At 37.2% G+C, this 60948-nt stretch overlaps 11 protein-coding genes across 11 annotated transcripts in view; 7 read left to right on the top strand and 4 right to left on the bottom strand.

Moving 5' to 3' along the window:
* Positions 1-866: 866 nt before the first annotated feature.
* Positions 867-2032, bottom strand: LOC117622110 (transcription factor MYB114-like). The gene is made up of 3 exons (XM_034352659.1): positions 1783-2032; positions 1538-1667; positions 867-1450 (listed from the first exon to the last, which is right to left on the bottom strand). Exons 1-3 carry the CDS (start codon positions 1955-1957, stop codon positions 1087-1089), a joined length of 669 nt encoding a protein of 222 aa, XP_034208550.1. The 5' UTR covers positions 1958-2032; the 3' UTR covers positions 867-1086.
* Positions 2033-6829: 4797 nt separating this feature from the next.
* LOC117622070 (AP2-like ethylene-responsive transcription factor AIL1) lies at positions 6830-10090 on the top strand. Its single transcript, XM_034352594.1, has 9 exons — positions 6830-7028; positions 7150-7750; positions 7866-7948; positions 8135-8143; positions 8358-8446; positions 8642-8715; positions 8858-8908; positions 9134-9210; positions 9339-10090. The coding sequence occupies exons 1-9, from the start codon at positions 6830-6832 to the stop codon at positions 9908-9910; spliced, it is 1755 nt and encodes a 584-aa protein (XP_034208485.1). The 3' UTR covers positions 9911-10090.
* Positions 10091-17185: 7095 nt separating this feature from the next.
* On the top strand, positions 17186-19153 carry LOC117623367 (leucine-rich repeat extensin-like protein 3). Its single transcript, XM_034354317.1, has one exon. The coding sequence runs from the start codon at positions 18093-18095 to the stop codon at positions 18681-18683; it is 591 nt and encodes a 196-aa protein (XP_034210208.1). The 5' UTR covers positions 17186-18092; the 3' UTR covers positions 18684-19153.
* A 2554-nt stretch (positions 19154-21707) lies between these two features.
* LOC117622511 (growth-regulating factor 5-like) lies at positions 21708-23879 on the bottom strand. Its single transcript, XM_034353203.1, has 4 exons — positions 23382-23879; positions 22708-23227; positions 22243-22613; positions 21708-22144 (listed from the first exon to the last, which is right to left on the bottom strand). The coding sequence occupies exons 1-4, from the start codon at positions 23569-23571 to the stop codon at positions 22137-22139; spliced, it is 1089 nt and encodes a 362-aa protein (XP_034209094.1). The 5' UTR covers positions 23572-23879; the 3' UTR covers positions 21708-22136.
* Positions 23880-28359: 4480 nt separating this feature from the next.
* LOC117622685 (auxin-binding protein ABP19a) lies at positions 28360-29332 on the top strand. The gene has a single exon (XM_034353444.1). The coding sequence runs from the start codon at positions 28458-28460 to the stop codon at positions 29094-29096; it is 639 nt and encodes a 212-aa protein (XP_034209335.1). The 5' UTR covers positions 28360-28457; the 3' UTR covers positions 29097-29332.
* A 1111-nt stretch (positions 29333-30443) lies between these two features.
* Positions 30444-32912, top strand: LOC117622660. The gene is made up of 2 exons (XM_034353414.1): positions 30444-30531; positions 30624-32912. Exons 1-2 carry the CDS (start codon positions 30519-30521, stop codon positions 32726-32728), a joined length of 2118 nt encoding a protein of 705 aa, XP_034209305.1. The 5' UTR covers positions 30444-30518; the 3' UTR covers positions 32729-32912.
* Positions 32913-33906: 994 nt separating this feature from the next.
* Positions 33907-38466, top strand: LOC117620948 (probable disease resistance RPP8-like protein 2). The gene is made up of 2 exons (XM_034351210.1): positions 33907-38022; positions 38212-38466. The coding sequence occupies exon 1, from the start codon at positions 33907-33909 to the stop codon at positions 37975-37977; it is 4071 nt and encodes a 1356-aa protein (XP_034207101.1). The 3' UTR covers positions 37978-38022; positions 38212-38466.
* Positions 38467-40403: 1937 nt separating this feature from the next.
* On the top strand, positions 40404-41777 carry LOC117620947 (protein QUIRKY-like). The gene is made up of 2 exons (XM_034351209.1): positions 40404-41263; positions 41774-41777. The coding sequence occupies exons 1-2, from the start codon at positions 40404-40406 to the stop codon at positions 41775-41777; spliced, it is 864 nt and encodes a 287-aa protein (XP_034207100.1).
* Positions 41778-45805: 4028 nt separating this feature from the next.
* Positions 45806-49327, bottom strand: LOC117620946 (disease resistance protein RPP13-like). The gene has a single exon (XM_034351208.1). The coding sequence runs from the start codon at positions 49325-49327 to the stop codon at positions 45806-45808; it is 3522 nt and encodes a 1173-aa protein (XP_034207099.1).
* Positions 49328-50922: 1595 nt separating this feature from the next.
* Positions 50923-53729, bottom strand: LOC117622579. Its single transcript, XM_034353313.1, has 2 exons — positions 53543-53729; positions 50923-53218 (listed from the first exon to the last, which is right to left on the bottom strand). The coding sequence occupies exon 2, from the start codon at positions 53182-53184 to the stop codon at positions 51127-51129; it is 2058 nt and encodes a 685-aa protein (XP_034209204.1). The 5' UTR covers positions 53185-53218; positions 53543-53729; the 3' UTR covers positions 50923-51126.
* Positions 53730-59263: 5534 nt separating this feature from the next.
* Positions 59264-60948, top strand: part of LOC117620945 (putative inactive disease susceptibility protein LOV1) — a 3588-nt gene continuing 1903 nt past the window's right edge. The window contains exon 1 of the mRNA XM_034351207.1: positions 59264-60948. This exon is cut by the window's right edge and continues 1903 nt beyond it. Within this exon, the coding sequence (XP_034207098.1) occupies positions 59264-60948 (1685 nt within the window).

Raw genomic sequence — 60948 nt, 5'->3', positions numbered from 1 at the left:
TTCTTTCTCTTTTATTATTACTCTTCACTATCTTTACTTTCAAATCCTCCACTATAAAAGAATCTCTATAACCAACTGGGAACTAAATGACAAATATTCCTGCAGTGTTAAATGCTTCTGTTCATCATCTTTCAAAGATCTTAAAAGTTGCTATCCATGAGCATTATTAGTATTATTATTATTTTTTGTTCTTATTATATGTAGCCTGCATGTTCATTGTTTTTAACCAGTTGATATGTAGTGGTGGTGCTAGTTTAGATGAAGATGAATATTATAAGTTTGATATACATCGTTGTCGACTCTCTGACAATTTAATCTTTTGGGGTTAGTGGTTATTTAATATGGTATCATAGTTTTTTTTTATAAGTGGTGGTCCCTAATGGCATGTACGTGAGGCAAGATTGATATACACTGTAACAGCTTAAACTATTAGGACTAGTGATTAGTCATTTTCTAACAGCTTAAACTATTAGGACTAGTGATTGTCTAACAAATATGTTGGCCAAAAGATGGTAATCGGGTCCACGCTCGATCAAATATATATTGCAATTTCTCTAGAATTCCTTTTATACTGGAGCATTTTCTAAATGTGATTTATCATAATTCAAACAAATTAACTTTTGAGGTGGCTCTTTAAGATTTGAATTACAATGTGATTATTATAATTCGAATCGGTCTATTTTTTGAGGTACTCTCTCGAAGATCCTCTTTCTAAAAAATCAACAAATTGGAAAATTATTTGCATGTCAACATCACAATCATTCTAATATTTTATTGAAAATATTGTGTTCGTCTATATATATATATATATATATATGTATATATACGTGTAGGTATGTATGCATAGAAGAGAAGGCAGAACTCGATTCACAAATATGATTAGGAGCATCGAAAAGCCTCAGTGATTTACAGTTTCAGAGCACCGACATAAACTCCACCAGATTCCTCGAATAGTATTTTAAACCAGTAAGAAAGAAAAGAAAAAAAGCTGTCCAGATGGTGAAATTTAACATACAACTCTCTGATGATCATGAACTGCACCAAATCCACGAAGAGTAACCAAACGAAGCAGACAACAAAGTGGCATCAGTTAATAAGCCATCTGTCATCATCGAAGTCCAGGAATTTACTCACCCACTCCAAATTCAAAGGTCCCTCGTTGGAGAAATCAAAGAAGTCATCAACATCAATATTGTTCATGTTCTTGCTCGAGTCTTTGGATGCAAAGCTAGCACCTTCTTCTGATAACGAGTCTTCTTTCATTTCTATGTGGACCTTCTGGTGATGTTCTGCTAGGCTTAGTTTCTGGTCTGTGGAGACCATTTGTCTTGTTGGGTTGGCTCCACTTTGCTTCTCCTTCTGGATTATTCTCTTGCTCAAATGAGAGTTCCAGTAGTTTTTTATTTCATTATCTGTTCGACCAGGCAATCTTCCAGCAATCAAAGACCACCTAAGAAGTTAAAACACACAGAGAAAAGGGATCAGTTTTTTATAAATAATCATGCAAACCAACTTGATCCTAATTTGATTTTTGTACCTGTTTCCGAGAAGTTTGTGTAGCCTAAGAATCAAGTCCTCTTCTTGGTCAGATATATTTCCTCTCTTGATGTTGGGTCTTAGATAGTTCAACCATCTTAGCCTGCAACTCTTGCCGCACCGATTGAGGCCTGCATCAATCGAATCAAGACACTTTCAGCTCTTTGATCATGCTTAGATGTAATGTGATGAATGAATTTTGTTTCATCTTATTAATTTGTAGTCTGTAAAGATTATGATACATACCTGCTTTGGAGGCAATTGTCTTCCATCTTTTTGCACCATGTACTTCAATAACCTCTGCTAGTTTGTGATCTTCCTCTGCTGTCCATGCTCCCTTGTTGACTTCCCTTTTTGAGCCCTTCATGGCTTCCCCTGCCCTCACTTTTCTTTTAATGGACTCTTCTGTCATAGGAGCCATTGGGTCGCTTTGTGTAAGTGTGTCTGAGAGTGAGAGTGAGAGAGAGAGAGAGATGTTGTGAGGCTTTTTGGGAAAACTAAGTTATGCAGAGAGGCAGCTCTGTCATCTAACCTTCTTGATGGGAGAGAAGAAACAAAACCCCAACTACCACATAAATATACAAGGGCTCTGGCGCAGGTGCAAGAAAAGAGACTTGAATTTTGATCATAGCGTTGATGATTGAACATAGAGAGTGCTGTAAAGGTTGTCAATGCTTACGTTTTACTACAAAGGGGCTGCTAAAGAAAAAAGTGTCGGATATTAGAATTTAATTTACTTAGTGCGCAAAAAGGTGGCAAAAGCATTGTGGTGAAAAGGGTAACATAAATGATGCATATCAGATCAGACGGCTGTGGTAAAGTTGATCAGATCCCCATATTGGGAGAGATTGTCATGTAGTGGATATATGTGATTATTTTGTTAAGCTGCACAGTTTCTTTTTGCATGTGCAAAGATATAGTAAATAAAAAGGCATGCAGTCTTTTTAGTAAAAATAGTCTCTGGCAAAAGGGAAGAAAGAATAGTAGGGTTTAGATAGACAAGGAGAGATCAATACAATATTAAGGTTAATAAGTAGCAGTTTTGTCTTGAAAAGAATATGCTATGCTCCTCAGTAAATTCAGAGCCTTAGAATAAAATAAAAACAGAAAAAATCTTATAGAATTTGAGGTTGTTATCTTCTTCTTTTTTTAGTACAAACGAAACGATAGTTTAAATTAGAGAGGAGGGGGAATTTTCTCACACACACAACTAAAATATCATGGAGGTTCAAACCTGAGACCCTTAATTTGCAAATCAAGACTTTTTTTTTACTCTACTAGACCCCGTTAGCAAGCTTGTTATCTTTTATTATCTCTAAAGTATAGTGAGTGCATGTAGTTCTAATATGATTGGTTGAAGTGCTTATATTTTCTGAGTGAGGCCTCGAGCACTGGTCTGGTTTGTCACTGCACGTGACCCTCACGTGATTCATAGTAATTTATATGCTTAATTATAATTAGTAGTTAATACCTTTCTGTAATAGTTTGCATCCAATGCAAAAGTGAACCGCTTTGACCACAATAATGATGAATTTTTGGGATTGACCAATTGTCTAAATGTTGGTCTTTTGGCATAATAGAACTTGCTTTTAGGTGTGTAAAAGCCAATATATTTGCATTATAATAACTTTGTTTTGCTCAAATATAAACATGTGTTTGTTTCCTGATGAAATCAGTGAAACAGGAAGAAATATTAACAAAAGGGGAATTAGGTTTGGGGGATTTCTTAATTTAAGGATTAGGTGGTGCATACAGCAGCAGCTGTGGACCAAAGACAATCAATATGCTGACAGACAGACAGATATTTGTTGAGATTCATCTATATGATACCTTGATTTGCATCTGATCTCTTGGGTTATGTTCTTGCAGTTTGGAATTTCATGGCATGCTGCAATCTTCTGAGTCTTAGACAATTAAATTCCACACATCTCTATGCATCTACTATAAAAAAATGTGCATCTCCCGTGTTGTGCCAGATATTGAACCAAAGAGAGGTCAAGTGAATTACTGAGCAATGGAAAAAAAGGAAATCGTTTTCTAATTGAATTGGATTAGTTCAATGTGACAACATTTTTAGCCTAATAAGGCCAAACAAATAAAGCCCTTAATTAAATATATTATAGGCCTTATGATGAAGCAGCAAAACAAGAATTTTTCCAAGATTTTTGTGCGGAAACAGTTGAGCTCTCAATTCATTGCATTAGCATTCCAATGAAACCTTTTGGTTCATTGCATTACCATCCTCAAACTAAAATGATTGTGTTCATCAAGATGGATTTTTGGTTCTTGGTTTTTTATATTATTATTTTCAAATAATAATATTTTTTGTAAGTTAACAGTGTTACATTGAAGTTAAATGAATGGACGTATGTGAGTCAAATAGAGAAGGGACATGGAGGGACACTAAATTTGAGAACCACATATCCCCTTCCATCTTAGTCACCTTATTTAAGTATTGAAATTAGCAACTAAATACACAACCTCTAACTAATTAAGATGATTAATTAATGAAGCATTTACTAGTTGGATGATAATCATTTCACTTAAATGGAACTTGTCAAATTTGAAAACGAGGTATTTGGTACATGGTGCTCTGAATAATAAGAAAGTCAATGTCAGCAGAGAAAATGGAAAATTGAAAACAAAAAAGGATCCAATTTTTCTAGTGATTTGAAACAAAGGGTGGATGACCTAGAAGGTGGTTGATGGCTTTGAAATGTATTTGAATTTCAATAATACATAGATTTGTAGGATTATCATGCTAGAAGAGTAGGAAGCGAACTCTGCCCATTATCATTTGCACTGTACCCATTTGTAGAAAAAGCTGTAGCCACTTAGATTACAAATGGCCTACCTACAAGTGGAGAATCTGAAAACTAGGGTTCTTATAATATGTGAATCTCATTATTATACCAAATCTAAATAATCAAGTGTAGGAATATTTATTTTGGGAAATTTATATAAACAAACTTTAGGGTGACAGGGTGGGGGGGGCATGTGGGCTTGTGTGAAGCCAGGTGCTGCCAAACACAACAACTTGGGATGAAAAAATTGTAAAGAAAAAAATGGCGTGCATCAGAGAAGAAGGTAGAGTCACATTGTCAGTACCAGAAGTTTTATGTAAGACTGAGAGATTAGGAGTTAATTAATTCATTAAACTAATATATTTGGATGTCCTATAATTATGGAGTGTGTGGTACGTCCAAATTTGACCACAACAATGAGGTAGGTATCATATAAGATATACAACAGATCATAGAGATACATATTATTTCGGTTTGCTAGAAAAATATCGAAAGATGTATCGATACCAGTAGCGTGATTAGGATGTGATTAGTGGGACAAGTTAACTAACCAATTAGTGTTAACTATGTGTAGGACAACATGTTCAACTTAATTGACGAGGATTTGATTTCTGTAATCTACAAAAGGTTGCAAAGAGAAATAAAACTCTTTACACTTATGTTTTGGTACTTGAAAATTACACAACTTTCTCTTCTACTTAGAGCTGGGAAAGATTCACCATGCAGACAGTGGTGAGGTTGAATTGAACCCATATGACAAAACAACAAAGAAGTGTATGGCCTTGGCTTGTAGGGCCCTTTGGACATGCTAACTAAATCAAACCCACACTAGGGACTAAACCCAGGGAGATAGGAGGACCAAGCCCAAATCAATCCTTTGTTCAGGGTCTTGGCAGGCCTTTATCTGCTGTTTCTGCAACTAGAGCTCTGCACTGCTGCATTAACAACAAAAGTTGGAAAACACAATGACTTCTAAAACAGTTGCCCAAACCCAAAGGCTTGAGTTAAAGAAGTAAATTGTTACAATGATAATAATAGAAGTTATAATAAGTTCAAAACCCAATCTAATTCCCATATCTAACGTGCATTCATGTTGATCTCTGCTATGAGTACTCTTGTTTTTTGGGGTCCAAAGAGGAAGATGGGTAAAACTCACATACACGGGTAAAATTGAATTCCTCACATTCAATGGGCTAAAATTGCCCCCCAAAAAAAATCCAAACTATTTGTACATAACATTAGCCCTAAAAGACAAACCACTAAAAAATATGTCTCATGAGGAACCCAATAAACAAGTTTAGGCCCAAAAGGCCCAGTTAGGAGGCCAATAAAAGTGGGTAGGTACTAGGTAGCCGAAGGAGCAAATTTCTGAGTCAACTAGCAAAATCTTTTGAGACAATTTTACCCCTCTGAAAACAACTCAAATCCAGCATCATTCGTGCACACATTTAATTGCTCTTAATTAACAAAGTTTAATCAATTGAAGCCTCATTAATTACTACATGGAGTGCATGAATACTGATCCATTTGGTACATTATACATTACATGAATGGGAAGCAAAAGGTTGCAAGCCATGCGGCAATCAATTTCCATATGCCAAACTTGTTCATTCACTATAACTAGGTAGAAATTCATGAATGAAGAAACGAAAAGCCTAGGAAAGTTAAGAGCTATGTAAAATCATCACATCTCTCTATTTCTCCCATAGAGCAAATAGATCCACAAGGACAGAGATTAATTAACAAAGATGAAGATCTAAGTGTGTGCTGACTTTGATTTGATGTTCAATCATTGAAAGTATTTTCATACTTCCCTTGTTACTAGTTAAGTAGAAACTCATATATTCTTGTCAATAATAATGTGATATATGTGCAGAAGTCTTTTTTTATTTTTTTTTTATGAATTATTTTTGTATATGTATCAAAGTGTGAGTCGCAAAAAAGAAGAGTATCTTTTTAGTAGTATCATTTCTTAATTCATTTTGAATTCATGTACCAAATAATAATAATAATAATAAATAATAAATTTGAATTTTATGTTTTTCTACAACATTATGTCCATGTGTCATGGCCACCACTGCAGGAATATGACAGAGAAATGAAAGAAGGGAGGGAGGTGGGGCACAGAGCCCAATAATTTCAATACAAAACAGAAGCAGAGGTAAGGCGAGAATATAAAGAGGAGGGGTGAGTTTTTGTAGTTTTTCACAATTCTGGTTTTTAGGTTTGCATGTCCATAGAGCAAAGCAAAAAGACCCACAAGGACAAGTGAGCCCCTCCTTTCCTTCCATCATCATATGACTCACAAGTAAATCTATGAATCAAAAGACATTTATGCATATATGCAATCAACTCCCTTCCCCTGTTCCCCAAAACCACACAACCATTACCACCTTTGAAAACTTCCCAAAAACCCAAAGGTTTGAACTCTAGACAGTGAAATTAAAACACCAAATTCTTAGATTTGTGGGTTGTTTTCTATTCTCAATATGAGTAACTGGTTGGGGTTTTCTCTCACTCCACACTTGAGGATCCATGAAGGCTATGGTGGGGGAGAAGATCAACAAGACCATGGAGGAGGAGGAGGAGAAGTTTTCACTTCTCAAATGACCATCATGCCCTTGCGCTCTGATGGGTCTCTTTGTGTTCCTCCTGCTGATCCTTTCAGGCGACCCAATGGTTCTGAAGGTATTGCATGTCACTGTTAGGACATGGTTTCTTTGATCTCTTGGTGGGTTTTTTTTTATGTGCAGGTTTTGACTTTTGATAATCACTTTGAGTGTTTTACTTGGCATGGTGATTTTGGAAGATTGGAGATATGAAAACCACATGGGTGCAACAAGTGTCACAGACCCAAATGATGAAGGGGGTCCAAAGCTTGAAGATTTCTTGGGCAGCTGCTACTCAAGCTCTACCCCTCCAAGTGAAACCAAAGTCTACAATTGCCAAAGTACCCAACAAGACCAAAACCCAGAAACCATCTCTCAGATCAATGTTAATGAGGCCCCAAACTTCAACCCCACCACCAACAATGGAGAAGACAACAACAACAACCACCACCTAATTCAACCATACAGCCATTATTGTACTCTAAACTCACCAAGCCTCATCCAAAGTAATGGCATGTACAAATCTTGGTTGGGCCAAACGGTACCGTTTTCTGATGAAAAATCAACACCATGTGGTGATCACCACCAGGCAAATGGCAACAGCTTTCATCAGTCATCTCTCTCTCTCACTATGAGCCCAAGCTTACAACAAAATGGTAATAATATGGGCGCAATCTCTCAACTGCAAATAGTGGAAAGCAAGAAAAGGCCTGTTGGGAAATCTGCAGCTAGAGAACCAGTTCCTAGAAAATCTATTGACACTTTTGGTCAGCGAACTTCTCAGTTCCGTGGTGTCACCAGGTAATATAACACTACCAACTTTTTTCTTTTTTTTTTCCTTTAAAAAAAAAAAACTGAGTTCTCAAAAAAAAAAAACACTGAAAAATACTTTTGTGGGATGAAATTATTGTTATAGGCATAGGTGGACTGGGAGATATGAGGCCCATCTGTGGGATAATAGTTGCAGAAAAGAAGGGCAAACAAGGAAAGGAAGGCAAGGTGAGTTTTTTCTTTTTCTTTCCAGATTGTTTTTTGGTGATGGAAGAAAGATTGTTTCCTTAGTTTCTTTTTTTGGGTACTTTTGTTTGTTAAAGGAATATACTAACGGTCTGGTATTTTGTTTCGTGCAATTTTCTTCTGGGCTGGTGGTCTTTCTTCACATCTTCAACACTATTGCAACTGCAGTTTATCTGGGTAAGTGAATCTAGTAGTTCTGATGCTCTGATACGGCATTGCATGCTGTTTCTTTATTGATCTTGTGGACGTACTTTTTCTCTTTGAATTTTGTATATAGTTGAACATTTAATTTTTTATATTTTTAAAAAAATAAAAATATATATGGTGCATTGGAAGGTGTGATATATGATTTAATAACCTTCATATTCCCTTCCTGCAATACGATCATCAGGTGGTTATGATAAGGAGGAAAAAGCAGCAAGGGCATATGATTTAGCTGCACTCAAGTATTGGGGTTCAACCACCCACATTAATTTTCCTGTGAGTTTTGTTATTACATCAAGAAATTCAGGAAAAAAATTATCTTGTAATGGGAATAACTTAACGCTATTTTGCTATCTATTTCCGTTGCATGAAAGTCTCTCAGAAATTAAGTAAAAGCCCTGCTTCACTTTTTGTAACAATATTTAAAACCATTATGCAATTCTATGTGCTTTTGATATTGTTGTTGCTCAGCTAAGTACTTATGAGAAAGAGCTGGAAGAGATGAAGAACATGACAAGGCAAGAATTTGTAGCCAATTTGAGAAGGTATATACCCTTTATCATCAGCACTTTTTTCAACTTGATACCTATTGGACCATACTTTTCTGTTACCATTTTTTTCTTTTCTTTTTATGCTTTGATTTTTATTTATTTTAAAGTCTGAATGGCATCTTTTGATGTTGTGTAGGAAAAGCAGTGGATTTTCAAGAGGAGCTTCTGTGTACAGAGGAGTGACAAGGTATGGCAGAAATCCAACTTTAATAATAGAGTTGCCATTATTTTCTGCATTTGCAGCCTTTTTTTCAATTATCATAGGCAATAATAGGCAAACATTATTAAAAAAATGTCCATATGATATCAAAACATATGTAAACATAGTACCCATTATTCAAGGCCTTCCCCATCCAATTTCCTATCCTTTTTCCTCTTATCTGTCAAAACCTTGTTTTCTTTGTCCTGACAGACACCATCAGCATGGAAGGTGGCAAGCTAGAATTGGCAGGGTGGCTGGAAACAAAGACTTGTACTTGGGAACATTTAGTAAGTTTTTTTTACCTTCTTCCTATGAAATGATGACCAATTGATCTGTTCATTTAAGAATAAACTCATGGTTAACAACTTCTGATCAATTTTGATCAACTGTTATATCCAATTCTTAAATATGATAGGCACACAAGAAGAAGCAGCTGAGGCTTATGACATTGCTGCAATCAAGTTTAGGGGAACAAGTGCTGTGACCAACTTTGATATGAGTAGGTATGATGTGAAGAGAATTTGCTCAAGCTCCACCCTAATTGCCAGTGAGCTGGCCAAGCGTTTGCCGAAAGACTATACTCCGGCGGCAATCGAAGACTTCAATTCTTGTGGATCATCTACTTCTGCACAACCCCTTTTGGCCATAGCAAGTGGTGAACCGTGTGATGACATGGCTGAAATGGTGTGGAATAGTAATAATGCAGAGGATCATTCCCATTCACATCATGAGAATTCAAACACCACCAACAACAATGCAGCATTGGGTGCTTCAAGCAGCAGGAACTCTTCAAGTCCACAAAGCCCCAAGTGCTCATTTGGCCACACTAGTGAGTTTGGCCTTGGTGGAGGAGACTATTCCCATGCTTATTTCTCATTGCAGGGTGCTAAGTATGAAGATGGCAATGGTGGTGGGAATGATAATTCAAGGCTTGGAAATCTTGGTTTGGTTCCACAAGTGCCTATGTTTGCACTATGGAATGACTGATTAGAGGAAAAGAACTGTGTTTTAATTTTAAGCATAATTAAGGAACACAAATTAGTCTAGGGAGAATTGGTTAATTTGTGGTGGAAGAAATTAAGCAAGCTAGGTAAGATGGCAGGAAGTTAAAAAAAAAAAGTTACCTGGAAATGTGGGTTGAGTTGTTCTAAAAGCCCTAACAGTTTATGTTTTGGTGTTGCATCTTGTTAACTGTAACTGATATTATCATTCAAAAGAACAAACAGAAATTAATTAGCGGTGAAAGTTAATTTCTTTGTCACTGTCAGATTGGAAAAGGCTGCATTTTGCTGTGTGATCAGCTGACCAAATCTAGCAGCTGATTTCAGCCCCATTAATTGTGATGAATGACACTTTGAAAAAGGAAGAAAAATTATAAACAATAAATACTGATCGAGTACTTATTTTTTAGTTTAGTTTTGGTTCAGTGGTTCACCTACCAAAATATTTGCTGCCGCCTGAAGTTTAACTCCTTTAATTAATATATATATATATATATATGTTTTAATATATATTGGACATTGCTTTCCTCTTTATTTAGAAAGAGGCTTTTCTACTTCCTCAACACATATGCAAAAATTAATCATCAAAAATATTTGCTGTCACTTGAAGTTTAACACTTTTAATATGTATATTTTAATATATATTTAGACATTGACCAAAATATGGTTTATACTTTTCTTGCTTCTAATTTTCTATGCAGTGTGTGGTGAATTGTGGAGAGAAACTCTCATGCAACACAGATAATATTTTTTGTTATTTTCAATCAATAACACAATACAACGTAAAATAATTTTTCTATGTATCAGTATACTATTAGCAAAAGATGGTAAAACATTGATATTCCAGTTAGATGTAAGTTTTTTTGGTGTGTGATGGTACCTCTGAAGACTGAAATGGACAATTCGAAGTACGATTTATATAGCAGTTTGAGTTAATTATGAAAACGATTGAACCTATTAGATGAGAGCATTTTTCTCTTTCTTGTTGCGGTCTGAATATGTATGAGAGCAACTTGTCAAAATTAAGTATTAAATTTTCTTGGGAAGATAAAAGAAAATAAAAATGCACATCTTCATTTGTAAGAAAAAGAAACAAGGAAAAGAAAATCGTATAATTACACACCAAATTCATCTCCTCACACAAAATAGTGGAAAATCTCAATTAATCAACACTCTTATATTATTCACATTTGAAAATAGAGCGCGCGCACACACACACATATATATATATATATATATATATTCAGCATTTTGTAATACTCTAAATTAATCTAATTTATAGAAAGGAAAATTCAAATTTAATCATAAAAAGACGAATTTATGATTGTGAGATAAACTAACCTAACCCTACATACAATCACTTTTATTTGTTGCACAAGTAATGCTATTATACTAACACGTTATTTGGTGGACAAGTAACTGACAGAAAAGCTGTTTATTTCAAAATTTTCTTCTATTCAAGTTAGAATTTACCATCTCAAACTCATAGGCAATTAGTATCTAGAGAGAGAGTATGAAGTCCCAATGAGGCGCTGCTACAGCTGATCACCACAGCTCACTCACTCACAGTGCAGTTCTTGTTGTTCTCCTCGGGCACGGTCAGCAAAGCGGTGAGTGCATGGCGGTTTGCTAAAATGCGCAGGTGAAGTAGTGTTTTTTATGGGAGAAAAAGTCAAAGAAGTGGGGACAACCCCCCTTTGACTCGTGGAGAAAAAAGAATCCAACCCCTTAAATTGCGTGCCCTTTGGCCTCTTCTGTGATGACGTGTGCAATGGCGCAGTGGGCCTCTCTGTCTCTCTCTCTGTAAAATTTTGTGTTTTTTTCTTTGCAGGCATGCAGCCAACCAAGCCATCAGTCTAAATCCAATCGAAGACAAGTCAACAAGTACAATATAGAAGTCTCTTCGCTTTTAACACCCAAATAAGAAGAGTTTGAATTTACATTTTAGACCAAATCAAGTTTTCTTTCTATATCTGATGGGTAAAAGAGTCGGTTGAGATTCTTTGTTATGAAATCGAGTGATTGGGTTCCATTTGCTGCTTACACTCACTGATTAACACTGGATTAGGGTTCAATTTACGTATTAATTATAGCTCAAATTTGAGGTATATTTGGTCATTTTAGGGTTCGATTTTGGATTGCATTGACTGATTAGGGCTTCGAATTTGGAAGTATTGGATTTGCCCGCTTTCTTCGACTATGGAGTGCGAGCAAAAGTTTGTCCATGAAGGTTAAAGCAATAACAGTAACGGACAATGACTAAAATATAATGTGAGACGGAATTTGAGAACTACAAAATTTAGTAATTTAGTTTATAGATGCAAAATGCAAATTAGAACATAATTTATTGTAATAAAGTTTTTCATATTTTAGAACATAAAAGCAATATTTTGGTGAAAGAATTGGAATGATTTGGTTACTTGAGGTTTTCCTTTTACTTCGGGACTATAATTTGCAATATCATTAGGTTTTGAGATATTTATTTCACTCACATTAGTGACCTTACACAATTTAAAATTTTCTGAGATTTTAATTCTTTTACTCACATACACATTTTTCAAAGGATACAAAATTTGTTGAGGATGAGGTACTCATATTTATATGAAGTCCCCAGATTATACTTCTTCCACAAATTTTGGGGAACGATCCCTCACAAAACCTAGCTTAGAATTATCACAAGATCCCTTACAACTTTATGTTTTAAAGGTTATAAGAAGAAAAGTGCTGCCCTTATTGTAGCTTGTTGCTTTGTTGGAAAATGAAATAATATTACTGGAACTTTCACATATCAAATTATTCTATTAATAACATTGTTGAAATTATTAATCTGAATCATTGATTATAAATAATCATAATTTATAATGTATGGCAGTGATGCATATAGTGAGTCAACGGAAGATTCTCCAATAAGTATTTAAGTTAAGAATTAGTTATATACTTCAAATTTCAGTTGTTGAATTGCATATAAAAGACTACTAACATATTTAATAAATGCAACACAACGACCAATATTAAAAGTATGTAATTAATCCTTTATATAAAATACTTATTAGAGAATCTCTCGTGAGTCGACATATGCACATTTTAAGTACGACAATATCAATATAATATATCACCCATGAAATTAATCATTATTCATATATTTTTTCGAATATCCAACATTCCAACTATATATTATTCAACTCTGTTTCGATGCTTTATGTTAGAGAATATGTACGGACTGAGAGGGTGTTGCAGGGAGAAAATTTAGAGATAGATTTGGGGCAGGAGTGGGGGATCCACAGAAAAATCTAACAACAAAACCTGGCAGGCAGGAAAGAACCGTATAGCTCTCACACACAAAGAGACAATATCCACAGGACAAGATACCTCAAGCAGCGACATTTCTCCATCATAACTATCCTAGGCTGCCCTACTGGCCACGCCCTCTTTGCTTTTACATCAATGTATAATCTATATAAGATTTTTTAGAGCTAGGGCTCAGAATTAGGGTTGGATTTTTGCAGTGCTTAGGTCTGCAGGGCTCAGTTTGCGTTTGGCTCCTGGAATCATTTAATTAAGCTATTTTAATTACCAGCTTTAGGTTTTACTTGCTCTGTGCTTTTAGCTTCTGTGTTTGGTGAATAGGATTTTGGATATTTCAAGAACCATATATATATATATATATATATATATATGCTGCATGCATCACTCGTTGTCTTGCTTCTTGAGATCAATTGTCAAAAACCCAAGAAAAAGACAAAATTACTAAACAAAAGAAAATGATATTTTTCTTGTAAACATGTGTTATGTTGTTAGTATATACGAATTTTTGTTATGGGGTGTTCAAATTGACCACGTAAACATACACTAATTAACGAGATTCCCCTATTACTACATATTATTATTTTCATCGAATAATTGACAGTTGCTAATTAATATGAACCACGTAAATAATTGATATTCTTGATTAGTATTATGACATATGTAAATATTCGGCATTCTTGATTAGTATTATGACATATGTAAATATTCGGCATTCTTGATTAGAATGATGGATTAATATTATGAAGGGCTTTTGAATGATGGATTATGAAGCTTTGTTTCCATGGTCACATCGCGTGCCTGAAGCCAGGTGCTGAGTTTCAACATCTAACACACTAAAATAAAAGAAACAAAAGCATCAATTTCCAAGACACATCAAATAATGCTGCAATCGACATCTATATCTATGTGTAAAAGCCTTCACAGTTTTGTGGCCTTTGGCCCATCCCTACCCCATTTGTTCTCACCATCTGTCTCTGCAATTCCAACATCTTTCTCCCTCTCTAAAGTGAACGGGGGGTAGGGTTTTGAATGACCAATTTGCCACTAGCTAGGATCAGCATTCAGCAGTAGAGTGAATGGGTCACTTTCGTTCTCTTTGTTAGGGTTTTTTTGTACAAAAAAAATATTAGGAAGAAGAACCTTTTGGAATTTTGATGGGACAAGAGCTTCCAGCTAGGGTTTTGGGTGAGATCCATTTGCTTTGCTTGGCTAGAGGACAGTTTGGCTGACATCGTTTTGAGTTGCTGTAAAAAAAAACAAAGAGAGACTGCGATGCTGCTGCTGCCGCTGGTAAAAGACTTGTTAGATCCAGCCAAACATGCTTCTTGCTCTCTCTCCCATGTGACCTTGCTCCCTTCCCTTCACACCAAGGTTACTTTTGTCATTTTGGGGACAACAACATGTCAAATAAACTTGCATAGCATGGCATAGCATATTAGCATGTGTCATGCCATGCATGCCACTTTGCAAGTGTACTCGTATTTGCATTCACTGTCTTGTTTTTCTCTGTCCCAAAAATATCATACCGTAGACAATAATATATAGACTGTCTCTTTTTATCTTTATTTATTTTCTCAATTATTTATTTTAAGTTCAATTAAAAGTAAATTGTTCGGGAAGAAGGTGTGCATTTTTTTTTAAGGATATTTTCTATTGAGATGAGCGATAATATATTAAACTCATATACACTATACGGATGTTAGAAATTGAACCCAAAACTTTACTTGGAGGAATAACCACTCTAAATCACTATATTAATGGATCCTTTGTGGGTGTGCATTTCTATTTGCTTTGCAAGACATTTTAGAGCTTTTTTGGGACCAATAGGTTTGATTAGTGTGAGTTAATTTTGAATACCTAAAATCAAAGGATAATGATATAATGAATGAGACTTCTCCATCCAACCAATTTAACCTTCTTTTTTAAAAACTTGCAATTGGGGCCAATGGCCCAAAACAAAGAAAACAAACTAGAAAAAGCCCAAAATAAAAAGCAAATTAGACACGAGCCCATAAACAAAGGTAGAAAATCAGTTTATCACTTATATAAGGTTTTATCTCTTAACTGTTAGATCAAATTAGTTAGTCGTTTGATCAAATTAGTTAGTTTGATCCAAAGGTTAAGATAACGCCCTCACTACAGAATGACTACAGTTTAGCCTGAGCTATGAACCACCATTGATCATCCTAGGATGGATGAATGGATATCCTTATGACACTCCATTAAAACGTATGTGAATATGAAAATTATTGATCCCATTCAAATGAAAGGAATTTCATCCAAAAATAGAGAAGGATTAAAATATTCTAAAGTCCTAACCAAAATTATAATTTTTTTTTTTAAAAAACTACTATTGGTATAGATTTGAAGTGAAGTTTTGCACCAAATCATAAAGCAAATAAAAAAAGACAAAACATAGAAATTGTATTGGGCTGTATTGGGTTGAATGTAAAGCCCAACCCAACGATTCCTCCTGCAATCTCATCCCATCAACCATCAATCTAAAGCCCAATATACAACAAACATGTCAGTTGGTCAAATATTCAGCTTTCACTACATTGGAGAAAAGTCTCGAGTTCAAATCTCATGCTTAACATAAAAGGATAAGTGGAAGCTAACACGGTCGAGCACAATGAAAAAAAACCTTGATTTGTAAATTAGAGATCTTTAGTTCGAGCTTTCATGATATCATAATTGTGTGTATATATGTGAGAAACTCCTTTTCTTTTTAATTTAGACTATTATTTGTACTCAAAAATTCCGACAACATAAAATATTTCATGATTTATGTTCAAGTAAATTTATTTCTTGCATGCAATGCCTTAAATTGATATAAGGTTTACAAAGTTCTTATGGCCCCTTTTGTAAAGTATACACATGTTCCTGGATCCAGCTGGAAGCCTCAAAAATGATCTTTCAGTTGTCAATTTTTATTTTTTAAATTCACTCCACAAATACAATATTTTTAATTGGCATTAATCCAATTATTTAATATTTTTAATTGTCATTAATCCAATTATTTAATTTGTATAAGATTTTGATAAAGATCCCTCAGGCAGATAAACTTGTGGGTTCCATTATGAGGGAGTTTTGCTAGACTGTCTTTTAAGCCAGGCCACCAGATTGCCAGACAGACCTTTGGATTCCACAGAATTTCTAGCTCTCCTGGACAAGTTAATAATCAATTTAAATTTAAAAATATTGAGGGAGATGACTTTTTCTCCATGGCTTCAGTCAGTGGCTGCAACCCCATTGAATTTGGTGATGTGAACATGATTAAGAGATGGAGAATTGCAAAGATAATTAAATAATGTGCTTGATTATTTTAATGTAAAAATTAATACAAATTGGTCACTATTTTTTATATTTTATTTTTAAAGATCCAGATCATGAGAATAGATCACTTGAAAGAATTGACCTAATTTGTGATAACCGTTCATCTAGCTGAGATGAGAGAGTATTCTTAAATTTAAAAAAAAGAAAAAAGAAGAAGTAGATAATAAAATGGAAAAGAACCCGACCATCCCCTCGAACGGGCTGAGCCGTACTAAAGCCGAACAAACTGGTGGTGGACCACGGACGTAAACCTTACCGTCTACCTAATTTCAGGGTCCAACCAAATCTTTGACATGAGCCCAATAGGCCCTTCCGCCATTAATTCACACTCAAAAAGCGAAAACCATGATATACCTACTAAACTGGGTCCACATGGTCCATCCAGACTCTTTTTTTCTTGTTGAAAATACAAATTAGTGTTGTTGGTTTGGAGTCTTGGACTGCAAACTCTCATTAAAATTTGACAAGGGTAAAAGAAAGAGTCTTGATTTACATATTTGTTAGAGAGAGAGAGATGAGAGATTTGAGGACAATTTGCATATAAAGTTATCAACTTTCAATTGGGTATATAGCCAATAGACACCAGTGACCTGCATAGACTTGTGAATATTTTTTTGTCACCAACTTCATGATAACCATTTGACAAGTCACAAAGCTACACGAACGCTCTCTTTCTCTCTCTACACAGTCTCCCTTCCACCTTTCTCTCTTTCTCTCTTTCTCTCTCATTGAAAAACAGCTTAAAGATTCTTCCTAGGCAATCATTCACCCAAATTAGCCCAACCGTTGAACCCCGCGTAGACTCTCTCTCTCTCTCTCTCTCTCTCTCTCTGTATCTATCAACCTCCTTCGCTGTCTCTCTCTCTCTCTCTCTAGTTTCTCTGTTTCTGAGAAGGTGGCGAAGATCACAGAGAAGCTCTCTCCTCCCATTATACCTTCCAATTAATGTTTTCCCCAACCACCCATTTGACTCATTTCTGTAATTGTTTTCCACAGGGACAAGAAAGCCCCAAAGACCCACTTTCAATCCAATTCCTTTTTGTCAAAAAGCTAACTCTTGTGTGACGATTTTGAATATGGAATCAAAGCGTTTCTGACCATTTGACCGATTGGTTTGATTCTGCCGAACGATAAATCAGAACGACCCAGATTGGAAGATCAAGCGAGCTCATGCCCAAACCCTAGACCTTTGGGACTATATATCTCTAAGAGGAACCGAGCTTTCTGAGGCAGGCCCCGAGAGGACGAAATCGAGCATTTGGTGCCGAACCCATCTGACCCTTTTGGTTGCAGTTTCAGAGGAAGAGGAAATCAGAGAGGCCTCATTGGAAAACGGTTCAGATTCAGAAACCCTAGTTCTTGGGTGCAAATCTGAAGAGGCAAGGTATTCCCTTTTTCTCTTCCTTTCAATTCAAAGCTGATGAAAAGGAAAGTAAGATTTTTGGGTTAGACTCAGATGCGAGAGTGCTCCAGAAACCCTAGCCCTAATTTGCCTTGAGAGTGCAAGTCCTGTGGTTGTTGTTTTCATGGAATCCCCATTTTCAAGCTTAGTTTTTGTGGTTTTGGGGTTTGCTATTAGCTTCTGTGCTTTTCTTGTCGATTCTCAATCTCAAGATGTAGTGAATAATGTCTTATCGCCACCTCCCCCGCTACCACCTCCACCACCTCCATCGCCACCGCCTCCATCGCCACCGCCTCCACAATCTCCGACCCCGCCACCTCCGGAATCTCCGACCCCGCCATCTCCACCAGACTCTGCGAACTCACCACCTCCACCAGATTCTTCGAACTCGCCACCTCCGCCAGATTCTTCGAATTCACCATCTCCACCGGACACTCCTGGCCCTCCACCACCTGATCGCCCCGCAAATCAGCTCAATTCCAAGAATGATCCGAAGAGTCTGCCACCTCCCTCACATAGGGGGCCAAGACCGACCAATTATCGCCATCGGCATCCTCCACCGCCTCATCCTGGCCACAAGTACAATGCAGGGAAGAAGATTGGGCTGTTGTTTGTTGGTATCGCTACCATTCTTCAGATTGGTGTGATTGGGTTCTTGGTTTTCAAGAGAAGGCAGCTGCTAATAGTGAAGGATAGATATGAGACTTGTTCTTGAATATTTAGTTGCAGACTTCTTAGAAATTCTTTTGTTTCGCTGAGAGCTATGTAGTTGGGGCTACGAGTGGATTGGATATTCTTCAATGAGCATATCATATGGGGCTTTTAGGGAATTATGATTCTTTGGTGAGCGGCAGGCAGTATATGAATCACAAACAGATCGATATGTTGTGAATGGATCTGAGGATTGGTGGCTGCTCTGTTTGGCCCCCTTGCGGTTGCTCTGTAAATGGGTTATTGTTGCTTGGAATTTTCTTCATGTTTCTTCAATTTTCTGTTGATTTTTTTGTTCTTTAGCTTTGTTTACACGGCTTATAATTTAAAGCAGAAGAAACCATCTTAGGATTTGTGTTTTGAGCTGATTACCCTTTCTCATTTCCTGCTAACTTTAACCCTCTGACTGTATAACAATGTTAGAAATCATGGAAGAATTACAATGACAGTCTTTCTATGAGCGTGATGTGACAATATCAAGTTTGTGGGTTGCATATACAATATATTGACATTGACTGCTGAAATACACATTATGGTATTGGCATCAATGATTTTGTGGGTTCATATTGTGATCTAGTCTAGTTTGTGTTCTATATATCAATACTCTTTCACGGCTGAAATACACATTATAGTTTTGTCTGGAAACATATCCAAATGTTGTTTTGATGCTCTGATTTCATTTTGGTACATTTATCAGTGGTGTGTGCTGACTTTTTGCATGACTATGTTGGAGAGTAGGAGGAATTGCCAGGCATTCTGGTTTTTGTTATATCTTAGCTCTTTGTGCTGATTGTAGAATATGAATCATACCAAAACTATTTTCCCTTGGTCTTCTGAAAGTGTTTTTTAAAAATAGGGAAAATTGTTCCCTTTCAATTAGCTTTTAGATGCTAGCTGCATCTGTTGAATGCCCTGCAAAGAGGTTTATGGTGAAAGATACTTAGAAGAACATTCACCAGTGAAGCAGTATCACTGACATCAAGCTGTTCAGAGCATTAAAAGAAAGATAGCGTGTACCCCTGGATAGGCTTAGTAGGAAGTGTAGTAGCAAAGTATACTGTTAAGAAATTTTGAGACTTATGGCCTGGGATTAAAAATGGAGCAATATGAATGTGTAGGAAAGTAGTTGTTTCTCAGTTTGAGCGGCATCTGTTGTAAGATCGTGAGCCTCCAAGTATTTCAATCATGTTTCTACTGTAGCAACTGTGTTAATTTAAATTAGATTGATATGTTCACCCAAAATATGGTTGAGAATGGAGCCTTATTCAAATGTTACCATGTTTGTTTCCCAGTTCATGATAGTTTGATCCATTCTGCTATATTGGAGAAAGATACACAATGGTTGTTTGATGATAATGACACTTCCCTTATTTGAGCATCATTCACTTCCCCTACATATTGATTATTATGATACAGATTTTTGCCTGCAATCATAAGTTTTAATGTACTTTTACTGTTGATGAGACTTGTTCTTATAAGCATTTACTTTGTGCTCGGATTGTGGGAGGAATACTGCCTCCTCCTCCTTTTGGGAGGGTCGCATAAGTTATCTCTTTTATTTTTTGTGGTAAAGTTTATGTATAAAGTTCGTCTTTTATCTTCTTCCTTTTTGGGTAAAGTTTATGTAAAAAGTTCCATCTTTTATCTTCTTCTTTTTCCGTTTTTGGTAAAGTTTATGTACAAAATTCATCTACTATCTTTCTTTGCTTGTTTGCTTCCATATTTTGAAATTAAGGGAGTCTCCTTGCAATAGCTGCAAACTGAGGACCAATCTCAGGAAGTTGACTCCCCTCTGAGTTGAGTTACGCAAAGACGGAGAGCATAATTTGGCCTATGCGTACAGAATATAATTTGTCTGACTATGACAGTTTCCTTTGTTGTAACTTGGAATTGACGGACAAAGTTTGGCCTATTTTTTCTACCAAAAAAATAGAAAAACAGTTTGGCTTTTGTGTCATAATATAAAATCAAAAGCAAGATGTCATGTTATGCGATTTTTCAAGACAAATGATAAAATCAGATGGAGTATTAGACCAACTAAATGGTGTATCAGGTGTTATATTCTATAGTGAGGGTCTTATCTAAGGCCCTTAGATGAGGCCTTATCTCTTAACTGTTAGATTAAACTAACCAATTTGATCCAACAATTAAGACATAGGGCCTAATTTAAGGACCTAACAATTAAGACATAGGGCCTAATTTAAGGACCTTAGATAAGGCCCTTACTGTAGATATCAGAACATTGAAGTGGTGTTCATGATCCATCCAATATGCATTTTCAAGTGCTTGATATGTCAGACTTGATATTATCAAATGCAAATTGCATATGCTCTCGTTTTGTGTTAATTTTGATTTCTACTTTTCCGTCTAAAGATACTTCAAAGAAGCCTAAAGGTAAATAAAATAGCTCAAAGGGAAAGCTAGGCCCAACAAACAAAAAGCAAAGGCTCGTAAGGGCAGCCCAAACACATAAATAACAAAGAAGAGAACTAACACACGCAACTCCGTCAACGGGTCTAGTCTCAAGTTCGTACTTCCAAAATACATTAGCAGTGTGGTATGCTTGAGAAAAACCCCCTTCCCTTTTCTAACATAGGCAAAAAATAGAAAAAAGGGGTACTCCTAGCAGACAAGATACATGATGCTGGTATATTTAATCACTATTTAATTTTTGTCAAAGGGATGTTTTGGAGCACTATTTAAACTTATATAATAAAGAAAAAATGACTTAAGCCAGATTTAATTTTATGTTATGGGGAAACCGCATCAATTTGGCAATGTCAAGTTCAATGAAAAACCCACTCACTCACATGATCCAAGTGTGCAACTGACTATAAAATTCAAAGTCTCAGGGTGGGACACGGAAAATAATAAAACGGGGTGAGATTCCCACAGAAAAGAGACCACAGTATATATAAACCCATGGTTTATTGAAGAAAAAAAAAAAGCTATGCTCTGAGTCTGAGTGCTGTCCATTGGATGAGCAAAGGCAATAAACCCTTTGGAAAACACACAAAAAGTCCACATAGGTAAAAAGAAGGGTAAATGAGCCATTTCATTGCAGATGTTCCCCATCTTGGGTCCATAAATATGAACTTGTGTAACCAAATTCCAAATGATAAAGTAGTTGCTACCCATACAGAACTTTGAGGCTAGAGGCCCCATAGGGCCATAACATTTCAACATGCTTCCAGTCAAACAAGCAAGTCTATAAATACCAAGACATGAGACATGTTTCTTAGAGAGGGGTGATAGAAGAAGCAAATAAAATATCAAGAAAAAGCAAAAGACAGAAATCCTTCTGTGTGGCCCCTACATTATTCACTCACTCACTCACAAGCCTTTCAGCAAAAATAAAGCTCCCTAGCCACCAGTTCAAGTTAGAAAAGGCAAATGCCCCACCAGAGAGTACTCTTTTGGCCTTTGATCAAACTCCCCATAATTGAGATTTAAGACTTCAGCGATCTGCACCACAAAGGAAACGTTTCAAATTATACAACTGACAACAAAGAGGTCAGAGGCTCAGAGCCAAATGAGAACATTGACAGTAAAAACCTAATTACCATTAGGAACTCCAGAGTTGGATGAAAGATCAAGCCAGGTGTCGGTGCTCTTTGGTGGCTGCCAGTCTCCAAAGAAGTGGTGCAGTGACTTTTGGGTTTCAGCTGCTTCTTTCTCTGTTTTGATTGCTCTGCCTGATTTAAAATCAGTGCCCCAAACAAAGCAATGCTGCTCCTCCTCCTGTGATTGTTGAGAAACTTCTGGATTATGATGATCTGTGAGGCTTTGGAACTGTGGTTGAGAGTAGCCTCTGTAGGAACTCATCAGTGGCTGACATGACGATGAGCCCCCAGTCAATATGCTTCTTCCATTTGCTGAAGACTCTGGAAAGAAAGCTAGCTCATCCACACTTCCCTTCGTTCCATGAAGATACCTATTGGCAAAAGAAAGAACAGAACTTTATGGGAAAAACAAAAAAAGAAGACAAAAATAAATCATGGGTTAATCTGATTTTTGTTAACACAAACCTGTAATCTTTTTCAGCTTGAGTGTTATAAGATCCAGAGTTCAAAAAAAGGTGAGGGGTAGCAGAAGAGCTGCTGTTCTGAGGTGAGAAAACAGAACCAGGAGGAGGCCTAGAACTTGAAGATGAAGACTGAGGGTAATTAAGGAAGGGATAAAGGGGTGAATTAGATTGGTGAGGGTTATGTTGGGTTTGTGTTTCAGTGGATATGGATGAGGAAAGTGGAGAGAGAGAGTAGGAAGAGGTTTTGGAGAGGTTTTTGTTGTTGGGTGATGAGAGGGCTGAAGAAGAAGACGATGAAGGGTGCTCTGTTGCAGTTGTTACTGAAGGAGTTGTAGTTGATGAAGAAACTTCCACAGGCTTTCTTGAACGGTTTCTGCCTCTGTGCATATGCCTCTCACAGTACTTTGAGTCTGGGTAAGCTTCCTTTGAGCACCTCCATTTTTTACCATCTGTTCTTTTGCACCTCCCTGGCTCTGGGTCTACCTTTCTGCCAAAACCCATCTCATAACAGCCCCATCCCACTGCACCCACACAAGTACCAAAGACACCCAAATTAATACAAAACAAATATATCCATACCTTATTTTAAATCTCAAAAAATTAAAATAACATAGAAACAAAAAAACAAAACAAAACAAAAAAAAAAACAAAACCATGAACAAAACATGTGCTTACTGGGATGGGAGAAGAGTCTTGAAGAAATTGAATTGTCCAACCTTCTCTTTAAAGAATAGACAAGATCAGTTGGAATAGGTATCCCTGAGGCCATGTACTTGAAGATGAGAGCTTGGTGTTCAAGCTCTTGCCACTGATTTGGTGTGAAAGGGTACCTATTTCTTGCAGTATTTGGATTTCCACTCAACATTTTTTTTTTTCTTGTGATTTTTCAAGCAGAACAAATTTATATAAAAAAGAAGAAGAAAACAAAACAAAGAATTAATAATCCTTCAAAATACCAAGGTGATGAAAAACAAGAAGAAGAAGGATTCAGGAAGAACAGCTTTGGAGATTTAAGAGACACAGAAAGGGGGGTTTGTTTTTTTGTTGAGATGATTGTTTAGTGGGTTGCAGGCTTCTTTTATGCATGGGTGAACTAATGGCTCTTGAGAGCCTCTGAAGACACTCTCTCTCCTCTATTTCTCTCTCTCCTCTGTGCGCTCTGTCTATCTGACAGAGTCTGCTCTTATTATGACTGCAACTCTGCTCCTGCTCTGCAGCTGCCCCTGCGCATTACTCACATGAGTGTGGGCCCACGTGTGACCGCTGCATGGTCCCACGTGTGTAGGCCTGACGGAAATGTCCCACTGGCACAGGATAGCTGCTCCTTGTTGCCGCTCCTGTCTCTCAATCTCTACACGACAGAAAACCATAAAACAAAAAATAATAATAATAAATGAAGTGTTATTAAGAAAAAATGCACCTTTCTTCTTTGGTTTGCTGTCTCCACATCATATATAGTCTCCTTGAGAAGCGTGCCTTGTTTTTATGTGAGACTGCAAAATTTAATAGCAAAGCAAATCTCTTTTGTAATGTGAAATGCGAAGCTTAAAGTGAGAGTATTTTTTATACGTCATCCTCCCTCTCAGTGTAGGAGGAAAAGATTTTTATAAAACGGGAATAATATTATATTATTATTTTTAATTGATAATATTATGAATCACGTGATAATATTTTTATGTAATATATAATTATTAATCGAAAATAACAAAACAGCATTATTCCATTTTAACTAAATTTTTCTCCTCAGGTGCTTTTTACTCTTCCTACTTTTCTTTTCTTTTTTCCCCACATCCCCACCACATTTACTTCATCTGACTTTCAATATGAAATTTGGAGAGAAAAATAATGATTTTTCTTATGGTTTTTTGATATCCTTGGGTTTTAACTTTTTTCTTTCTTTGAGGTGACTTGGTAGGCCATCTCATCTATTATTGAGCAGAAAGCTTTTGGGGGACGCAGATTGTGCATCTGTGTGTGATAATTTGGTTTCAGATTGATACATCTAGATTGTGGGAGATTTTTTTAACTCGTGAATGTAAATAGTGAATGCACCAAATGGTTGAAGAGTGAGAAATGGAGAGTGAAGTTGAGGAGTTTGAAAAGAGAGAGTAGGATAAAATCTCAAGAAGTTAAAAAAGGTCATCAAAAGATTACTCTGATTCATTGCAGAAAAAAGATGACCATGGAAAAATGAAATTGATGATCTTGGCCTAGTAGTTGACCATGTTGGTAGTACCTGAATTATCAAGATTGGTGTGAATTTCAGAAGTTATTTCCATCTTGGGTTTGGAAAATCTTGCAGCTGGTGCAGAAACTGAACTGAAAAGGGAATGACGAGGGTTAATTCAACAAGCATGAAACACAAATCAAGGGAATGAGACAAATGCTGAGAAAAAGAAACATTCTTGCCCCTATTCCTTGTGTTTCTAATTCATTCTTTTCTTTCACACAAATCATATATGCAAGATCATAGTTCATACTTTTGTATGAAATATCATAGGACACCCATTTTTGACCGCAAAAAAAAAAAAAAAAAACATATTTGGACACCCATTTCTCATCATCAAGATCACAAAATGATATTTTTTTCACAATCTGCATCACATATATATTCTTGCATGTCTACAGCAAGATAGAAAAAAGACAACATATCTTCTGTGCCTGTGACTGTTGAAACCTGTTACTCTCTGAGCCAAAACACATGCTCCCCATGTCCTTCATTGATGTGCCTCAACTAAGTCAGGTTTGGTCAATGAACCCAATATTTCCCTTAATGTGCATCTCTTTGAAACACCTCTTTCCATATTAGTCACATAGAGTGATGCTGTTTTACATTGCAGGTCTCAAGACTAAAATAAAGCTCACCTGGGAAGGATGCGTTTTTGACTGCAACATAGACTTTGTGGGTCCCCCACAGACTTGCATGACATCCTTAGCTTTTGCAACAACGTAAAAGTAAAAAATAATAATTTGTAATTTGTCTCGAGAATTTAATTTTATCATATGTTGTATTTTGAAAATTTAAATCGTTTATTTTTTCAATATGTTTTCATTTTTTTTCATATTATGTCACATTTCTTTTCTTCAGCACCAGTTTCCTCCACTGCCTTCTTCAATGCCTTTGTAATTGAATTTCAAGTTGTTGCTGCTGCTGCAAAATTGCAATGTTGGAAGTTGGAACAACCAGTGTACCAAACTTTGGATTATTTATGTTTATCCACTCCAATTTATTGTGGGATTAACAACCCAAATAAATAAACACAAGTATAGGATAGGAGACCATAACTTCTTTCTCCTTTTGGGGAGAGATTCGAGAGTAAAAAGGGTAGGGTTAGTTGAAGAAGTTATAGCGGGTACGTAGGTCAAAATTTTATTTATTTTTCTTTTTCTTCACTGATGGTGGATTGTTCATCTTAATATCTTATCATTCAGATTAAAATATCTCTGTTCCCCTTGGCTCAAACTGTTGTTTGGAGTTAATTTGCTGAAGAGAAAATAGTTGAATTTGACAAATGGGTTTAGTTTAGGAGAGAGGATTGCATACTGGTATTACGATATGACTGATGGACTGATGGACTGATCTTTCTGCATTGGTTTGCTCTGAGTAAGTATGGTGTGGCCTGACATATTCCACTGCAGCCCTGCATTTAAAAGGAAATTCCCATAATTTCTAAGCCAATAAATCCAAAGACCCTTTCAGGCTTGCTTTTTTCTTTTTTCTTTTTTCCATTCAGAAAGGTTCTGATTTAGAAAACAGACTAAGGTAAAGGTATCAAAATAATGCAACTTCTCAGAGCTTCCCACCCACAGCCTTTCCTGAAAGTCTCCTGCCAGCCATAAACGAATTGAGATACGATTCTTTGATGATTTTTTCAAAACTCACGCACACTACATATGCATAAGAATGCTAGGACTCAAAAACAAGATTTTTCTTGAAAGAGTAATTACTCATGTTAAAATAACGTGAATTTGGTTTAAGCAAATACTGGTTATTATTTTTTGTAGTTTTGAGTTTTGAGATTTAGATATTATATTGGAAGAATAAAAGTTGAAAAACACGTAGCTTTAGATAGAGCACAAAATCAACACCAAATAGATTGGCAGATGTTTTGCTGAAGTCTGATAGCATCCAATCCAAGTAACTTTATACAAAGTTCATAAAAAAAAAAAAAAAGTAACTTTATACAAATTGAGATAAAGTCCTCATGTTAACAAAAAGATATATCTCATTATTCAACATTTAATGTACATATACAAATATCTATTGCTTCCAAGTATATTTATTGTTGTTGAGGTTATAAGAATTTGCTTTAAGTCTAATTTTTTTTTTTTTTTTTTGTTCCTTATTTTTTTTTTAATAAACAAAAGTTTAAAGGAGGAGGCTACTCCCACATCTAAGGCCATAAAAAACCTGCAACCTAAAGCCGAATGGACTGACGCAAGGAACTATTATCTCTCTTGCCCCCAATATGGAACTATACAGAACATTTTCTAAATTACCCACCAACATTGGACTGCTGGTAGCAAGTATATTGTTTGTTCTTATTAGTCAAAAGGAAAAGGAGGAGAAAAATTCATACAGGATTTTTAGTTGCTTCTGTTTTGGTCCTGGTTTAATTATCTTTTTGGGCTTTGTTTCTTTGCAATATTGGGCTGTAGTTTGGGATGGTCTTCGACCAAATATTTGCATCTATTTTCAGTCAATATCAAGTAATTCAATATGGCAACACTATGCTATTTACACAGTGGTCTTGTCTTCGACTCCTAGTTGTGAAAATTTCCCTTTTGCTTGTAATTTAGATTAATCGCTTGTATTAAAAACCAAAATTGCTCCTTAATTTCTATGTACGTTCCCACTATTTCGTCCACCTTCCATGTAAAACTCCTCTGATTTACCTAGAAGTTTTCCACTTTTTTCATTTTGACCTTGTGGATTTCCCAGCTTCTAACTTTCAGATTCATGCTATGTTAGCCTTAGCTATTCTAGAAATCTTAGCTAGAGGAAATGACTATAGTCCACACATGAAATCCATTGTTGCAACTTGAAGGACACACCCAAGAAAGAATTGTATTGTAGGTACACCCTTGGAAGGTTTTAGCTGTCAGACTGGCTGCTTATGCACTTTCCTTCTCACTTCCCATGTGCTATTGGAAATTTGGACCACAAACAGCTAAGTTCCTGGCACCGTCTTCCACTCTACTACTCAATACCAATGCATTATGCATGCTTAATTTAGTTTAGCCCACTGAAATTTCCTCAACTAAACCTTCAAATTGATAATGAAATCTTTGTTTCATCTTGGCTGTTGGTATGTGAACGTGATCAATCAAGGAGTCTTGGTCTGATAATTATACATTATGCAATCTTTTGTTTGTGAATGGATATGAATGTAGGTTGCTTTCATTGTTCATTTTGTAGCATTCTCAAACAATTCTTTTTGTTATGGATATCCAATGCCCTATTGTCCATTGTTTGGTTGTGCATGCAAGTTGTTTGACAGAGTGGAAGATTGAATAAGTCACTTTACCACTACTAACTACCAGAAGTGACATCCTGTTTTATGTCCAATACAATAAGTTTAGCTTCAGCCCAGCAAAGATATGGCTCTGTTTTCTCCATGGGTCAATTGTGTCCTGCATGGCGTGGTGTCTACTCGTACCAATCAGTTCATCTACAATTTTGTATATAAACCCTAACCATGCCATCCAAGATGCCTCACACTCGCTTTTGCCCACAACCCATTTCTGAAAATGCCTCAGTGCTACATTCTCTTCCTATTCTTTTTCATTTTCTTCTCCTCCTCTTCTCATGCTTCTGTCCAAGACTTTTGTGTGGCAGACTTGAAAGGCCCAGATGGCCCTGCAGGCTACCCTTGCAAGAGCCCTGCAAATGTCACTGTCAGTGACTTTGTGTTCTCTGGCCTGGCCAAAGGTGGAAACACCACCAACATAATCCAAGCTGCTGTGACCCCTGCATTTGTGGCTCAGTTTCCTGGTGTCAATGGGCTTGGCCTCTCTATGGCAAGGCTAGACTTAGCGCCAGGTGGCGTCATCCCATTCCACACACACCCTGGTGCTTCAGAAATTCTGGTTGTGACAAGAGGACACATCACAGCAGGCTTTGTTTCCTCAGCCAGCACTGTGTACTTGGAGACTCTTAAGAAGGGAGATGTCATGGTTTTCCCTCAAGGGTTGCTGCATTTTCAAGTGAATGCTGCTAAAATACACTCCAGTGCTTTTGTTAGCTTCAGCAGTGCAAGCCCTGGTCTCCAAATCCTTGACTTTGCCCTCTTTGCTAACAACTTGCCTTCTGCATTGGTGGGGCAGACCACTTTCCTTGACCTTGCTCAGATCAAGAAGCTTAAGGGTGTTCTTGGTGGCACTGGCTAAGCCTTGCTGATTTGTTAATTGAGGTTTTTTTCTTCCTTGTAAGATTGTAAGATTTTTCTTTTGCTATGCATCTATAGTTAAGCTTTTTATTTAGTTCAATATGTATTTTTGGTCTTGTATCCATTCATAAAGTTTTCATGCGATAACTTAACCCAAAAAAAAGAAAAAAAACGCAACAAAAGTAACAATACTAGTGTTATATTTCCATCGCCAAATTAAAATAATGGCAAACAAATCTGAACTGGTTCTTTGTATATATGTTATATTTAGCTCTGCATGGTTATTAAACTACAATTGTCTATCTCCATCCAAGAATGATTCATTTTCGAACTCATAAAGAAGCACCAATTAGTAATGACAACACAAAATCCCTAAAGCTAGGGCCGTAAGCAGGCAATCACCCTTACTTTATTTCCACCTCTGTTGAGCCTCACACAAAAATGTTAGTTTATCCACAACAACATCTTACTTTATTATCGAATGATGCACCCGTATACATGTCAATATCTTACTTGTTAAAAGTAACTCAGGTTAAGAGTGAGCTCATGTTCTAATATATTAACATGGCGTCACATCATTTGGTGAACAAAATTTCTGCCAGTCATGGAATTTCAGGATCCAAAGTTGCACGAGAAGTAAAATATATTCATGAAGTTAAAACAAATAGTGTTAAACACGTTCAGGTTTCTAAGACACCCAGATATACAAAATGAAAGGGATCTTGGGTTTCAGTCTATCTCACTTGCTTGGCTTAGAAGCAGAGAGGTAATTTGGATACACTCATCTGCCATTTTAGGTAAAATTACCTAATACTTAATATAATGAAATGGGTTTTCCTGGATCTTAGAGGTCCTGCAATATGTAAAATTTATCATCCGAAGAAAAGAGATACATGCAACTGTCTATGTGTGGACTTTTCAAATTGAGTAAGCTGCAGCCATAATGGGTTTAGGTATGGAGTCAAAATTACATATGAGACCACAACATTTGAAACCAATCATTGGAATGAGAAAATGCACCTCCCCCTTTGGGAATGCAAAATCCCTATTTTCTGAGATCTAGTTTAGACATCTGTGGGAATGAGAAACCCACCATTCCTTTCTTATGTTTGCACCCAAATGGACACATGAGCTAAAATAATAATTTAACCATTTTTGTTTCTTTACTTTTCTTTTTCTTCCTTTTCTAGAGTATTCTCATTGCCCAAATGGAAATGGGCCATATTGGTTGGACATTGACTGACCACGACTTTTCAATTATATTGGATGACTTTGGGTTAACTGGTTTGGCTGTATATTATCTTCACTCTTACTGTTTGACAATAAGAAAAACAAAAAGCAGAGGAAAGCATCCTCCACCTCCCCTGCATCATTACAAAATTTAAGCACACTGCCTTTCAAATCTTGTAAAAACAGATTAATCATGTTCCTCACAGGTAAGATTATGTTACTTTTATACATGCAATGAATGTGTTAAGCAAACTTATTCTGATACAATCTGATGTTCTGTAAAAATATTTCTTCCTAGTTGTCAGCAGTTTGATCTTCACAGAGAAGAGGATGGCAATGCAGATTTTTCCGGAAAGTGTGAGAAAAATCTGGAACAAGTGGGAGCTTCGGGCTATGGTTTTGATCAGCCTCAGCTTGCAGGCCATCCTCATCCTCATTGGCAGCTGGAGAAAGCACTCAACCAGTAACATACTCAGAATTGTTCTGTGGCTTGCTTACTTGTCAGCAGACTCAGTTGCAACAGTCTCACTTGGCATACTCTCCAACAACCAAGAAGACTCTCCAGGTGATTCTGTCAATCCAGATTATATAATAACAGCATTTTGGGCACCCTTTCTTCTCTTGCATCTTGGTGGCCCAGATACAATTACTGCTTACTCCTTGGAAGACAATGAATTGTGGTTGAGGCACTTGCTTGGGGTAGCTGTCCAGGTGCTTGTAGCTTTCTATGTCTTCTTAAGAGCATGGTCCAATAAAGTGCTGAATTTTTTGGCAATACCAATGTTCATAGTTGGGATTATAAAGTTTGGGGAGAGGACTTGGGTTCTAAGGTCTGCAAGTAGTGAGCATTTTAGAGAGTCTATGCTTCCTCATCCTGATCCTGGTCCCAATTATGCTAGATACATGGAAGAATACAGCTCTAAGAAAGCTGAGGGATTCAAGGTTGAACTAGGACCACCCATTGAAGCTCCCAAAGCTGAGAATAATTCCAACGATGCCGGAGGAGTACTTGATGACAGTATCCAAAATGCCGTAATTTTAAACAAAGCCTACAGTTTCTTTGAAACTTTCAAGCGGCTATGTGCTGATCTCATCCTCAGCTTCCACAATATAGAGAAAAGCCAAACATTCTTCCAAAATAGAAACTCCGAGCAAGCTTTCGAAGTCATTGAGATTGAGCTAGGATTCATGTATGATGTGTTTTATACTAGAGCTGTCCTAGTTCATTCTCGTCTCGGTGGTATTCTCCGTTGTATCAGCCTTTCTCTCACAGTTTCAGTATTCCTGGTCTTCTTGTTCAAAGAGAAGCATGCATACACGGGAGAGGATGTAGCTATCACATATGTATTGTTGGTAGGAGCTATCATCCTGGAAATGTATGCTGTGGTCATGCTACTTTCCTCAGACTGGACAACGCTACAGCTGAATAAGCACAAAAATGGGGTGTTGAAGCTCTTCCATACAGCCGTTTCATCAATCCCATTGGTTAAAAACAATAGGTGGTCTAATAAATTGGGACAATACAACCTAATAACATTTTGTCTCAAAAATAGGCCAGCCAAGTGCATTTTTATTAAGAAGGACTTATTCATAAATAAGTTGTTAGAGAAGTATCGATACCAAGACTCGGAGGATGTTTCCAAAGAGTTGAAGAATTTGATATTTACGCAGCTCAAAGAGAAATCAAAGAGTGCTTCTAATTTTGATGCTTGCAAGCAATTATGTGCTCGTAGGGGTGCCCAGGTGCTTCGAGATGCAAAGTGTCTAGTTAGACTTGGCTGGACCATTTTTGGAGTTGAATTTGAACAAAGCATCCTTCTCTGGCATATTGCAACAGATCTTTGTTACAATTTTGATGTGAAGAGAAACTCGAACGTTGTACCTAACCAAAATTGTAAAAACAGCAAGCAGTTGTCGGACTACATGTTGTACCTTTTAGTCATGTGCCCCTTCATGCTGCCAAATGGGATTGGGCAGATAAGGTTTCAAGACACATGTGCTGAGGCTGAGGACTTTTTCACAGAAAGAAAATCCATAACCGACGAGGAAAAAGCTTGTACAATGCTACTCAAAGTGAGCACAGACATCTCTCCATCTGAAGTGAAAGGAGATCGAAGCAAGTCGGTTCTATTTGATGCATGCAGGCTTGCTAAAGCTTTGCAGTCCATGGAGGTTGAGGGACATTGGGGGACTAATGAGAAAAAGTGGGAGTTGGTAAGTCAAGTGTGGGTGGAAATGCTCTCTTATGCAGCCAATCGGTGTCACTGGAGTGATCATGCTCAACAGCTCAGGAGAGGAGGCGAGCTGCTCACTCATGTTTGGCTGCTTATGGCACATCTTGGTTTGACTGAACAGTTCCAAATTTCAGAGGGCCATAAAAGGGCAAAGCTGGTTGTGCAGTAAACAAATGATGCACGAAAGTTTTAATATTTTATTTAGGAGAGTGTGGTCTGTATTTATCTTTTATTATTTCTTGTTTTGGACTGAACTGCATTATTATGATCTTTAGGAATTCTGATTCTCTGCATTTAACTAGGTGCATCGTGATAGTTTTGTTGTTCACATTGCATGAAGTTACTCTTCATGGTGCTGACACGAACTACTTATCTCACATGAACACATGATATCTCTCTTTTTAAGGATTTCAAAGGCGGAAGAGAAGTATAGCAGGACCTGTGGCTTGTGCATGTTAACGTTTCAAGCACGGCGGCAGTGATAACGGAGAGTCAGATGAAGCTTATTTCTCAAACTAAACGAACTTACACTCTGCTTGCCAAGTGCCCAGAAACAGAGTAAAAAGGGTAAAAGAATTAAACAAAATATCAGAGCGCACCCAAAATCTTGTAATAATGCATTGGAAAAAATCTTTTAATAATGCATTGGAAAAAATCTTGTAATAATGCAGTGGAAAAAAACAAAAGTGCAATAATGCAGTGCGGTTAGAGGGCTCAATCTTTTCTTTTCCTTGTGACTTCGTCAAAAAGCAACAGAGTAATGGCGATAAGAACACTACTCAAATTGGTAGGTATGGTAGGTACTAGGTAGTAATGGGACTGTGAATATACACATGGGAGTCAGTCAACCAGCAAAATTACAAACCGTACTGCAGTTAATCGTAACGTAATCAGGATGTACATATGAAATACATATTGTATGCATACATTACATATACATATACATATACAATATAGGAGTTCTTACTGCCATTGGTAGGAATGCAGGAGTTCCTACTTAAGGGGAAGAAGGGAATTATTTTCCTAATATAAATGCAATGCTTTTGACCTGACCCAAGGATGACATGAATGGACAATCCACCAGAGTCATCTTTAAACCAAGAGCTAGGGACAAGATGAATGGGGGGACCCCAAGAAAAGCCACCATTGTAAAGATTAGACATGAAAAGAAACAAGAAACAATAAAAACTGTGCAGATGAAATGGACTGATGCATGTCCCCATCTGGAGTCCACCATATTTGAATTTAGTTTTGCCAGCTTGTTCTTCAACTTCAATTGATAATGCTCAATGTTGAACCTACTGTAAATTGGGGAACTTGTTTCTGATACATCAAAGCTGCTCAGCCATGGAAACGATCACAGAATGGTTCATTGCAGGAATACCTGGTGCTCAGCCATTGGGATCCTCAACAACGGAGACGGATTGGAAAGCTATGGGACATTATATAGAGAAAGATGATGCTGATCAGGAGTGGACGGCTTCCAATGCTGAAGAACTGGAAAAATATGGTCTTTATCGTTATCATTTTGATAGAAGTCTGGATAATTTGGCCAACCAGAAGGAGGTAACAACAACCAAGCTGGCATTCCTTGATTCTATTCTCCATGATGCTCATGTTTATATCTTAGTTGTTGTAGACCTTATACTCCTTTATGTAAACCATACGTCACTGTATCGGGTGCTACTGATTTCGACGCTTGCAAACAATTATGTGCTCGTATGGGTGCCCTTGTGTGCCTCTCTAATCACCCTATTGTTCCTCTACTTGTATATCAACCACTTTCCGTTTCTGTTCTTGGAGGAAGACGTCAAATGGATTCGAAAAGAGTCACGGTTACTAAGTGCTATTTCGGAGGATGCAGAAGAAGTTAAGCGTTTATGCTTTAAGATAGACGCCAGGGCACATCAAATCTGGGACTCTATTTTCCCTAGTAAAGGAACCGTTCCTGGACTAGAGGAAACTGAGGTACAACTGGTGTACAAAACCGTAACCGTGGCTGGACTAGATGAAATTGAGGCAAAATGGGTGGACAAAATTGCATCCATTGTAAAAGAATCACAACGTTTAGTTAAAATGTTTGAGGAAAAGAGACGAGACTCCCACAGACTTTTTGGGATGACTACAAAGAATTTTGAGCAGACAGATAAGCTTTTCAGTAAAACTAAGCAGGTAAAGGAGGAAATAAACAGCAGCATTGTGATGAAGAAGGAAAGTGGGATTAACATATGTGAATCCCTGGAGAGATTAAAGTCTAATGCTAGAAGGCTGCTGGAAAGACCTTTTGATGAACATGAAAAAAGATGGGTTAACTCCGGAGAACGAGTTGAATCTGCAGCTGCATCGGCTTTCTCTACTGTAGAGAAAATAAATAGTCTAATCATTCAAAACCCAGAGTTAATGCCAGACAGGAGTAGAATTGGAGAGCAACTAGAGTCAACAAATCTACAATTGCAGCTGCTACATCCTTTTCTGAAAGATATACAAGGAATTAATGAATTTGAGAGCGCAATTGAGAAGGCCTGGGTGGAGGAAGTGGAAGAGATCATTGATGAAGCACATCCTGCCATTGAAAACTTCTTACAGACACCATCCAATAGATTTAGGTGGCTATCATATATCAGCAGTTGGAGGGCAAGGAGAAAGCTCGAGGGGGACCTAAGGTGCATCAACGTTGGGTTCACACAAGCTTTAGAAAGGAAGGGCAGGTACGGCTTCAAATTTATAAGAAGAATTTCTAATTTATCAAAGATTGTCTATCAATCCCCAGATCAGGCCGCAGATGAGAATAGTGTTTCATCTGTAATAGACAGGATGCGCAACTACCTCAAAGAGAAGCCAAATTTATTCCGTGAAGTATTTTTTGATGTCAAATTGCTTTGCAATGAACTGGAAATCATGCATAAACTTGTAGGCGGTGCAGGAATGATTGGAAGGAGATATAATTCCAGAGTCGCTTGGTTGGAGCAAGTGAGGAAAATTGTTCAAAGTGCAGATGAATCTGTGGTAACCTTTATGAAGATGAATTCAGGTTTAGAAGCAGACAGAGATGAGAAAAAGCTTAAGAATTCTGGAAGAAAGCTATCCCTTGAAATCAACCAGATTAATCAGATTATCAATCTTTTCTTGAGATGCATAAAAGCATTCAGCATTGAATCAAGGGAAGACTTAAGCTCAGTGGTCGGTTTGGAAGAAGACATAGATGCAGTGGTGTCAAGACTGAGAACCAACAATGAACACTGCTCTTTTGTTTCCATAGTGGGGATTGAGGGCATAGGCAAGACAACACTGGCAAAGAAAATTTATAACCACGGAGTCATTGTGGACCATTTTCCTTGTCGTGCATGGGTTTCTCTACCGCACGACTACTCCTACAACAATAAACTGCCACTATTGAAATACGTTGCAAAGCAGGTCTTGAGCTCTCTTAAGTCAGAAGGGGACCGAGAGATTAATCCCGATGCATCCAACAGGATCGATGAGGCACATGATATTTTAAAAAAGAGTCGGTACCTTTTAGTTCTTGACAACATCTCCACAATGTACGAGTGGAGTACTCTGAAAGCAGCATTTCCATTAAGTACATCCAATGGAAGCAGAATTCTGCTCACTACACGTAACCCTGAAGTGGCTTCACAAGTGGATAGCGACAGCACTCCCCACCAACTTCGACGGCTAACCAAAGAAGAGAGCTGGCAGTTGTTTAGCCAGGTGGTGCACATCCCTCCGAAAGGGAAAATGCTAGCAAAAGAAATTTTGAGTAAATGTGAGGGTTTACCACTAGCCATGGTACGTCTAATGTCAGGGAAAGATGAGACTACTGCTCAGGAGTTGAAAAAGGTGATTCAATACATCAAACAGGATGATGATACATCGTCGTTCTGTACCTACACCAAAGAGTGCATAAATAAGTTTCCTGATCATCTTACCGATTGTCTTTCTTGCTTCAAACTCTTCCCCAAGGACTATAAAATTCCGGTGAGGAGATTATTCGCTTTGTGGATTGCTGAAGAGTTGGTAGAAGTAAGTGAACACAGGACAGAAAATCATGAATCTGACCCAAAGAAAAAGGCTGAAACTTACGAAGAAGCAGCGGATGAGCATCTATCTGCATTGATCGATCGTGACATCGTTCATGTAGTTGAAAGAAAGCTTAATGGGAAAGTCAAGACATGTTGCTTGAACAAAGATTTACAAGAAGTGATCAGGTCACAAGCCATGAGGTTAGATCATAGGCGCCTTGCTGATCATGTAAACTGTAATGATCCAAGTTTTGATCTTATTCATGGTGAAAGCTCCAATTTTTCAAGATCTTACACAGATCTCATTTCCATTCTATCCTTTGATTCCCAAGAAGGATATAAACCTGGAGAAGACATAGGCAACTTCCTACGAAGGGGCATTGCAGGTGGTTATTTCCTTCAGCTAAAGTTTCTTGATCTTGAACGTGTATTCAGACCTGAATTGCCCAACACCATAGTAAAATTAAGCAATTTGAGGTATCTAGGCTTGAGGTGGACTTCCCTTGAATCAATCCCAGATTCCATTGGTGAATTGGTGAACCTCCAAACCTTGGATGTGAAGCACACATATGTTCGCACTCTCCCCCGTTCAATATGGAAACTGCTCAAACTTCGACACCTATACTTAAGTCAAAGGTATCGAAGTAAATTTATGCGTCACCAAGGTCTCAATTCTCTCAAGAATCTCCGGACATTATGGGGTGTATTTGTGGATAGGCATAGTCCCTTAAAGGATGGTTTGGATAAGTTTATAAATCTCAGAAAATTGGGATTGGCATTCCAGCTAGAGAAGGAAGAGCAAAAAGTATTAGCAGAAAGGATTGTAAAGCTGAGCTATCTCAAGTCCTTAAGAATGAGATCAATTGATGAAATGGGTGAACCCTGTCCTCTGGTGTTGGAGTCTTTGTCAGGCCTTGAGAATCTCTCCAGCTTAAATTTGTTTGGGATGCTAGAAAATCCTTCCATCATAGCTGGATTTCCTAAAAACCTCATTGATCTTACTTTGTCAGCCTCTTCATTTTCAGAAGATCCAATGCCCAAGTTAGAGAAGCTTTCCAACCTTCAATCACTATGTTTCTACTCCAACTCTTATACCGGTACGAAGATGGTTTGCTCCACCTGGGGATTCCAAAAGCTTGTAGTGTTAAAGTTGTGGAAGCTAGAACGGCTAGAAGATTGGGATGTGGAGGAAAAGGCAATGCAAAACATCAGGGAGTTGGAGATCAGATCCTGCAATAAGCTGAAGGTCCCTACTGGCTTAAGGCACTTGAAGACTCTCATTGAATTGAAGCTAATTAATATGCCAAAAGAATTTTCTGCAACCATTGAAAAAACTAATGTGGACATTTGGGGTGACATTGCCCACTCCCCAACAATCATTACTGATAGCTGGTAGTCCCTGCAGAATTAATCACAGGCAACAATCATCACTCATGCAATGGTATGATTTTCTTTTTCATAAATTTACTGTTTTCCCTTTTGGAAATAAGGTTTTAAGTTTGTGTTAGTGCATTTTTCATCCCCATGCATACATTATGTATAAGAATTTTGCAATGATGCTTGTTTTCTTACCGGAAGCATGTTCTGGTTTGAGTAATATTAATTTATTAGTGGTTTATTGTGATTTCAGGTAACATTGATGCACTTGAGGCACAGAGAACCTGACAATTTGTTGAGTTGCAACGCCGTAGCCATACGGTGACAGGGGATTAAGAATGTCTTCCTTCAAATTTCCTTCAAAGCAAAATTGGGTTTGTGATGCAGATTTGCTTTAGCACTTGATTATTGAGTTTGCCAACTTTTGTAAGGTTATTTAAGATTAGGGTTTTATCATGTAAGGATCTGCTGTCAGAAGTTGAAAAGAATAACAATGGATTTTCATGACAACTTGGTCCTTCAAAAGCAACATTTTCCATAATCCTGCAAAGTTTTGAAGTTTTTTTGTTTCTCTGTATCAGCCTCATACAGAACGTTCAGTGGTTGAAGTGCACCCAATTGTCAATGGCACCTATTCCCAGATTTTACGTTTTTCTTAAAAAGAAAGAAAAGAAGGGGAGTTTTTTTTTTTTTTTTTTCTTCCTCGAATACAAAGGATAGTTTAAACTACAACGAGATGAAATGTCTCAGACACACTATGATGGTGCTATGAACAATCACTAATCTGTAAAATTTTCACTGGCTAGACCTGTTGGCTCGTGGAGCAAATTTTATTTTATTTGTTAAAAACAAAGGGAGTATTGAATTTACTCACTTCACCTAAAAATATATCAAAACTCCGAGGGCAAAACAAAATTAACTCTTGAAAAAATTAATATATAAAAGAGAAAAGGAAAACCACAAGTTGAAGAGAGAGAACCTGAGAAACTCGGTGGGAGGCCCAAAGAAAAAGTTGAAGCCGACGGCGGCAGTCTTTTGAATCACAGGCAGCAGTGGATGCGTGTTAAACTAGTTAGTGCTCGTCTTTCTTCTCCTTTTGCTTCAACAGATTATCTGCTACTGCACAGAATTTATAATGTTTTAGTGTAATTCCTTGTTTAATTATGCATTTCGACTTATAATTAAGAGATTGCATTGCATTGCATGGCTTGATAATTACCAGAAAGCATTGTTCAGTTGGGGACTGGGTAATTAATGTAAATTAGTGCTTTTAATCTCAATATTAGTACCCTCCAAAAAGAGGGTGACGGGGGAAAATAAGAACAAAAGTTGGGCCATTTGTTGATTTTATTTGTTTTTTTGTGTGAATTGGGGGTGGAAGCCCAAAAGAGATTGGGCCATATATTTCAGTGCGCCCCCCTAGAGTTTTATTTATTTTATTTAAAATTTAAATTTCTAAATAAGCATATTTTGTTCTTTTGTTGATGAGGAATGCTATATGTATTGCATTTCTTAACCACATTGTCGATGAAAGTTGTTTGTCCTAGTAATCTTATGATTACTTGGATCGTGTTCAAAACATTCAAAAGTCACTAGAAATATGGTGATGAATATAATGTTCCATTTACCATTTGCTCTTAAAAGTAAACATTGGAAGATGTCTCCAATTCGAATCCCCCTCTCACTCGCTGCTTAAAAGAAAACATTTTGTGTTGTAAATTTGTATCATAATCATCGAGTAGGTGTATCGAAATTCCTTCATAAGAATTGATGCCAACTATTGGGTCAAGCAGTAGGTTATTAAAACTAAGTTGACTTTAAAGTTTAATCCAGTCTTAGATGTATGAACTGTTATTTTTGAGTGGTGAGTTTTCCTGGTTTTTTTGGGTCAATGAGAATGGATCATGGCTGAGTATGCTTTGCTGAGTAACAAGTTGACTTCAACTCTGAGATGCTGTATATTTATTTGGAAACATTCACTTGATAAATTTAATTCCAAGTCATACTATAGTATTAGATCGTTTACTTCCCTTAAATCTCCATCATTTTTCTTCTTTTGGGGCTTTTAGTTGCACGACATCATTTAGCTGTGCATGTTATCAAAGAATTCTATATATTATGAAAAGACCAACTAACTAACTAACTATTAGTTTTTTGTTTTCTTTTCCCTTTTCTTTTGATCAATGAGGAGGGGAGGGAGGGCGAGTCGAAGTTGGAGCTCTTCCAATCCTGGAAAAGAAATATTACTAGACTAAGAACTAGTTGATAACTAACTATTATTTTAATGACATTTCTCTTCGCAATGTTAGAAGTGCGGCTTCTACTTTTGAATCCCCTCTCTTAGAAAGAAAAAGGCTGAGCAGGGTCAGCTCTGCCCATGCCTAACCTGCTAGCTATATTTCCTTAGCCAGGATTTCTTCATCATTCTTCTCAAGGTCCCATGACATGAGCAACCTCAAGTTAGGGGTGTTGGTTGTGAGTGCTCATGACTTTATTGTGCCCAAAGATGGGCAGGGCGCAGCCTGTGCATTTGTGGAGCTCCACTTTGATAATCAGACATTCCAAACCGTCACAAAAGAAAGAGATGCCAATCCTGTTTGGGATCAAAGCTTCTACTTCAACATCTCTGATCCAAAATGCCTACCTAACCTCACTCTTGAAGCTCATGTTTACCACCTTAAAGAAGACAGCTCCAAATCTTTCCTTGGCAAGGTCTGTGTTCCTGCGAGATCTTTATTTGTCCCATACTCTTTGCAGCACCACCCTCTGCAAAAAAAAGGCATTTTGTTTAACTCAAGTGTGAAAGGAGAGCTTGGTCTGAAAGTTTTTGTTACTGATGGAGATGGCCATGACCTTCCAATGAACTCTGGGATGCACGATGAGATTGAGTCTCAACAACCACAGCCTGAACCAGAGTCTAAACCAGAGTCTTCTAAAGATGATGACTTGTCATTGTCTTCGGATTATTTGCTGAAGGAGACAAATCCTTACCTGGGAGGAGGGCAAATTGTTCAAGGTCGATTAGTACCTGGGGATGTCAGCACCTATGACCTTGTTGAAACAATGCATTACCTGTTTGTATTAATTGTGAAGGCCCGGCTTGACTTTGTTTTAAATTCGGAGGATGTGGCAGGGAGCCTTAAAACTTATCTTGAAATAAAAGTTGGGAATTGCAATGCAATTACAAAACATGTTGAGAGAAAACAGAACCCTGAATGGAATGAGGTATTTGCCTTTGCAAAGGACAACAATCTGGAGCCATCTGTATTGGATGTTGTGGTCAAAGATGATGATCAATTTTTTGGGTCTCTGCATTTTGATCTCAAGGAATTTAATTCTCTTTCCTATTCTACCCTTATCTTACATTAATTTCTTTTTTACTTCACTTTTATATTATTTCTTTTTCTTTATACTTAATTTTCTAACTTACACTCCATTTTCAGTATTAAAGGGAAAAAAAAACTTAATTTTTTACTCAATTAAAAGAAAAAAAATACTAAAAATGGAGTGCAAGTTGGAAAATCAAGTATAAAGAAAAAAAAAACTAATATAAAAGTGAGGTAAAGAGAAATTAATGTAGGGTAAGGGTAGAATAGGAAAGAGAATGAATAAAATTGATTAAAAAATATTTAAAAGCAAAAGGGAGTGTAAGTGGAGAAAAGGGGAGTGGGGAAATCATATCCCTATGTTAAATATACACCCTTTGTGATCGAAATCATCCGCAATGGAGAGATATAAACGAGTGTAAATTTGCATCACCACCATGATATGCAAATTTAGATGCACATATACATCTTTTTTTACATCTCTTGCAGGTGAGACCTACATGAAAAAAGATGAGAAAAAGTAGACAAAAATGGGACCTACAGCAGAAAAGGTGAAAGAAATCAATTATACATATTTAGATTTACAGCTTCCTTATTGGAGCAAAAATCACATTTACAACCCCCGGAAGTGTAAAGGAGATGTGAAAGTGGCTTTACACCCTCGAAAATACACCCTCCCACTGTGGATGCTCTTACTCATTTTCTCATCAATGAAAATGTTATCATTTGACTGCTGAATTGAACCCCTAAGTACACCTTCTTTTAAGTTCTCAACATAATGTTCCTCCCTCTCATATGCAAAATCATTGAATGGCTTGGCCTGATAGACCTGTTAGGTATTGTCACATGTGAACTGAACAAAGACTTCAAATTTTAAAAGGAAATTACTTGTCTCCTTTCTAGAAGTAGGACTCCTATTTTCCTGCCAATCATAGTTTTGACATGTGTGTAAATATTTTCCTTTTTGTGTCTTTGATAAATTATGTTTGTATATATGTAAAACTGTGATTTGTAGAAAATAGAAATTCATACGAGACTTATTTGCCTCTGTATCTTAAACATTTTGAGCCTTAACAAATAAGAAAGGAAACTATGCTTTGGGAGCAAGAATTCTATAATGAGGGCCTTATATATGGCCTTAAGGTCGTAGATGATATGCCATATCTCTTAATCGTTGGATCAAATTGATTAGTCGTTGAATATTAAATTAACTAGTATAATAATCCAACAATTAAGGTATATAACCTTACCTAAAGGCCGTATATAAGGTGCTCACTACAGAATGACTCACTTTAGGAGAGTTTGATTCAAATTTGATAATTTGAGTGAGTGATTCAAATTTAATAATTTGAGATATCATGGTGGGTCGAGCTGTACTATTGCTTCAAAGCCCTTATTATTTTTTTGAAGCCCAATATGACTAAATGGGCCCTTATTCTTTTGAAGCTATTTGTGTATGGTAATTAAGTAGATAAAATCATAAGAATCAATGGAAGCTATTGGGGCAAGTTGTGTGATATTTATTTTATTTTATTTTTGGTCAAAATATTGCAGCTATTGGCAGCTATTGAATGATCTAGTCACAAAGGCCTAGATGTATTGAACAATAAAACTAGATGTGTGAACGATACAACTAAAATAAGAGCTGGCGTAAAATTAAAATTTTTAATTATCAAGTAAACGAGATAAAAATCTTAATTATCAATAATTAAGTGTAAAATTATTGTAGACCTTCTCATCAACACACGTGAACTGAAAAAAAAAAAAAAAAAAAAAAAAACAGAAGTAAGAAAAATACTAATGTGGTTGGTTTCCTTTTTCTGCCAGAGATGTATTTTGTTCTCCATTTGGTGAAGTGGCCCTTATTGTCGTTTTCATTTTCTCTGGAATTATTTTATGAAAATAAATTCAAACTCATGTACAAAAACAGAAAACACCAAATAATTATTTTCATTTTCTACCCAATGTATTGGTTTGATTGCTTTTTTTTTTTTTTTTTTTTTTTTTTGGTCTGATTTTTCTTTTTAATTTTAATTTGTCTTTTTTTTTTTTTCAATTTTCAGTTTTTTTCGTTCCACTTCATTATTTTGCTACACCAGTGTATATTAATTTTATGATAAAACCATCATACATTATTCAATTTCATATTTATTTTAAACTAAAAATAATATTATTTTATTATCTAGGTTTTTCTAAAATTAGAAATTTTTATTATACATTTTTTATTGTTGGTAATAATTTTAGCCTTTAAAATATCAGAATTTAAAAAAAAAAAATTTAGGACAGAAATTAGCAAAAAATATGAAAAATAACTCACATATTATTATTCTCAAATTGTACTACCAGACACATTTCACTATTTGCATTTGCGAATCCTGGAAATGCAAATACGTTTTCTCATTTTCATTCTCATAAAATATTCTCAGAAAACATTCTCCAAAAACGTTACCGAAAGAGCCCTAAAGCTCTCTAGAAGAAACCGTGTGCTGACATCTATGGATCACTGAAGCAGTCAAGGTCCAAGGTTATGAATTTGCAGGACAGATCAATTGTTGTCAAATCCAGACCACCACCAGTTGGCTTAAGTTCAGATGATCATCAGTTGATTTCCTGTTTAAAGAAGTTAGATTGGCATATAAGCGACTTGGAAGAACAACAAATAAAGACTTTGGAATAAGAAAATATCTTGTAATAATGCAATGGAAAAGAACAAAAGAGTAATAATGCAGTGGGGTTATAGGGAAAAGAACAAAAGTGCAATAATGCAACGAAGTAATGGCGAAAAGAACACTACTACATAGTCAAATTGGTAGGTATGGTAGGTGGTAATCGGACTGTGAATATACACATGGGAGTCAGTCAACCAGCAAAATCACAAACCCCACTGTAGTTAATCGTAACATAATCAGGCTGTACATACGAAATACATATTATATGCATGAATTTCTACTGCAATTGGTAGGAATGTAAGAATTCCTACTTACAGGTGAATGAATGAGGGAAGTGTTACCTAATATAAATGCCATGCTTTTTAACTTGACCATGACATGAATGGAAAATCCACAACTAAAAGTCACCAGAGTCATCTTTAAACCAAGAACTAGGGACAAGATGATTTTTTTTGGGGGGGGGGGGATCCCAAGAAAAGCCACCATTGTAAAGATTAGACATGAAAAGATACAAGAAACAAGAAAAACTGGGCAGATGAAATGGACTGATGCATTTATGGAACCCCATCTGGATACCTTATCTCATTTTACTTTTGTCAGAGTCCAAGAGCCATATATAACGTGCACTTGTTCTTCAACTTCAATTGGTAATGCTCATTGTTTCTGATACATTAAAGCTACTCTACTGCACAAACTTTTATTAATGTTTTGTTTAACTGCTTGTTTTTTGTTTTTGTTAGAAGAGATGCTTTATAAAAACGCTATAAGAGTACACAACGGATAGGATGAAAACATCTGAAATTCAACATGAATGTCAGGAACTAGAGTGTAATCTTAAAAAGATTCGTGGCCTAAAACAATCACGAGGAAACAATGAAAAAGAAAAAGAAAACTACTGCCCAAAATAATACATGATGGATTAAAAAAGATTCCAGTGGAGTCCAGTGATGGAGCAATAGTGGCCTTGTTAAAACTTTGCATTAAAAACTCCCAAATAGAGAAAAATCTAATCAAGGAAAAAGAGTACCAGTATAAAGTTGGCTCATCAACAACAACTAACATGCAAAACTTAGCCCAGTAGACAAAGAACAAATGTTGCACCGATTGGGATGAAAGAAAAGAACGCCAACTGCAATGTCACAACCAATTGGTAACTGTTCCACTGCAAAATTGTCCTGTAACCGCTTCACAGCAAAATTGTCTTGTAACTGCTCAACTGCCTACGAACTTTTATCGCCATGGTTATCCTAAGTTGTCTAACAAATGATTCTTGCAGCCAACACCACAAACAGAAAAAAGTTGTCGTTCGTTAGGAAACGAAACAAGACGGAAACCAGAACCGATTTAAACAAATTTGGCTGGTTGCTAACAGAAAAACAAAACTGAAAGTGTACAATGGTAGAAGACACTCCCCGTATTACCATGAGAGAGTTAGGCACATAAAGAAATTCAAACTGAAACTAGAAATGCCGAAAAAGAAAAGGAATCAAGAAAGCAAACTGAAAAACAAAGCAAAATCGGAGAAAAACCAATATAAATAACACACGAAAAAATGTGAAAGGAAACTGTGAATTTGTTTCACATTGTTAGAAGACTATAAAATAGGTTTGCTAAGTTTTTAAACTACACGGATGATGGTGGAATTTGCACTCTTACTCACAAACGTCATTCATCTTACAATTTGCTCAACCGAAATTGAAATAAAAAGTGAAAAACTGAAGAAAACACAAAACCCGAATTGCAACCAAAGACCAAGTATCTATTTCCATTAGAGGAGACTGTTGTGTCGGCACATTGTGTCACAGCTGCTGCAAAGCCGTTTTGAATATCACATTTGTATTTCGAAGGCATATCAGTTAACTTCATATTTCTGGAGGATCTTTAAGTGTGTCAATCCAGTAGTGATTGTAAAGTTCCTGCAGGATTTAATCTCTAACTCCCTAAGGTTTCGCATTGCTCCTTCTTGCACATCCAATTTTTTCAGAGTATCTAGATTCCGAAGCTTCAGAACCAAAAGCAGGGGAAAGGTATCCATGGAGCAAACCATGTTTGGTCCTTCATACGAACCAGATTTCAAATTCAGCGATTTAAGGTTTGGAAGCTTCCCTAACATTGGCATCGGGTCTTCTTGGATCCCGGAGGCCGATAAGGTAAGACGAGTGAGACTTGCTGGGAGTTCACCTATGATGGATGCAGGGTTTTCAAGCCTTCCCAACAAATATAGGCTGGAGAGTTTCTGAAGTTTTGACAGAGGTTTTAATTTCAGAAGCTGAGGTGCACTCTTCTCATTAAGCGATGCCAACTTCAAAGACTGCAATTTGGTCAGCTGCATAATCCATTTTGCCAATACCTTTTGCTCTGGTTGTGCCAACTGGATTGTCAACCCCAGTTTTCGAAGGTTGATCAACTTGTCCCGCCGGTCTTTCACAAGCTTGTCCATACCTACAAATACACCTGATAATGTCTGCAAATTGCTCAAGGGAAGGGAAGTTGGTGCAGACATTTGAATATTCTGATTCAAGTAGAGATGCCGAAGTTTCTTCAATTTCCGAACTGAACTAGGGAGAATTCGAACATAAGTATGCTTCAAATCTAGTGTTAGGAGGTTAACCAAATTGCCTATCGATTCTGGGATCGCCGATAGGTATGTCCACCTTAACCCCAGATATGCTAACTGCCTTAATTTTCCAATGGCCTTAGGAATTTCAGGCATGCATACACGTTCAAGGTCAAGAACCTGTAGCTGTCCAAAGAAACCACCAATAATGCCACTCTGAAGAAACTCGCCTATTTCCTCCCGGGGCTTATTTCCTTCTTGACTATCAAAGAGGAGAATGGAATGTTGTTGGCTTTCATTTTGCATAACCATTGGGGAATTTGCGTTGACACCACTATGGAAACGGGCATCCTTATCATCGAAATGAAAGGCAAGTTGGCCGCTTAAACTGGTAGCTTTGCTGCTGTTGCCTTCCCCTTGCAACATGAGATCTCGCAGAGCAGTAGGCAAGCAACATGTCTTCACCTTCCCATCAAGATTTTTTTGAACTACTTGAATCACATTACGACCAATCAACTCCAATAGATACTCATATACAACATTTTCAAGAGTATTTAATGTTTTCCCACCTCCGCTTACTTGTGCCAGTCCTTGTGCAACCCATGAAGTGACTATTCTCCTCGCAGGGATTTCAAAATTCCCAGAAAAGAGTTGGAAGTAAGAAAAACATTTACCAAGAATTTGGTGTGATTGCAAATCCTCTTTATTCACTTCCAGGTTCTCTAACCATGGTTTCTGGTTCTGTTCCTGCTGAGTGATGCCCTCTAGCACCTCTAATTCCTCAGATGTCACTTTCTTCCCGGACAGTGGATACCCAATGCGTAAGATGACAAGTGGTAAACCTCCACCTCTTCCTACAACTTTCTTGCCGAGAGCTTCAAGTTCCGGAGGACAATGCGCCATCTGGGTAAAGAGCTCCCAGCTCTCTTCTTTGGTTCGCAGACGAAGCTGGTGGGGAATGCTATTTTGGTCAGCAGCTGAAGCAATGGCCTTTTTCCGCGTGGTGAGCAAAATTTTGCTCCCGTTTGCCACTTCTGGGAATGCTGCTTTGAGAGCATGCACGGTTTGGATTGACAAGACTCCATCCAGAATTACAAGGTATCGCTTTGGCTTCAAGAAACCATGCAATTTATCGATCCAGTGTTCTTTTCCATCCCCTTTCTCTTGGGTCTCCAAGACCTGGCTTCCAACACTTGCCAAAAGTGCATTTACATCAGAATCTTGATCAGCATCAGGCAGGGTCACCCAACGACGGATTTCAAAATGGTTTGCCATAGTACTATGGTAATAAACTTTCTTCGCCAGAGTGGTCTTACCAACACCCTTCATCCCCACAATGGAAATGATAGGACGACGCTGTTCACCATTATCAGCCAGTCTCTTGACCAGTTCATGTATGTCTTCCTCCAAACCAACAACTGAGCATAGCTCCTGTCTTGCCTCAATGAAATACGCTTGTACGCATCTTTGAAGAACATTCACAGTGTAATTGATCCGGGTAATTTTTGAGAGAAGCTTGGACCCTGAACCTTCATTATTGGGGACGTTTGAGGACTGCTGATCTGCTTCAGGAACCAGTTTCTTCAATTGCTCCAAGCAAGCATTTCTTAAATTAATAGCATAATCTTCAGTTGCTTTTGTATGTTTGAGAAATGTATGCATCTGCTCCAACTCCTCGCTCAGTGCGCTGACGTGAGATACTAATTCATCGCTTGTTTTTGCCAGTTGATTCAGCCAGTTACGAATGTTGTTCACCGCATCCATATCATCTGTAGTCTGATACTTGAAGCTTCGCTGTTGAGGAAACCGGTTGGCAGATAATTTTGAGGATTGTCGTCTGACAAATTTAAAACCATATCTTTCCTTTGTTTCCAGGAGGTCAGAGATCCAGGTGCCGACGCGGAGGATGACCTCCTTAAGCTTCCGCCTATCCCTCCGGTTACACACAATTGAAAGCCACCAACTTCTCTGATCTGCTGCTGTAATGTTTATGGTGTGAATGGCCTCGTTTGCTTCGTCGATGGTCTCGTTTGCTTCCACCACCCAGGACTTCTCCATTTCAGTTTCCAGTCTGAGGGGTTGTAAATCTTTCATGAAAGCATGCAGCAGCTCTAAATGCATTGTGGTACTGGAGTTGACGAATTCCGGGTTTTCAGCGATCAGGTTCTTTATAGAGGAGATCAATTCCTCAGCTCTTAAGCTAACAGGTGGCCCGGTCCAGGGCGTGGACTGCTCCAATATCTCATCAACCACAGATCTGTTCTGCAGGCTACTAACCCATGACCTGGACTGCTCCAGTGATCTGCAGATGTCGCTGGCACTTATTTTCTTCTTCCAGAGGAGACTATTGAGTGGGTTTATCCTGGGGTCAACGTCGAGTTTCTTCTTCCCAAGGAAATGATTGAGGCCCTTCATCCGAAGGGCCAGCTGAAGCATCGGTACCAGATCAGTTGAGATCAAAACAAACCACTTGGGAGAGGTTCTTCTGTTTCCCAGTATTCGAACACACCGAGTTGCCTCGGAGGCTACTTCTCTTGCTTTGTTCATCCAGCCTTCCTCCCATTCATTCAGAACTCGTGCAGTCATCCCAGCTTGGATGAGTTGGGGATCCAAAAGCTGATGATTGGCTTTCTGTATTATTTTGTTCCGCGATCGCGAAACATGGTCAAAATCTTCAAGAAGAGCAGTTAATAATCTGGATTCTCTTCTAATCCACTTGTACTTGGCGTTCAAGTGTCTGAAAGTAATTTCAGATGCAGCAATTGCAACCACGTAAATTGCAAACAGGATCCAACAGGCGATGGATGCAACGGCCATTTCAACCAAATATTAGTGATGATAAGCAGGCACTATATCACAGCCAAGCTTTTCTATAATGGAAACCGAAAGACACTATTTGCAATTTTGCAGGGGTCCTAATTTGGAAGAAAACTTAGCATGTATAGACAAAAGGACCTGCCAATGTGGGGTTACCAGTGGGACCCAGGAACTTTTACAGGGTATGCTAAATAATATTTTTTTTGGAAGAGATATATTATAAGCTTTTTTTCTCTTGAAACAAAAATGTAAATAAAATTTTATAAATCAAACAACATTACGAGCAAATATAACACAAAGCTCGTTTGGTACGTCGCACTGTACTGACTAATTTCCGTCGGATAGTATTAATCTATTCTGAAGAGTATTGACTATTTATCAATAATATTATAAGGCATTTGGTGTTGTTCCTTATAAATAGTCTAATTAAGTTATACTGTGTTTGGCGATGCTCCGGATAACATTAGATCAGACTATTTAAAAATAAATAAAAATCTTCGATAATTTTAATGGAAATTGAGATTCAAATGACACGAATTTTTTGTTGGGTAAGATTCATATGACAAGATTTGTTTTTCAATTGTTTTTGCCAAGATTTTTTTTGGTAAGATGCATATGTCACTTTTGGTCCCTGTGGTTTATCACTTTTACAACTAAGGTCTATGTGGTTTCAATTTGGTCATTTTTATCCCTGTGGTTTCAATTTGAAGCAATTCAAGGACAATTCTCAATTTCAGTTATTTGTGGAGGGGCAATTCAATCCACAAATTATTAAAAAGTTAATTCCTTTTAAAATAAACCATACAAATATAAATTTTAAAAAATAGTTTAAAAATAAAAATAAAATATCTCTCTCCCCCTTAAACTCCCAACACCACCTCCTTATAATTGGCACTTGCATGCAGTGACGAAAGACAAGCATAATTATTCTTTATTCTTCCTCAACATAAAGAGTTTGTTCAATTTCCAATTTGCATTTGCAGGCAACGATGATTAATTGTAAAGAGGTCTCACGTTCATGGAGGTGCCACTCTCATTCTTTTCCATCACCCTTGTGTCAATAGCATACGATAAGAGATATTTTATTTTGAAACTAATTTTTTAAATTTATTTTGCAACTAATTTAAGTTGGGTTATAGGGAGGTGGTGGTTGGTCGGGGTTGGGTGGGGACTGTTGGTGGGGGTTGCGGTTGGGAGGAGAAGGGGGCATAGATGTTTTATTTTATTTTCAAACTAAGTTTTTATTATTTATATATATTTATTTATTTATTTTTTAAAGGAATTAATTTTTTAATAATTCATGGATTGAATTGCTCCTCAACAAATAACATTAAGTTAAACAAATTTGACAGAAATTGAGAATTGTCCTTTAAATGCTTCAAATTATAAATCTGATTTGTGATTTGCATACTAATTGATGATGGCTTTTTACTTAAAAAAATAAAATTGTTGTATGCCGTAGTGTAAATTTGTGTTAGATTATACGAGAGCCTCAATTTAAATTTTGCACAGGGCCTCTAAAATCTCAAGGCCGACCCTGACAGTGGGTTCTTGATTGGTTATGGACTGATCAACATTTTTTAAAATTCATCAAGAGCAAAACATGAGGCTACTTTACTTAAAAGCAACATAGAAAAAGAGAATACACCTATAATCAGAGCATATGGCGGATCACTTGGGCTCTTGCTAAAGAGAAGACTGAGACATGTCCATTACTAGATATTTATGTATTTATTTTTTCATATGTTGCTGCGATCCAATTTGATTTTGGAAAATATTTTGCTGCCTATATATCATTTTCACCGCACATTCAATACTATGGCCTTTTGAAGTTCGAAAGTTTGAAGTTGTTCAGTTAAACCAAGATGTGCCATAAGAAGCCAGACATGAGTGAGCAGCTCTCCTCCGCGCCTGAGTTGCACAGCGTGATGATTCCATCGACAATGGCTGGCAGCATAAGATAGCATTTCCACCCACACATGGCTGATCAACTGCCACTTCTTCTGATTCTCCCAATATTCCTTTGTTTCCAGCGACTCCAAATCATTAGCAAGCTTGCACGCATCAAATAGCACTGACTTGCTTTCATCCCCTTTTACTTCAGCTGGAAGGATCTCATCACTGTTCACCTCGCGTAGTTTTTTGCAAGCCCGGTCTTGTTCTGATCTTTGGCATTTTCTTTGTTTGAAGAATTCCGTGGCTTCGGCGCATGTGTCCTTGAACCTGATTTGTCCGATCCCATTAGGAAGCATGGAGGGACGCTTGACTAGGAGATACAACATATACTCGGACAACAACTTGCTGGCTTCACAATTAGGATCGGAGACAGAGTTTGGGTATTTGTCCTGATCACGATCAGAGTAGTAACAGAGTTGCGTTGCAATATGCCAAAGAAGAACGCTGAGATCAAATTCTTCTCCAATGCTCCAGCCAAGTTTTTCGATACAATTCTCATTTTGAAGAACCCACTCGACCCTACGATCCCTTAACTCCTTGTAACCCTCAGAGTTTGGGGCACATGTTGATTTCTTTAACAGCTGCAGAAATATCAGTTCTTTCAACTCTCTAGGGACTTCAACTGATTTCTTTAATTTTCTGCATATCCCGGGGACCTTTTTGAGGAACCTGTACTTGGCCGGCTTATCTTCGCAGCAGATCAAAATTAAGTTGTATTGTGTAATTTCATTAGACCACCTTTTGTTTTCAGCGAACGACATATGTGAAATCACTGGATACAACAAATGTGCTGCTGTCTTGTGCTTACAAAACCATAGCACTGCCCAATCTGACAGTAGAAATAAAATCACAGCATAGAGATCGAGGATGATAGCACCAGCCAGCAACATATAAGTAATAATTATACTTCTTGCTGAATAATCTTGCTTCTCGATCATGACGAGGAAGGCGACAGAGACGGAAATGATGGAAACAGAACTGGTAAAACGAAGAATGGCACCGTTGAGACTATACAGGACAGCCTTTGTATAAAACAAATCATACATGAACCCAAGCTCAATCTCAATCACTTTGAAAGCTTCATAGTAGGATCTGTTCTGGAAGAAGGATTTGCTTTTCAAGATATCATGGATGCTGAGGATGAGATCTGCAAATAGCTTTTTGAAAATGTTGAAGAAGACATCGGCATGCTGCAAATTGGCTGTATTTGGAAAGATGCTTGGAGCTGTAAAGGAAAAATCACCAATGGTGGGAGCCTCATCCACTCTCTCTATGTCAACCTCGAATCCTTCATGCTTCTTCGAGCGCAGTTCGTCCATGTATCTGGCGTAATCAGGCCCCGGGTCAGGACGACGGAACATAGAATCTCTGAAATGCTTACTGCTTGCGCACCTCAAAACCCAAGTCCGCTCCGCAAACTTGATGATCCCAGCAACAAACACTGGAATGGTTAGAAGGTTAAGTGCCTGACCAACCCAGGCCCTAAGAAACACATAGACAGCCAGGGACACCTGGACGAGGAGCACAAGCAAGTGCCTCCACCACAACTCATTGTCTTCCAAAGAGTATGCAGTGATGGTGTCCGGGCCGCCAAGGTGAAGCAGAAGAAACGGGGCCCAAAACGCTGTCAGGATCTGGTCTTGGTCGTCTGCATCTGCGGTATTCATTTTGTGGTTTGTTGATGATAAATTGCTGGAAAGGAGGCTGAGGGATACTGTTGCAACCCAGTCTGCGGACAAGTAGGCAAGCCACAACAACCGGAGCCATTTGCTGGTTGAGTACTTCCTCTTGTTGCCAAAAGCTATGAGAATGCCTTGTAAGATGAGGCTTAATACCACCATTACGTGGATTTCCCACAAGCTCCATAGTTTGCTCAGACTTTCTGGGAAAATCCGCATCATCACCTTCCTCCTCTTTGTGTGGATGCAAATTGAGCTGCTAATTTAAGAACTATCGTGAACATATATAAAAGGTGTCTTTACAAATCACATGGAAAGAAAGGAAAAACAAAACAAACTATTAAGTCCTGCTAAAAAAAACAATTATTGTCAAGTCAACATATAATGATTGTCTTCTTATTTTTTATAGCAAGTGATCAGACTTTTATTCGAACAACTAAAAAAGTACTACGAGAGCCATCCCAATTAGCACTAAGATGGACATGGACATGGGTAAATCTTTCCACTGACATGAGTTAGCCTAGGGCTGAACCGATTTGGAGAGAAACGATCTCAAAAAATTTCTTGACTAAAACCCTACCTACAGTCTTCATTGTTCCTGATTAAGTCTTCCTGATTGAGTCTTCTTGCTCTATCTCTCCTTCTCCGTTCTTCCACGCTCCTTTATTGTGAAATCCCAACGGGATCAGGGGAAAACCCCCATATTAGAACTTGTACTCTCCTTTACTCGCTCTCTTGCGCTCTTCTTTTTTTTTTTTTTTGCACTTACGAAGGTTTTTTTTCAAAATTGTCTTTAATATATCTATACTATATATATATACCCCTTCCATTGAGGGATCCCTCCAATAATTTTATTTGAGAGACACCCTTTAGGGTACCCTATGAATTTTTTTTTTTCAACAATCCAAACTGTCTATTTTTCAAGTCTTCATTCATAGATCATCCTTACAAAAAATCAGAAAAATTGAAAATCATTAAAGCATCTGATTGCTAGCAACGAAATAGATGAACACGATACTTCAAGAAAAGACTAAAATAACAATAATATAATTGAGTGGTCAAATCCCACATTATTCCCTTTAAGTTAAAGTGACCTACTTGGCAGGGGCGGAACTACAACCAAGGTTGTGGTGGGCTGTAGTCTAGGTAAGTCTTGAATAAAAATTAATAATAAACCGATATCTATATTCTGCTGCATTTTGGTTTTTTTTAATTGCAAAATATACTTCCTGTTTGAGCCTCGTCGAAGTCCGACCATGCGTCTTAATGCAAATTGGCTGCCCAAGGTGCCAAACGGTCAAATCAAAACAAGAAGGCCAGACTTAGGGGTCATCATTCACCCCACGTCGTTTAATCTTCAATAAAGTCTATAGCTTTAGATACACGATGTTCCACCATAATTCAGACTAAGAACTTAGAAGTCGAAACCCAACTTCCAACAACGAGTTGGAAGCATCTGACTTCCAAAGTCGGAACATCTGGAACTTCTGAAGTGGATTTTTATTTGTGGTCTAAAATTCAGCCAATGTCAAGTCCTTCGATCAACCAATGTCAAGTCCTTCGATCAACCAAGGTTAAGTCCTCTGATCAGCAAGGTCAAGTCCTATGATCAGCTAAGATCAAGGTCTTCGATCAGCCAAGATCGAGTCCTCCGATCAGCGAAGATTGAGTCTTTCGAACAGCCAAGATCAAGGCCTCTGATCAGCCAAGGTCAAGTCCTTTAATCAACCAAGATTTAGGCCTTCGATCAGTCAAGATCAAGGTCACCGATCAACCAAGATCAAGTCCTATGATTAGCCAAGGTCAAGTCCTCTGATCAACCAAGATCAAGGTATTTGATTAGCCAAGCTCAAGTCCTTTGATGAACCAAGATCAAGGCCTTCGATCAACTAAGATCAAGGCCTTCGATCAGCTAAGATCAAGGTCTCCGATCAGCTAAGATAAAGTCCTCTGATCAGCCAAGGTCAAGTCCCCTGATAAGCCAAGGTCAAGTCCTTTGATCAACCAAGATCAAGGCCTTCGTTCAGCCAAGATCAAGGTCTCCGATCAGCCAAGATCATGTCCTCTGACCAGCCAAGGTCAAGTCCTCTAATCAGCCAAGGTCAAGGTCTTCAATTAGCCAAGATTGAGTCCTCCGATCAGTTGGATTTCAATTTCCACTTAAATTATCCTTTATTTTTATTTTTATAACAAATAGTCTAATCCGATGTTATCGTGAACAACATCAAACACAGTATAACTTAGTCTGACTATTTATCCGGAATAGCACCAAACATCTTCCAATATTATGGATAAACAGTCAATACTCTCCAAAACATATTAATACTATCCGATAGAAATTAGTCAGTACAATCCGACGTACCAAACGATAGTATTTACGTGTTGGGCTTAGTAAGTCACAAATGAAAGGACGTGTTGAAGAATATAAATCCCACCATCTAAAACTTTCCAAAATTCCACATAAAAAGTTTCATATCGAAAACTTGAATAATTTTTTTGGTTGACTGACTTCCCACGTGTTCATTGAATCTTCACAGTCGGATTACAACCCACCATACCTACCAATTTGAATACTGTTCTTTTCGCCATTACTTTGTTGCTCTTTGAAAAAGACACGAGGAAAAGATTGAGCCCTACAACCCCACTGCATACACTTTTGATCTTTTCCACTGCATTGTTACAAGGTTTTTTCCAACGATTAAGACACTTTTGTTCTTTTCCACTGCATTATTACAAGATTTTGGGATTAATGCACTTTTGTTCTTTTCCACTGCATTATTACAAGATTTTTTTTTCTAATGCATTATTACACCTAGAAGCAGGGTACGAGTTCATTTATTTTGAGAAAGCTTCATTTGACTCTCCGTTATCACTGCCGTCGTGTTTGAAACTTTAAGGCCCTGTTTGGTTTATGGGAAAGAAAATTTGGAGATAGAAAATTAATTGTTTTTTCATGTTTAGTAAGTTCAGACATGAAAAATCGTTCTGGCTCATGGGAAAATAGGGGGGAAAGTGAAGTTATCCTCCCAACATGGGTTTTGTTTTCCTTCTTCATGGAAAAGTTTGGAAAAATGAGCCATTATTAAATAAACATTTTTCATGATCATTTTGTCTCTATTAACAATTTAGAATTACAATATATCATTAAATGCATTCTCTTTTTATACGATTTAATATGGATATAATTGAAAATTTATACAAACTTTGTTTTCCATTCATATTTAAAACAAACATGGGAAATGAAATAAAGTGATATTTTCCGGTCATTTTCTCAGCATTACCAAACGTGGGAAAGAAATCTTTCATTTCCCAGCCCTTAGAAAATGACATGGGAAATTATTTTCCCTCAAATTCGTTCTGTGAACCAAACGGGGCCTTAGGCCCTGCTATTGTTCTCTTCCGCCTTATTTTATCAAATAAAATACGTATGTATTTTACTACACTCCTAAATAAAATAAAATAAATTTGTGTAAGGCACGGATCCACATGGTGCACTGTATTCATCTCAATTCCAATAAACAATAATGAAACAACAAAATTCCAAATTTAAATGTAATACAAGTTGAAATTTAAATCAAACAATTGGTAATAAATAATATAGTCTATTTAAAATAAACAATAGCTAGAAAAAAAAAAAACAATTTATGACAAGGTATTTCATTTCAATTATTATTTTAAATTCCAACGGTGTACTTTCTCTTTTTCTTTTTTTTCTTTTTTTTTTTTATATAACAAAAATCCAACGGTGTACTTAATTAAGCTTTGAATAGCAACTTTAAAACAAATACGTTATTAAGTTTTCAACGGTGTACTTAACTTTAGTTTTTTAAAAAGATATTTAAAGGTTTTGAATATCTTCCAAAACATACATACCAAAAGGTTTAAATATTGGTCTGAAAACTTTTCCTTAAAGTTGGATTGAAGTCTTGATTTTGAAAAACGTGTAGCTGTCCTTTTTTTAAAAATTTATTTTATTTTAGTTTTATAAGAAGGAAAATAAATTGAAACTTATAGCAACAATAAATATGGTAAGAATAATTTTAACATACAAAGGCTTTTGATTGTTATTAAAAATTGTGTTTTTCCTTTTTCGTAAAACCCAAATTCAAAACCTTTTAAATATAAATAATATATAAAACAAAGGTTTAACAAGAAAGCAAAAATTTAGAAATAAATAATAGACAAATACAATAGGAAAATTTGCATAAATACAACCTGAACTTTCAGGAATGTGCGTCATTACCACCTGAACTTTGTAAAGTGTTACAATCCACCACCTACGTCTAACTCCGTTAAAATTTCTGTTAAATTTAAGGGTATTTTCGTCAATTAACTATAACAAAGAAAAATTGTATAAAAGAACGGATTTTTTTTTTTTAAAAAAATTATTAACCTAATTACAGCCCCTTCACCCTACCCCTACTCCTACTTTTCCAACATCAATTCGCTCCACCCCAAAAAAACTCACCCTCCCAAAACCCACCCTCTGCACACACCATACTCTATATTCATCTCTGTCTCTTGGCATCTCATGTCCTGTATAAAGACTGCACTGGTGTTTTGGTACTTGAATTTAGGCATTCCTAGAACTTGTTTGTCAATTACAGATGTTTAAGACCTTTTTGGGATATTTATATATACTAGGAATGCAATTGATTCCTTCCCAAAACCCATGATGAAGTTACAAAATTTAGGATGAATCGAAATATAGCTGCTACACCAAAACTGGGCGCAAAAAACCAACCAGACTGACCTAGTGGATAAATTAGGAATACATAAACAAAAACAGCAATTGTACCGGAGTTAAATTCTAGCTTCGATGTTAAATTTTTTGAATTTGCTGGATTGAGGGTGAGAGAGAGTAATTGTAGTTTGAATTTTTATTTATTTTTATTTATTTTTATTTTTATATGCAAACTTCCATTGAAATGAAGGACAAGCCATTAAACAAATAGTGCAAGCCATGAAATGAATGTAGGAAGGCTTTGGGGGGGAAAAAAAAGGAAATACAGGAAGGCAACAAAATCAATGGACCAGATATGGAGGTTAGCTTTATTTTTTTGTATTTTTAATTCTTTTTTTATATATAATTATTCTTAGTTATAGTTAATCGACAAAAATACCCTTAAATTTAACTGAAACTTTAATAGAGTTAGACGTAGATGGTGAATTGCAACACTTTACAAAGTTCAGGTGGTTAAAAATAAAAATTAAAAGTTTATGTGGTAATGACGCACATGCCTGAAAGTTTAGGTGGTATATATGCAAATTTTCCAATATAATAATATAAGTAGAGAGTAAGAAATCAAGCTTGGTATGGTGAAGCATGTTAAAGACATTGTCTTAAAGTCTTTGTAACATCCATACATGCAGGTATTGACAGTCTACAAAACTCCAAGATACGACCCCCAATACAGAAGCTCAAGGTCCGCTATGAGCACATTCACAGTTGGATAAAAGTCTCCAAGTCACAGAACCGTTGCCCAAAAATAATAATGTGGAAAGTGGAGAATGTATGAAAGTGGGAGAAGAGAGAAATCATATTGTAGTATGTTTCAAATGTGAAGGAGGAGTGACCTTTTATAGGCATCCGACACTTGTAACCTTCAGACACATTAAATTAGAAAAATTACGACAATGAATAAAAAATAAAATTTGAAAATTAAACAATTGTAACTCCCATAATAAATAGAAGAAAACAGTCAAATAATTAAAATAAAATTTTAAAAACCTTCAAGACAACAAGTCGTCATTCTTCGATAGATTATTTCTTAACATGTGGGCTACACTCTCGACTTTACAACGGGATTTTCATTTTCATTTTGATACAAGTTTTCTTTAAACCCATTTTAATTTGGAGAACAAAATTTGTATACCCAACAAAATCTCCATTAATGAAGAAAGAAATCTACAGAGATTGAGATGGAGTGAGCATGATTGTAGTAGGAGACAACTTTGATTGCTAGGATGTGTTGGTTTGGTTTTCCTTTTCTATTTAATGGCGCTGGAAGTAAATACGTTAAAAAAGAAGGACAAATGCATATCTGGCCACAGGCTGTCTATTATTGAGAAGTCAAAATTGATGTCCTGCATCCATTTTGGACTCGTATCTTCTGGCAAAATAAAAAATAAAAAAATAAAAAAATAAAAAATAGGACTTTTATCTAAGAAGCTTTATCCACAACATTGACCAATGTCCATAATTGAAACAGCCAGTGTCTGAGCAACTTGATCTGTTTGAACTGAAGTTCCAGATACATTTTGACAACTCCAACTACAAAGGAGAAGAGAAGAGCAACCCATGGCCATTGTAGTTGTCGCCTCTTGCGTCCTGTTGGTTTTTTACCTTCTCTGCAGCGTCGCAAGGGCAATTTCTTTTGCATACTCGAACACGAAACGCAAGTGGATTGAAAGAGAATCCAGGTTCTTGGGCGCTCTTTTAAAAGATTATGATGAAGTTTTGAGGTCAGAGGATCAAATCACACGGAAAGCCAGTAAGTTTTTGGATTCTGAACAACTCATCCAGGCAGGAATTACTCTTCGACTGAATGAAACGGAGCAGAGCTGGATAACGAATGCAAGAAAAGTGGTTTCGGAGGCAACGTGGTGCCTTGAGAGCTTCGAAGAATTGAGAAAGCGAAGCAACTCTTCCAAGTGGTTTGTTTTTTCATTAATAACTAATCATCTGCTACCCATGCTTGATGTTGCCCGTGGGATGAGGCGGATCGAGGAAATGATTAATAGCAACCTTGGGATGAGCCGGAGGAGGAGCAGCAGCAAAGGAAACAAGGAAGTATGCGCAAGGAACATCCGCGCAACATTGGAGCAGTCAAGGTCCAAGGTTAGAAGCTTGCTTGCCAGATCCATTGTTGATGAGATTGATGAATATCAATCTGTTCAGACACCAGCGCTGTGTGTTAGCTTAAGAGCTGCTGAGTTGGTGTCCTCCCTAATGGAGCTGATCATTGGAAACTCAAAATTGATGGATGGCATGGTGGAGCAAGTGATATCCGTCAAGATGCATGTAGATCTGCTGCCTTTTTTCATGGAAGATTTACAATCGCTAAAGCTGGAAAGTGAAATGGAAAAGTCATGGTTGGTGGAAGCAAGCAAGACGGTTGAGGAAGCAATAAATGACATTGCCTACATAAATATAGCAGCAAATCGACAGAAATGGTGGTGGTGGGTATATTTCAGCCGTAATTGGAGGGCTAGGCGGAAGCTCAAGGGGGGAATAATATCCCTTGGCTCCAAGATCTCCGACCTTCTGGAAACAAAGGAAAGATACGGTTTTAAATTTATCACAGGACGGTCTTCAAATTTTGCCCGCAAATCTCCTCGACAGCAAACCGTTGAGTATCAGGATATGGACAGGCATTTGTCATCAGCTGTAGAAAAGATTCGTAACAGGCTCATTCAATTGCGGCAAACAAGCAAAGAGTTATCGTTGTATGTCAGCGCAATGAGCAAGGAGTTGGAGCACATGCATAAACTTTTCAAAGCTACCAAACCCACTGAAGACTTCAACCAAAAAAGAAAAAACCCCACTGAAGCCTATGCCCCTAAGTTTAGAAGTGCTTACTTGGAGCAATTGAAGAAACTGACTTGTGAAGCAGAGCAGTACTCTAAGGCCTCCGGCATCCAAGGCTCAGAGCTTGTAACCACCATCTCGGAGATTAAGGGAATCACGCACGCAGTAAATCTTCTTCAGAGATGCATAAAAGTATATTCGATTGAGGTAAGGGCGGATTCTTGCTCAGTAGTTGGTCTGGAAGAAAACGTCTATGAACTGGTCTCGCAACTGACTTCTAACAGAAAAGAGCGCTCTGTGATTTCCATTGTGGGGATGAAGGGAATTGGTAAGACAACTCTGGCCAAGGAAGTCTATAACCACCCTACCATTCAGCGCCGTTTTCAAGTCCGTCGTTGGGTCTCCGTACCTCAAGTGTCTGACAAAAGTGAACTATTGGAAGCCGTTGGAAACCA

Source organism: Prunus dulcis, chromosome 3 (assembly GCF_902201215.1).
Source record: "Prunus dulcis chromosome 3, ALMONDv2, whole genome shotgun sequence".
Classification (NCBI taxonomy): domain Eukaryota; kingdom Viridiplantae; phylum Streptophyta; class Magnoliopsida; order Rosales; family Rosaceae; genus Prunus; species Prunus dulcis.
Note: the sequence above shows the minus strand (reverse complement) of the source record. Positions and strands in the feature narration are given on the sequence as shown.

Excerpts from the sequence above, each read along its gene's own strand:
- LOC117622110 (XM_034352659.1), bottom strand. The coding sequence starts at position 1,957 with ATGGCTCCTATGACAGAAGAGTCCATTAAAAGAAAAGTGAGGGCAGGG. Across the intron at positions 1,668-1,782 it reads GACAATTGCCTCCAAAGCAG|GCCTCAATCGGTGCGGCAAG; the intron begins GTATGTATCATA and ends CGATTGATGCAG. Across the intron at positions 1,451-1,537 it reads CACAAACTTCTCGGAAACAG|GTGGTCTTTGATTGCTGGAA; the intron begins GTACAAAAATCA and ends TTAACTTCTTAG.
- LOC117622070 (XM_034352594.1), top strand. The coding sequence starts at position 6,830 with ATGAGTAACTGGTTGGGGTTTTCTCTCACTCCACACTTGAGGATCCAT. Across the intron at positions 7,029-7,149 it reads GCGACCCAATGGTTCTGAAG|ATTGGAGATATGAAAACCAC; the intron begins GTATTGCATGTC and ends TGATTTTGGAAG. Across the intron at positions 9,211-9,338 it reads CTTGTACTTGGGAACATTTA|GCACACAAGAAGAAGCAGCT; the intron begins GTAAGTTTTTTT and ends TAAATATGATAG.
- LOC117623367 (XM_034354317.1), top strand. The coding sequence starts at position 18,093 with ATGGAATCCCCATTTTCAAGCTTAGTTTTTGTGGTTTTGGGGTTTGCT.
- LOC117622511 (XM_034353203.1), bottom strand. The coding sequence starts at position 23,571 with ATGTTGAGTGGAAATCCAAATACTGCAAGAAATAGGTACCCTTTCACA. Across the intron at positions 23,228-23,381 it reads AAGACTCTTCTCCCATCCCA|TGGGATGGGGCTGTTATGAG; the intron begins GTAAGCACATGT and ends GTGTGGGTGCAG. Across the intron at positions 22,614-22,707 it reads CAAGCTGAAAAAGATTACAG|GTATCTTCATGGAACGAAGG; the intron begins GTTTGTGTTAAC and ends TTTTGCCAATAG.
- LOC117622685 (XM_034353444.1), top strand. The coding sequence starts at position 28,458 with ATGCCTCAGTGCTACATTCTCTTCCTATTCTTTTTCATTTTCTTCTCC.
- LOC117620948 (XM_034351210.1), top strand. The coding sequence starts at position 33,907 with ATGGAAACGATCACAGAATGGTTCATTGCAGGAATACCTGGTGCTCAG.
- LOC117620947 (XM_034351209.1), top strand. The coding sequence starts at position 40,404 with ATGAGCAACCTCAAGTTAGGGGTGTTGGTTGTGAGTGCTCATGACTTT.
- LOC117620946 (XM_034351208.1), bottom strand. The coding sequence starts at position 49,327 with ATGGCCGTTGCATCCATCGCCTGTTGGATCCTGTTTGCAATTTACGTG.
- LOC117622579 (XM_034353313.1), bottom strand. The coding sequence starts at position 53,184 with ATGATGCGGATTTTCCCAGAAAGTCTGAGCAAACTATGGAGCTTGTGG.